Raw genomic sequence first — 72,089 nt, forward strand, 5'->3', positions numbered from 1 at the left:
CTGCTTTTGCAGCTCCCAGCCTCGCTCCTTGTAGTGGTATCTGGGTCTTTCCACTTGTTCTAGTTTGCCAGCTGCCGGAATGCGACACACCAGAGACGGACTGGCTTTTAATAAAAGGGGATTTATTTTGTTGGTTCTTCAGAGGAAAGGCAGCTAACTTTCCACTGAGGTTCTTTCTTACGTGGAAGGCACAGGATGGTCTCTGCTGGTCTTCTCTCCAGGCCCCTGGGTTCCAACAACTTTCCCCGGGGTGACTTCTTTCTGCCTCTCCAAAGGCCTGGGCTGAGCTGCGAGCGCTGAGATGAGGAATGCTGAGCTGCTTAGGCTGGGCTACATTGCTCTCTCTCATTTAAGCACCAGCCAATTAAGTCAAACGTCACTCATTGCAGCAGACACGCCTCCTAGCCGGCTGCAGATGTAATTAGCAACAGATGAGGTTCACTTGGCTTATGTCCGCAGCAACAAGACTAGGTATGCTCACCTGGCCAAGTTGACAACTGATCTAACTACCACACCACTGTTCTGTGAGACAAGCAGCCTTCCCCTCTAAGTTGTTCTCCACAGGCTTCACCTCAAACCTACCATTTTCTGGTCTTCCCTTCATAAACTCTTTTATCTTTCAAAATTTCATTGCCCTGTGTTTCAGTTTGCTAAAGCTGCCAGAATGCAATATGCCACAAATGGATTGGCTTTTACAAAGGGATTTATTAAGTTACAAGTCAAGAGGACATCTTCACTCAAGAAAGGCCTATCGTGTCAGGCAGTTATCCATCAGCTGGGAAGATATGTGGCTGGTATCTCCTGGTCCTTTGCTCCCGGGTTGCATTGCTTTTAGATTCTGATTCCAGTGGCTTTCTATGTTGGCTCTCCAAGCATTTCCAGATGTCCCTGTCTAGGCGTCTGCTCTCTGTACTGGCTCTGAGCTCGCCCTTTCTCCATGAGCTCCTTTAAGAACTCCAGTAAAAAGGATTAAGACCCAGTTGAATGGGCAGGGTCACATCTCCATCTAATCAAAAGGTCCCGCCCACACGTGGGTGGGTCACATCTCCATGTAAACAACCTAATCGAAATGTTCCACCCAAACGACAGATCTGGATTCAGATGAAAAGAACATGGCTTTTCTGGGGTATACAACAGTTTTAAACCAGTGTCCCATGTCTCATCTGTCAATGTTTCCTCTCTCATCTATCTTTATGGGTTTATACAATGTATAAATGTGTCACATAATTCCTGTTAAAAAGTGAGTTTCAGTAAGGAGAGGGGATAAATGTTTGTGGTCGACCCACCATATTCCACCTCATGGTCGGTTATACGTATTTTGAAAACGTTGCCCTCAGTTTGTGGTTTGTCTGATAATTTTGTTATGAATAATAACAAATCAAAAATTTTAATTAGACTGACTTACATCTGTTTTTTTCCTTCCACATAAGATATGATGTTATTAATATTCTCATCTAGTGATTTAAAAAAATATTCATTTCTATATTATTTTTGCTTTCATTTTTTATTTGCTAATGTATAACAATTTTTAAAGTCTGTGTTTGTTTTGATGCTCAGTAGATGACAGGATCTGAAATTATTTTGTTTCCAGTGAGGTAATCACTTTTCCAAACCTACTTTATAAATCTTGTTTCTTCTCCTAACTGCGAGCTGTGTGGTATAACAAAATCACTTAACCTCTCTGAGTCAGAATTTCTTTATAACAGTCCTTACCTCACAAGGCTGTTTCAGGGATTTAGTGAGTTAACACTGTGTCAATCTGTACAGGGAGTGACAACAAATAATCCATCAATAAATGTTACCAGAACGTTATCATTTCTTATTTATGCGGCAACCTTCATCATTAAATGTACATGTGATAGGATTTTAAGATGGACCTCTTTCTTTTTTGGAATTTTAGCTAAAATTTCAAAGCTGGGACAAAGAGTTATCACGTACTCTTTTTGTTCAAAAGCAAGTTACTCAATTATTTCTTCAGAACTTGCAAAGAGGTTGACCTAAAAGTAACTCTGTGATTATTCGTTCCTAGCACCTCAAGGCTATTTAAGACCAGTTAAACATTCACCAAGAGGTTGAAAGGGAGCCAGGGTGCTGGGGCATCTCCACCCACATAGGAGGAGATAGGCACTCCTGAAAAATTCCAAAGATCAGAGGTAGCCTAACTGCTATGACAGTATAGAGAAGGAAGTGAGTCACACTTCTACTGGGTAAGGGTGTGTGTCTCCTGTAGGCCAGGTAGAGACTGCAAAAAGGAACCAACCTGGAGTTACACTGAAAGGCTGCAGCCAGGCCAGGGGAAGCCGGGGGCCGAGGAAGAACCGTAAGTGGTCAGTGAAGGAAGCATTGCCCATACCAAAGAGCCACACTTGAAGGTCTACAGTTAGGATCTCTGCAAACTTGGAGGCATCAAAGGCAGAATTAGTAAGACGAGTAGAAGATGAAGTTGGGGAGAAAAAAAACGAAGGAGCCGCCACAGTCCTGTTCCCTATTGTCAACCTCAGAAGGTGATTAAGACCAGAGTTTCCTGAAAAACAGAAGTTTTAGATTGGATGAAAGAATGAAATTTTGATATTTGCTTTTGAAGTTTTGGACCTTTTAACATATGGAAAAGTTCGGGAATTCTATCTGAGATTTCAGGCAGTGCTTCAGAAGGAAGACTAGACACAGCTGATATAGTAAAGGGCAGTGAGAAATAATAAGTGGCTTCCTGCTTATATGCTACATGGCCCAGCTCAGGTACATATATTAACATCATTGCTTATTCAATGGCTTTTTACTTCTATTATCAATCTATATATTCATGTATTTTTTCTTTAAAGCCCTACTCCACTTAATGGGAAGTGGATTAATGGGAATCCCAATTAATAGGAAAGTTCAATTTGAATTTAGTGTATACATCTTTACAATATTAGTAATTTTCCTGTGATTTTACACTTACTATAAAAAAAGCATGGACCTGTCTCAAGGTTTATGGACAGCTCTCAGTTGTCAGGGGAGAGCAAGCCTAATCTAATGGGGTAGGGGTGGAAAAGGTGGGGTGGACAGACCAACTGTGTAATGGGCATGCCCAGCCAGTCAGCTGCCCAAATGACCAACTCTAAAAGATGCTGCCAACTGAATCTGAGCCCAGCCAGCTTCTCTCTCCAGGGCTCCTTGACTTGACATTGGAGGGACTCAGGCACCCAGCTATCCAGAAAGTCTACATCAGGTACCTCCTTTATGTCAGGCATTGTGCTAGGGGTGAGATAAGGAGATGAGTACCCTGCTCTCAAAGACAGATAGGGTCCAGTGGAGGAAGAAAGAAAAGAAAAGGGTAAGAAGTGCGTGATTGTACACGTGTCCGGGATGCATAGTTCAGGGAAGTTTTTCAGTGTTGATGGAGAGATATAGGAGAGGGTTCTCAATGGGGGGTGATTTTGCCACTACGGAACATCTGTTAATGTCTGGAGACATTTTTGGTTGTCACATCTTGGGAAGGTGGGTGCTACTGGCATCTTCTGGGTGAATGCCAAGGATACTGCTAAATATCCTTCAATGCATGGGATAGTCCCTCCCCCCCGCCAAATAAAGAATTATCCAGCCCCAAATGTCGATATGACAGAGTATGGAAAAACTGCTCTCGTGCTTGGGCAAAGAGGTTGAAGGTCTCAGGTTCTCACTGGGGTTCAGACTGGGATTCATTAATAGTACGAATGGGAACAAATAAACAAACAAAACAGAAATGTAGGAACTAGGGCAGAAAATCAGTGGGATGAACACACCACAGGCAGTGGTAGAAAGGGAGGTTGCATCTCTATGAAAATGTAGTCTCATTCAGCTGTCATTCAGGGTACCCTGGTCTTAGAAGATGATTCCCAGAGCCCTCTCTGGGAAAGGAGAGCTTAAGATGCCATCAGACCTGACTGTTGTGGACAAGGAGTGAATGTACACTTAGCAGTTGTTACTGTTGGCTGAGTGAGGTGGGGACAGTAGGGCTGACAAAGGCCTCTCAGTATTTCCCACATCATCTAAGGACAAAGACAAGTTCTTATGCATATTTATATCCCCCACAATGCTTAACCCAGCACTCTATAGATGTTCAATCAGTGCTTATTGACTATCAACTGATCGATGATTTCCTTAATTGGTCATACCATTCACTTCCATCTGTGCTCAGCGTGGCCAGGATAACTTGGTCATATTCCAATGTATCGATGAATTAAGTCACCCAGTAAAGACTCTGGCAATCAGATCAACGCAAGAATTGAATTCAGCGCTGCATTTAAATGACAATAAAACAAAGAAGCTCAACTCTCTGTGGAATAAGTAGCACAATCTGCTCACTTATGGCTGTGACCCCATGAGAAATTAAAGTGATCGGCAGTACTTTCAGTGATGAATTACAGAACAGCTTCATTTAGCTCACCCATCTAGGCAGAGTCTCCTACCAGCCTCCTGAGAAATTAATTCACCTTAATTTGAATTAGTGATTAATTTTGGATCCGCTGTTTTACATATCTAGTTGCCACTTTTTTCCTTCCTAAGCTATCTCATCCTTTCATGCCTGGAACTGGCTCAACAATACACTTTGATTCTGGTTTGGAAGCTTGATATCGAAGTAGGAATCAGTGGACATGTACCATGGCCTTCCCCTCCCCACTGAAGTCTAACTTATCTCCTTTCATTTATAGCCTTGATTTCTTCTTCTTCTTTTTTTTTTTTTTTTTGTTAAAATTGCCATGTCAGTTTATGAAGGAAGTTATTACCACCTCCTGGGGTGGTTGTGTGGTAACAGAGGACCCTAACACTCAGAAAGACTTCGCAACAGAAAGAAAATTACCCGTTAGCTGTAGGATTTTAGGTATAGCCAAGGCAGTTGTGGACAGGGAATGTCTCTGACTGCCCACCAAAATCTCGCTGTATTACAGTTAAATAATCGTGCCATGGCTTGGCCATTAACTTGTTGTGGATCCTTGACCACAAAGTGTCCTCCTGTATCTCAATTTCTTTCTCTCTAATGACATTTGCTTTCCATTTAGCAATTCCTACCAGAGAAGAGATGATCCAAGGAGACAGTCCAAGACAGACTTTCTCTCTCTTGTGTGGTGGTTGCTGCAAGTCCACACCCAGTGATCCTGAATTCTGGACCCAAGTTCCTCTCAGGGACTCAGTCAGCCTTGGCAGACTGTGATGAGCAGCGCCTTCTTTCTCCTTATTGCTGAGGTGACTTCTCGTATGACAGGATTGGAAAGACATTCAGGCAACTTTGGATTGTGACAGAAAGCAGTTAAACCAGTTTTGTTGAACATTTTATTTTTTTTGGCTCAAAACGAGACTTTGGAAAACCCTTAGCATCTTAGTAAAATCTGTTTTTCTAAACATGGAGGATAAGCTGTCACAGAAGCTACCACTAAATTATTTGAAACTCTGCTTTGTAAATTTTTGCTTTCTTTTAGAGCACTCAAATTGACCTAAAGCCATCTGCTATGTAGGTATATCGGTCTTGGAACGAAAAAGTAACCATGGGTGTACAGAAGAGAAGTGTCAACTTGCACAGCAGAGTTAGAGAAGGCGCACCAGAAGGATGGTTTTATGTGGTCATTGAATGCTGGATGAGTGGGATTTTTTAGACATACTAACAATAATAGGGCATTACAGCGGCTTCTATAATAAACAGCCAACAACATTAGTAGCTTACATAGCAAAGGCTTATTTCTTGTTTATACTATATGTCACTGTGGGTTAGCAGGACTTCTGCTCTCATAGTAACTGGGGAGCCAGGCTCCAAAGTTGCTTGTCGCCAAACCAGAGAGGAAAGAAAACACAGCCAAACACTGGCTCTGAAAGTGACACACATGACTTCTACACAACTTTAGTTAGAAAAAACAGGTCATATGACCACACCTAACTTCAAATGGGCAGGGAAGAGGAATTCTATTTCACACAGAAGAGTCAGAATATTTGTAACTAGCCCTAATAATAACTAGGCATGCACATAAAAACAAAGCCATAAAAGAGCTATATTTTCAATACATTTCCCAGGTGTCCCTGTCTCTCTTCAATTTCATTTTGAAAGAAGTTGAAACCCATCAAAAACAATGAACATCTATGATCCTTCTTCTAAAATCTTTGCCACATCTTCTTTATGTCTCTTATCCTTTTCAACATTTGCTTTCTCTCTCTCACTCTCTCTCCCTCCCTCCCCTCTCCCTCCTCCCCCCCTGCCCTTCTCTCTTATACTTTCTCTCTCTATAATTTTTTGCCAAGCCATATGGGGGTCAGTTGCAGGCATCAGGACATTTCACCTCTCTATATTTCAGCATATTATCTCCCCAAGCCAAGACAATCTCTTAGATAACCACAATACAATTGTCAAGTTTAGGAAATTTAACACTGAAACAATCATGTTATTTAAAATGGAGTTTATATACACATTTGCCAGGTATTCAATAAAGGACTTCATAGCAATTTTTTTCCCAATCCAGGATTATGCATTGCGTTTAGTTGTTATGTCTCCTTTAATCTGAAATGGTATCTTTGTCTTTTATGATTGATGATTTTGCAGTACTGGCCATTTGTTTTGGAGAACGCCATTCCATTTAGGTTTGCCTGATGATTTCCTTATGATTAGACTTGGTAATACATTCTTTTCTTTCATTTTTTTTTGTATGTGGAGGCCACATTTCATTCTTTTCCCATGTGAATATCCCAATATCACAGCACCATTTGTTGATTTTTTTTTTTTTTTTTGGCATGCATAGGCTAGGAATCTAACTCAGGTCTCCTGCATGGTGGGTGAGAATTCTAACACTGAACTACCCATGCATCCCTAGGTAACATATTTTTGGCAGTGGAACTGCATAAGTGGTATGATGTCCTCTCGGGTATTCCAGGTGCACTCGTGTATTTGAGAACTACTGCCAACTAGCTCAAATTATAGACAGCTTTTACGGTAACATTTACTTCTTTATTTTACAAACAGTAATTATTACTAAATTTCCACCATAAGCAGGAATGTGTCCCAGAAACTTTACATGCCGTCTCATTTAAGTTTTACAACAATGCTATAGAGCAGGTATTATTATTCCAGCTTCAAAAATGAGGAAACTAGTTCTGAGAAGTAAAGTAGATTTTCACAAATCGTGAAGCCAGCAAGCAGCAGAGCCATGGGTCAAACCCAGGTCCATTTACTCCAAAGTCTGTGCCCAAACCACTGCTCTAGACTGGAAGGCAGGAGTGAACAGGCTACGGTCCAACCTGAGGGCTTGGTGAGCAGGAGGAAAGCAGGGACATGAGCTAAGGCAAGCTCCTTTCCTGGGATATGGAGATGGATATACTCTTGGGGCTCAAATACCCCCAAATAGGAAATCACCAAGCTCTGACCCCTGCAGGGACATATTCAGGGGAGACAGGTACTACCCAAGTACACTGTGGAAGTATCTGGCACTTCTGCTTCCAGGCATAGAGCAGGAAGAAGACTGTCTAAGGGGGCAACAGTTCTAAATACGTTTAACAAGTGACTTTTCTTTGGTTTCAAAAGAGCAATGAGTCAACTTTCAGATGGTTGGATGAGCTGTCAGAACAGGCAGATGAAGTCAGAATAGAATACAGTGGAGCTGCAACATAAAAGTCTAGGTTCGCAAACACATGTCTATGAAATGAAAGTATCTATGAGAAGTTCAGATACTTGCCTACAGAAAGAAGATCACACTGATAAATCTAAACCAGCCTTGATTGGGTTCACATAGCAGAAGGGATGGTGGGGATGCGATATGGGGTAGGGTGGAAACTGTCCAAAGTTTCTGGGGTCATAACTAAAAATTACCACGGCAGCAAGACTTTTAGAAACAATGTCAAATTGAGGACCACAGGTAAAGTTGGTTGAGTTTTCGTGGCTGTGGGTGAAAACTTATAAATGTAATGCCTGCAGTTCACAGTGGACCTGCTGGCATCTCAGGCCTACAGCAGGGCTTGGGTAGGCATATTGGGTCCCAGATCTGGTTTGTAAGAGGGGATGAGCAGAATAGGGCTGTAACCTCCAGGCTTAGGCCCAGAAGAAAGCTGAACCAAAAGCTCAGTGCCAAGTAGGGAGGCTGGGGGTTATTCTGTAGTTGCTCTAGCATGCTGATTCTTTCCAAAAATTAGGGGACACAATTATTACTCAATTAATATTTATTGTGTAGTACTATATGTCAGGCAGTTCAATGTGCTGGGGATACATCCCAGAAAACAAAAACACAGATTATTGCCCTATGCAGTTGAGATTCTAGGTAATAATTAAATACATAAGTAAAATCTATGGTATGTTAGAAGGTCATAAATGCTATAGAATAAATAGAGAAAGAGAGGTCAAGAGCGCTGGAGGGGTGCTGCATTTTAAATGGGAGAATTGGGGTAGGATTCACATAGAAGGTACCATCTGAGCAAAAACTTTATTGAGGAGTAAGCCAGGTGGACATCTAGAAGAAGGGTATCACAGGTAGGACAAGAACCAGTGCAAGGGTCCTGCAGCAAAGGAGTGCTTGGAAGTGGACAGAGGGGACTTAGCAAGAGACAGAATAATGGGAAATGAAGTTAGGAGGCCAGATGAAGTTTGGGAAGGAGGATGCAGATTATATAGACCTTGGAAGAGCATTGCAAGGACTTTGGCTTTTACTTTAAGTAAGAGGGGAAGTCACTGCAGGGCTTGAGAGGAGTAGAATAATCTGACTTAAATTTTAAAATGGGTCATAGAAAACCATAATTCAGACCTCACTGACTTGTGAGTTTAGTATGAAATGAGCAGTGGCTTCAAGCAAAATGCTGCAGGTGAGAAAGTGATCATGCTAGGAAACTAAAGTTCATCCATTGTCCCAGGTTAGAAGTGGGGAAAATAACCCCACAGACAGTGCTCAGATAGTTCAGTCCTCTGAGCAAGGCATGTGGTTCATGATGGGTGTCAGGATGAAGTAGGGTAACATGTCCCTATAAAGTAACGCAGTCCCACTGTAGGGAAGCAAGGTAAGTCATATTTGAAGACAGAAGCTGCCAGAGACTTGTGCCGGTGGCAGGGCCATGGTTGTGGCTGAGTTTCAGTACAAGAGCTGGAAGGTAGAAGTCCTGGGAGGAGCCTTGGATAGAAGGGATAGGCATCTGAGATAGGCATCTGCTGGTCTGAACTGGGACACATTGGGGATGAGGCCCTGGTCATCAGCGGACTGGGCTTTGGGAAAGCTCTGTGTCTAGTGGTAAGAAATGGGCAGGACCTCAGATTTGGGCTAAGTAAGGGTTAGTCCATGCATCCAAGTGAGATGGAGCTGTTTAATTCCTTTCTCTTTTAGGCCAGAATTGGTTCTGGGAACTGAAGTTGGGTTGAGCCAGAATGATGGAATCAATGTCCAACAGCTGTAAGGCAGAGTGGGGGTACTGAGGCTGAGACAAGGGCTGGGCTTACCGTTCCTCACCATTTCTCACTCAAGCTCTCTTCTGGCTTTTCTCTGTCTCCCAGAGTTTCTTTCTGCTCTTTCACCTGCCTAGACAACACTTTGTTAGCATCACATCTGCCTTTATGAATTCTGTAACAATATACGATGTTGTCTAACTGCCTCACTGAAGAAATAATTATGAAGTTTTTAATTGTTTGACTTTTACACTAATGTATTATATTTTAAGACAAGATTTAAATAAAACCAACTATTTAGGGCAAGATGCAAAGTGGCTTCATGGCAAGAATGTGGGAAACCTGGGGTACAATTCAGGTTCCCTAGCCAATGCCATCCCAAGACTTGCAGGATAGAGGCCCCTGCTCATTGTAGAGCCCTTGTGTAGCACAAACACCAAAAAATGAATTTGGTAAGGAATACACAATGCTTGTAATACTTGAGATCTGGCATCAGTTTTATCTCAGCACTATCCATACTTCTAAATATTTGCTTGGTGATGACACAATTTTAGGCCCAGGGAAATGACTGTCTACAGTTTTTGCCGGTATGCTGAAAATAAGAAGTGGCAGCTTCCAAATACTGTAAGGTTTGCGAGTTCTGATGATTCGGATGTTGAAGAAAGACACTGCTTTGAAGTGTAACGGAACTTTAGTAGTGAAAGCACTTTGTTAAGATAAAGGACAAATTAATCGACTTGTCAAATCTTTACTCTCAGATAGTATAAATGAAATGAATTCTTGCATATCAGAGTATCATTTCTCTTTAACACCATGTGTCTATTTTCTTGCTTCTGTTTGAATTCATGTTTTTAGAGTTACTTAAAAAGTAGTGCAGAATCCCTACTATTACACATAGCAGCTAAGGAACATTTTGCAATAGTAAATAATTCATATCATTCTTAAATTTGTATGTTTAGGGCGGGCCACGGTGACTCAGCAGGCAGAGTTCTCATCTGCCACACTGGAAGCCTGGGTTCAATTCCCAGTGCCTGCCCATGCAAAAAAAAAAAAAAAAATTGTATGTTTATAGCTCTAGAAATAATATGTGGCACATGATACCGATTCTTTACTTTGGCAACTAGGTGGAGATGAAATGCTATATTTGTTAATACTTTATGTAAAAAAAATTTAATCAAGATTTACTTATATTTTCAAAGGGTAAAAAGTTCATATTAATTAGTTATATTTATATTTTTCCTTTTGATGTTGATATTTATTTTAGGAGAAAAATTGTCTTGAAAATGCAAACTATTTTTGACTTTTCACATTTAATTTAGATTTTTAATGGCAATATATACAAATTTCATAGAATTCAGATTTGATTACATTTCATTTTTAAATTCTTAGATCATGACTACCAATAGAATGTGTCATTTTGCCGAAATAAAACTAAGAAAGATGAATGTAGTGAAATAAATATATAATGAGTTTTGTATGTCCTGATATAATTATCCAGACATTGCCAGAAATCTGAGATCTAGAACATGTACAATAACAATTAAATTAAATCACTTTCGATATTTTGTTGATTTTAGTTATATAAACATGGCTTTATACAATTTTTCTTATTTTATTTTATGAAAGTATGCTTGTAAATGCTTATAGCGTCTACATATTTAGAGAGAGAATATGCAGCCTCCATTTATACTGCTGACCCAGGCCCTTCTAGGCACTCCTCTCCCCAGGCCGCTATCTACAAGGGTTTTTTTCAATATTTAAAGTTCAGATCGCCACAGATAATTTTTTAAATAAACCCTCCACAAATAAGTCACACTTTGGCTATAAAATATACATAATTTGCACCCTAAAGGAATCAAGTTGGGGGGGGTGTCCTCACTTAGTAGTCGCTGTGGAGAACACAGGCACTGAAATGGTAAGGGATAGCAAAAGACAGGAGTCCCGACCCCAGGCCTATTAATTACTTCCTTTGTGACCTTGGACAAAAGATGTCACCAACTAGAACCTCAGTTTCTTCATCTACATAACGAAGATGATAATCCAGTGTTATTTTGAATCCTAAATAAGATGACACATAAAAGCATGCAGAACAGAATAAAATATTAGCTCTCAATAGCTGAGCTGATAGTCCAAACTCAGAAGTGATTTGTGGCAAACGCCCTGTGATGATTATTTTCTGGATCATTGCCCTGTAGGGGTGAGACAGGAAAAAATGTTTCAAACAGACATAAAAGTATAAAAATTAGTATAATAAATCCTAAATTATCTACTCATACTCTTCCGCTTCCCTCCCTCTATGGATTATTTTGAAGCAAATTCCAGTTATCACGTCACTAAATTACTAAGTGTACTTTTTTTTCCCTGTAGGCAGTCTTTCTATTAGATGGGAACTCACATAGCTCAGGTTTTGCCTTTGGAATAGATATTGAATCTGACATTTGGTGGTTTTCAAAAGTCTTTATTTCTTCCTTCTCACTAGGTATTCTTGAAATGCAATAAGCAGAAAATTCATAGATTTATTACCTCATATCACTTAATCATGGAGCTCTAGTGCAAGGCTGTTTGTGCATTTTGTAATTCCTATTAATTTTCACTCTAGGGTTATTCTTCCATGTTAAACATTGTGTACGGAAACATCAAAACAGTCTTTTTCCATTTCCCTTACCTGCAAAAATATTAATATTATTGCATGTGGTTCGTTTCTTGATGTTTCTCTAATTACTACCAGTAAAACTCTTGTAAAAATAGAAAGGCATATTGCTTGTCTGCCTGTGCATTTCACAAACAGCAGGGTGTGGGACAAATCAAGACACTGAATCCTGCTTTTCAAGAAGCTCAGAACGTTGTTTTCCTGTTGCTCCTATAACAAATGATCACAAATTTAGTGGCTTAAAACAATGCAAATTTATCATCTTACAGTTCTGGAAGGCAGAAGTTTAAAATGGCTTGGCAGGGCCACATTTCTACCGGAGGCCGTAGTGTAGACTCTGTTTCTGTGCCTTTCTACAGGCCTCCTACATTCCTCAGCTCATGGCCCTTTCCTCCATCTTCAAAGTGTGGTATCCTCTCTGCCTCTGTCCGCCTGCTTCTGTGATCACTGTGCCTTATGTCTCTGACCCTCCTGACTTCCTCTTAAAACACATGTACTTGCATAAGGCTGACCTGAGTAATCCAGGAAAATCTCCCCATCTCGCAAATCCTCAACATAATCATATCTGCAAAGTCTCCTTTGCCATGTAAAGTATTATTTCACAGGTTCTGGAGATCAGGGTGTGGGCACCTTTGGGAGGCTATTTTTCAGCCTGTGGGTGGTACAAAAAAGGAAAAGGAAGGAGAAGCTAGGCAAGAAAAATAGAGGGTGGTAGCTGTTGAAAAGAGAACCATGGGGTTTAAGACAGGATAGTGCAATCCAGAAGGCTTCTTCAACAGCTGGCATCTTGATGGGCCGAACCTTCTAACTATGACCTTCTGAGGGCTTTAGGAGAGTAGTAAAAATGTCAAAGAGAAACTTAGGAATAAAGACTATTTGGGGGTTTGAAATTGTTGAGTACCCCAGAAAAGCCATGTTCTTTAATCTTCATTCCATATTTCTGGGTGGAACCTTTTTTTATTGTTTCCATGGAGATGTGACCCACCCAATTGTGGGTGGTACTGTTTGATTAAATAGTTACCATGGAGATGTGTCCCCACCCACTCAAGCTGGGGTTGCTTAGTGGAGCCCTTTGAGAGGGAACCACTTTGGAAAAAACTTCAATGATGACAGAGCCCACACAGCCAGAGATCTTTGGAGATGCAAAATGAAAACGGCCCAGGGGAAGCCTTGTGAAATGATGAGAGAAAGCTAGCAGATGTCACCATGTGCCTTCCCAGCTTAGAGAGGTATCCAGAAGCCAAAGACCCCAGCCACGTGCCTTCCCAGCTGACAGAGGTGTTCCGGATGGTCTAAGCCTTTTCTGAGTGAAGGTAACCTCTTGTTGGTGCCTTAATTTGGATACTTTAACTGCCTTAGAACTGTAAACTTGCAACCTAATAAATTCCCTTTTTAAAAGCTATTCTGTTACTGATATATTGTGTTCCAGCAGCTTTAACAAACTAAAACAGTGTTCTTCTATAGGTACTTATGTACTTGATATTTATAAACATGTCTTTTACCATGAATAACTTTCATAAATACTTGCTTATTCTGAGTACCTTCACAAGTTTAGAATTTAAGAATCCCAAAATAAAGAGAAACATATTACATAGGGGTCATCATGTGCCAGGAAAGACAACATCCGGGACACTGACTGCATCTGACACTTATGGGACATGCCAGATAACAGGGTGATAGGTGCGTGTTGGAAATCAGAGTCTTCACAACGGAATAAATGCAAGGAGAGGCCACAACTCCAAACCAGCCAGCAAGCCTCCCCTTCATAGTCTGGTTGCTGGACATTTCCACAGGTTGCCTAAGAATGGTAAAGAATGGTAGATGCAAGATGTGTCTGGGTACCAGCTAGTACATATGTTGTGGTCCTAATGGTGTTGGCTTCTGGGTGCCATGACTCCTTTGAGGTAGGCCCAAGTCACAGACAGAGTTTCATAGATGGTAGATCAAGATACAGTTAATGCTGCCTCCCAGGGGGAAGATACAGGCTTCATTTTCTGAAGTTTTATGCTCAATAACATAACTTATATAAACGTCATCATATATGTTTAATAATTTCCAGATGCCAATGGAATCCAAGTTTTAATATTAAAATGGAGACCACCTCTTTCCTCAAGAAGGAAGGATCTTATGTTTAGGGATCACTGAAGACCAGCCAAAGTCCATTATGCATATGGCAGATAACTTTAGTTCTTTGAAAATATGTCTGCTAACTTAAAGAGCGGAATCTCCTGCTCCCAAAGAAGGGATTGATAAACTAGAGGATACAAATTGCCCTGCTGAAACCCTGTACTAATTATGGAGAAATTGGGAAAATAGTTATCTTCTTTAACATAGAATTAGAATGTGATTTTCCCATTATATATTTGACTTGAAGAGGGAGAGACTATCAGAATAAACTGAATGACATGCTCCATAGCTGTGACAACTGTTGTATATTTAGGCCCCAGCAAGACATGGCAGGAGTCCTTGTTAGAGCCTCACAGATAAAGTGGGAAAGTATGGGATAGAGAAAATGGACTTGTAATGTATTGAGAGAATTTACCCCAAATGGCAAATGGCTCAACTTCAGCTTGAAGGCATATTTCTTGTAACCAGTGCAACCTGCCCATAACTTAGAAGAAGAAATGGAGGATTTTAAAAAGTTAAATTTGCATATGACAGGAAGTACAAGGGTAGTTCAGTGGTAGAATTTTTGCCTGCCATGAGGGAGACCGGGGTTTGATTCCCAGTCCATGCACTTCCCCCCAAAAAACAAATAAAGAAGCAAAACAAACAAACAAAAATTCAACAAATGGTGCTGCAATGATAGGATAATTACATGGAAAAATAATTAAATGTGACCCCACCATATAGCATATAAAAAATTTGCGTATGACAGAAAGCTGCAAAGGAGCATGAATACATAAAAAAAAAAAAAAGGAATCAAGAGTGGAAAGGGTGGCCATTTGAATCTAACATGATTAATTTAACAGAAATTCATATAAGGTCTTGCACATGGGTCCAAAAGGAACAACACAATAAATGCAAGCGTGGAGGATCAAGAGTAGACAGACACACCCATAAAAAGACTGAGAGGTTTTAGTGTTCACAGATCAATATTAGCCTGCAGTGTAAAAAAACTGCCAAAGAATTTCGTACAATTCCAGGTAGTATTCATGATATATTATCCAGAGATATATTAATCAGATCACACCTGATCTATCGAAGCCACAGCATAAGAATATTGACGAATGGAAATAAAGGAGTTTCACCAAGAGAGGGAGAGATTGAAAACCACATCTAAGAGATGGAAGACCTGGGTTATGTTTATTCATTAAGCGAATATTTACTGTGTGATTATTTTTCTCAGGCACTGTCATAGGCAATGGAGCCACAGTAGGATACAAATGCTTATTCTTAAGCAGATGAGATCGCAGAAAGGAAAAGTTAACAACTGTGATGTAGAAGAAAAGTAAGCTGCATTCCGAATGGCCCCAAAGAGCAGAATTTTAAATGATTAGGAGCTTTAGGGAAACCTATGGTATTTCCACTTTTTATTTTTGCCAGAAGAAATTCTGTGGTCAATATCTTTGTGCTTTCTGTGCCCTTATTTCTAATCATTTGCTTGGGATAGAGTTTTTAGAAGTAAAATTACTATGTAAAAAGCTATGGAAATTTTGGATGCATGTTGTAAGATTAATTTCAGAAGGTTAAGCTAATTTACATGACTGAGTGAGATTGCCAATCTTGCCTCAATCTCATCCAAAATTATTATTTTTTAATCTTTCCTAATTTCAAGGACAAAAATTGGTGTTACATTTTTTTTTTTTTTTTTTTTTTTTAAAGGAAAGACAGAGAGAAGGAAGGAAGGATAGAAGGAAGGAAGGAAGGAAGAAAGGGAAACATCTTTAAACATTTTCTTGTTTTTATTGTATTCTGTTTCTCCGTTTTTGTTACATGGGCTGGGGCCGGGAATCGAACCGAGGTCCTCCGGCATAGCAGGCAAGCACTTTGCCCGCTGAGCCACCGCGGCCCGCCTATGGTGTTACATTTTAATTTATATTTTTAGATGACTAATGAAGTTGAACATATATTTCACATGTTTATTAACTATTTTCCTTTCCTGTAAGCTGTGTATTTCACTCCCTACTCAGTTTTTCAATAGAGTTTTCCTTATTGATTTGAACGTGCTCTCTAGACTTTAACAACATGACTTTTAAACTTTCTTATGTCTTTATGGCAACTAATTTTGTTTGTCTCTGTCCTTTAGTTTTGCTGATTATTATCACATAACAGAAAAATATTGATAAATTTGATTACACAAATTAAATTTTCCGCAAATTATAAAAGCATAAAAGTAAAATGCATAAACTTAGGAAATATTTGTGTCATGTTTCCAACAAAATGTCAACATGCTTTATATAGAAAGAGTTAAAAAAAATCCATTTAAAATCTGAAAGTGTAATTAATTGTGCACAAAGTATAAAAAAACACACAATAAACACTAGAAAATGTTTAACATCACTAACAATAAAATAAAAATAAAACATTGATGATTAAATTTATCTGTAATATACACAAATATTAAAATAAATAATGCCAGTCTCTGTATAGTGATGTGGACTTATGCAAATATTTAGTAATATGTCATTCATACTTTAAAACAGTCATACTCCTTGTCTCAGTAAGTCCACTTTTAGAAAATTCTATTGGCTCCATTAAAGATGTGGCTATATACATGTCCAGCTATGTTTATTACATCATCATTTATTTTAAAAATTGAAAGTAACCTATATGTCTAATATTAGGAGAAGATTTAAGTAAACCATATGCTATTCATAAAGTGAAATATTACTCTGTGGTCTTAGAAACTAACAAAGGATAGCTAAGAAAATGTTCAATAAAAGAATTTGGAACCAAGATTGAGGCTTTTTCTTGGAAACTGAAGAAAAGGCAAAGAGACAGTTATAGAAGAGAAAGAAACCAAGGAATCTGTTTGGGAGGGTCAATATCTAAACAATAGGAGCTTCAAAATGGGAGAATAAATAAAATGGTGAGAAAATAAATTTGCATTGCATAATGGAAAAAATGCAAGGACGATCTCCAGATCTAAAAGATAAACTTTTCTAGGTTGCAGGGCCTAGCAAGTGCTTAGCACAATAAATGGAAGAAAAAACATCATCTATACAATTTCAGAACACTCTGAAGATAAAGAGAAGATTATAAATGTTTTCAGAGAGGAAAATCAGGTCTCAGACAAAAGATCTGGAAATAGAATGGCAGCAAACTTTCTCAACAGCAACACTGGAGGCCTGAAGACAAAATACCTTCAAATACCTGAGGAAAGAGAGTGATGTCACCAAGATGGTAGAGTGAGATGCTCCAAGATTCTGTTCCTCCAGAGAACTTTCAAACAACAAGCAAGAACTATCAGAATCATGAGGGGGAAATCAAGAACCAAATTTCATTTACAATTGCAACCAAAAGAATAAAATATTTAGGAATAAGTTTAACTAAGGAGACAAAAGACCTATACAAAGAAAACTATAAGAAATTGTTAAAAAGAAGTCACAGAAGACCTAAATAGATGGAAGCGCATACTGTGTTCATGGGGTGGAAGACTAAATACAGTTAAGATGTCAATTCTACCTAAATTGATTTACAGATTCAATGCAATACCAATTAAAATCCCCAAAACTTACTTTTCAGAAATAGAAAAACCAATCACCAAATTTATCTGGAAGGGCAGGGTGCCCTGAATAGGTAAAAGTACCCTGAGGGAAAAAATGAAGTTGGAGGTCTCACGCTACCTGCCTTTAAGGCATATTATGAAGCTACAGTGGTCAAAACAGCATGGTACTGGCATAAAAGTAGATAGATTGACCAATGGAATCGAATAGAGTGTTCAGATACAGACCGTCTCATCTATGGACAATTGATCTTTGATAAGGCAATCAAGTCAACTCACCTGGGACAGAACAGTCTCTTTAATAAATGGTGCCTAGAGAACTGGATATCCATATGCAAAAGAATGAAAGAGGACCCATATCTCACACCCTATACAAAAGTTAACTCAAAATGGATCAAAGACCTAAACATTAGATTTAAGACCATAAAACTGTTAGAAGAAAATGTAGGAAAATATCTTATAAATCTTATACTTGGAGGTGGTTTTCTAGACTTTACACCCAAAGCAAGAGCATTGAAGAAGGAAATAAATAAATGGGAACTCCTCAAAATTAAATGCTTTTGCACATCAAAGAACCTCATCAAAAAAGTAAAAAGACAGCCTACACAATGGGAGACAATATTTGGAAAAGACATATCAGATAAAGGTCTAGTATCCAGAATTTATAAAGAGATTGTTCAACTCAACAATAAAAAGACAAACCACCCAATTAAAAAATGGGAAAAAGACTTGAACAGACACTTCTCAGAAGAAGAAATACAAAAGGCCAAAAGGCACATGAAGCAATGCTTAACTTCCCTGGCTATTAGAGAAATGCAAATCAAAACCACAATGAGATATCATTTCACACCCACCAGAATGGCCATTATCAACAAAACAGAAAATGACAAGTACTGGAGAGGATGTGGAGAAAGAGGCACACTTATCCACTGTTGGTGCAAATGTCAAATGGTACAACCGCTGTGGAAGGCAGTTTGGCATTCCTCAAAAAGCTAAATATAGACTTGCCATATGACCCCACAATACCATTGCTATGTATCTACTCAGAGGACATGAAGGCAAGGACACAGACAGACATTTGCACACCAACGTTTATAGCAGCATTATTTACAATTGCAAAGAAATGGAAACAGCCAAAATGTCCATCAACAGATGAGTGGCTAAACAAACTGTGGTATATACATACGATGGAATATTATGCAGCTGCAAGGCAGAATAAAGTTATGAAGTATGTAACAACATGGATGGACCTTAAAGACATTATGCTGAGTGAGATTAGCCAGAAATAAAAGGACAAATACTGTATGGTCTCACTGATATGAACTGACATTAGTGAAGAAATTTGGAGAATTTCATTGGTAACAAAGACCATCAGGAAATAGAAATAAGGTAAGATATTGAGTAATTGGATTTGAAGAGATACAGATTGTGCAACAGGACTGAATGTAAAAACTCATAAATGGACAGCACAATACTACCTAACTGTAATATAATTATGTTAAAACACTGGATGAAGCTGAATGTGAGAATGATAGAGGGAGGAGGGCTGGGGGCACAAATGAAATCAGAAAGAAAGATAGACGATAAAGATCGAGATGGTATAATCTAGGAATGCCTAGAGTGTATAATGATAGTGACTAAACGTACAATTTTAAAAATGTTTCTGCATGAGGAAGAATAAAGGAATGTCATTACTGCAGGGTGCTGAAAATAGATCATAATTAATATTTAAAAATTTCAACTTATATATGAGACTAAAGTAAAAAATGTTTATTTGATACAAAATTTATATTTTGACTAGTGCATTTCCTAAATATAACTTATTGAACAGCTTAATTCAATAATTCAGCCTAACTGAACACCATAAGTACATGGGACCTTGAGTAGGACATGAGATTTTGTAGGTTTGCCCAGAGTGATGTCCCATAAATCTCAGAGTGATTTGAACAGTGAATAAAAAAGTATTTGCAAAGTTCCCTTCAGGGAATGGTGAGAAAGGGGGAAAATTCAACTTCCCCAAGTTGAATTCTTGATATTCTCACAGGCAGTGTGGACAACCAAAGCTATAGGCTGAGCCCCCAGTCTTGGGGTTTGTTCATATGAAACTTAACCCCACGAAGAATAGGTCAAGCCTACTTAAAATTAGGCCTAAGAGTCACCCCCAAGAGAGCTTCTTTTGTTGCTCAGATGTGGCCTCTCTCTCCAACCAACACAGCAAGCAAACTCACCACCCTCCCCCGTCTACATGGGACATAACTCCCAGGGATGTAGACCTTCCTGGAAACATGGGACAGAGATCCTAGAATGAGCTGAGACTCAGATTCAAGGGATTGAGAAAACCTTCTTGACCAAAACAGGGAAGAATGAAATGAAACAAAGCGTCAGTGGTTGAGAGATTCCTAACAGAGTCGAGAGGTTGTCCTGGAGGTTATTCTTAAGCATTAAGTAGATATCACCTTGTTATTAAAGATGTAATGGAGAGACTTGAGGGAACTGCCTGAAAATGTAGAGCTGTGTTCCAGTAGCCATGTTTCTTGAAGATGATTGTATAATAATATAGCTTTCACAATGTGACTGTGTGACTGTGAAAACCTTATGTCTGATGATCCTTTTAGCTACCCTGTCAACAGATGAGTAGAACATATGGAATAAAAATAAATAATAGGGGGAACAAATGTTAAAATAAATTTAGTTTGAAATGCTAGTGATCAATGAAAGGGAGGGGTAAGGGATATGATATGTATAATTTTTTTTCTGTTTTTGTTTTATTTCCTTTTCTGAATAGATGAAAATGTTTCAAGAAATGATCATGATGATGAATATGCAACTATGTGATGATATTGTGAATTACTGATTATATATGTAGAACAGAATGATCAAAATAAGAATGTTTGCATTTGTTTGGGGTTTTTTGGTATTTAAAAAATTTTTTTTAAAAAGTACTATCAGAATCATCTTTCTCAGAACTCCAAGAAACAAAGTGCTGCCATAACAGGGCAAGTACCAAATCAAGAAAAAGGCAACTTAAAAATGGAAGGGAAACCTTGTGGTGCCCTTGTTGAACTTTTCTCCACACCCTCTCCAACTTGGTTTGGAGCTGGCCTGTACTCCCAGCACAAGTTCTTGGTCTGGTACTGGAGAGAGCAGAGTAACCCTTGTGAACATACTAGAGTGCATGTGTATCTGTGCCAATTTGTCTTGGTGGCATCCTAAAGGATTGAACCAGGAAACCCATCATAGGCTCACCATTCTAGAACTTACCCAGAATGTAGAGTTGGCTTTGAAGACAGCTAGAATGCTATAAGAAAACAGTCAAATTGCAGCTACCTGGGGAAGAGGATTGCTGGTTGTGGGACATACAATGTAGCAACTGGGACTGGGAGGAAACACTTTTTCCTAGGGAAAAAGGGACATTCAGCTCCATGTACACAGGGGAATTCCTAGGGCCATGTGTGCATGCCCAGGACAAGAAACACACTCAGAAAAAGACCAGGGAGAACCCAACACTTTTGTTATGGGCTGTTCTTCAGACCCATTGTTACAATGGCTAAGCTCTGAAAGACAGCACTTTTGCAGACTAACCTGCAAAGACTGGGAAAGGTGTTTTCTTTTCTTTCTTATTTTTTGTCAACTCCTCACATTCAAGGATGTCTCTGTCATAACACTAGCTAGATGCAAACTTAAGGAACAGATACCCTAGTGTCTAAATTCCAGAGATAACAATAAAGTGTTAAAATGCACAGTGTGCAAAAAAAGATTAGAAGACATACAAAGAAACAGGAAATGTTGGCCTATGCAAAGGAACAAGATTAAACATTCAGAAACATCAACAAGGAGGTTCAAACCTTGGTCATACTGAAGACCCTTTAAAATTGTCCTAAATGTACTCAAAGAGATAAAGGAAAACACAGACAAAGAAATAAAGGAAATCAGGAAAATGATATATGAACCAAAAAAGAATATTAATAGATATAATTCATAAAAAGGTAACCAAACAGAAATGAGTACTACAATATCAGAAATAAAATATTCCCTAGAGGAGTTCAAAAGCAGACTGGAACTGGTAGAAGAATCAGTGAACTTGAAGATTAGACAATGAAAATCATACAGTCTGAGAGACAGAAAAAATAAAAAATAAAGAACAGAGCCTAAAAGACTGTGGGACACCATCAAGTGTACTAATAGATGCATTATGAGACTCCCAGAAGGAGAAAGAGTGAAAGAGGCAGAAAGAATATTTGAAGACACACTGGTTGAAAATTTCCCAAATGTAATGAAAGACATGAATATACACATCCAAGAAGCTCAATGAATTCCAAACAGAATAAACCCAAGTAAACCCACTTTGGGACACATAATAATCAAGCTGTCAAATGCCAGAGGCAAAGAGAAAATCCTAAATGCTGCAAGAGATAAGCAACACAACATGTACAAGGGCGTCTGAATAAGATTAAGTTCTGATTTCTGATCAGAAACCACGGAGATACTGGGCGGGCCACGGTGGCTCAGCAGGCAAGAATGCTTGCCTCCCATGCCCAGGTTCAATTTCTGGTGCCTGCCCATGTTAAAAAAAAAAAAAATTAAAAAAAAAGAAACCATGGAGAAAAGAAGGCACTGGAAAACCATGGAGAAAAGAAGACAATTCACAGCATTGAAAAAAAATGCCAACCAAGAATCCCAAATCTGGCAAAAGTGTCTTTTAAAAATGAGGTAGAAATTAAGACACTTCCAGATAAACAAAAGCTGGGGGAGTTCATCACCACTAGTCTAGTCCTACAAGAATTGCTAAAGAGAGCTCTTCAGGTTAACAAAAAGGGCACAATATGTCATAGCAACCTTGGAAACTAATCTACTGGAGAAAAGATCAGAGCTGCATGAAAAAATACAAGTCTATGGTTTGAAAGGATTATGTAACCATGTTTTAATCCTGATCCATTTTGTAGATCTTTTAATCCCTATTCGGTACTATAGGTATGAAATTTGATTAGGTTATCTCTAGGCAGATATGACTCACCCAATGTGGGTATTACCTTTCACTAGAGGGAGATGTGACTCCACCCATTCCAGGTGGATATTGATTAGTTTACTGGAATGCTTAAAAAGAGAAAGCATTTTGGAGAGAACGAGAGAGCAACAAAGCAGAGCCACAAAAACACAGAGCCCACATAGCCAGAGACCTTTGGAGATGAAGAGGGAAAATGCTCCCGGGGGAGCTTTGTGAAATAAGGAGAGAAAGCTAACAGAGGTCACCACATTTGCCGTGTGCCTTTCCAGCAGAGAGAGAAACCCTGAACTTCATCAGCCTTTCTTGAGTAAAGGTAACCTCTTGTTCATGCCTTTATTTGGACATTTCTATAGACTTGCTTTAATTTGGACATTTTCACTACTTTAGATCTGTCAAATTGCAACTTAATAAATTCCCCCCTTTTTAAAGCCATTCTACTTCTGGTATATTGCATTCAGGCAGCTAGCAAACTAGAATATAAAGGCATTCATGAAATTACCTTGAGAGTGCATTTGAGAGAATACTGGGTATTTCTGAAAAATTCATATCAAGAGAAAAATAACACATGAATAATCTTTGGGAATAATAAAAAGAATGCTCAAAGTTGAAAAGAAAATCTGGGTGAAAATGATTTTCACCCTGGAGTTCTATATCCAGCCAAACTATCAATCAAATAGGAGGACTGAATAAAAGCATTTTCCAGTAAGCAAAGTCTCAAAAAACATGGCTTCATTTATATTGTCTTAAAAAAGTAGTGGAGGATGTGTCCTACCAAAGCAAGGAATAATAGAAAGACTAAAACATGGGTTCAATAAATAAAGGATCTCAAATAAGAGAGAGGCAAGAGATTTTGGAAGGTGGTGGCTAAGGAAACCCCAGGAGGAGAACAGGTGTGCAGCAGGTTGGGCAGATAGAGCCTTTTGCGTGGATGTCTCCTCTATTTTTTCATAATCTACACCACACCTTATAAATCCCTCAACCCACAGAGACTTTTTGATTGGAAATTGTGGAAATTGTATTAATTGGTTTTGTGCAGAATTATCAAAGGTGTGAAAAGACAAAGAGAGTCAAAGAAGACTAAATAGAAATTTTAATGAGACAGTATTAACTCCAAGGTAAAGAGTTGGATAATAATCATAGCTAAACTTTATTCAGTACTTATGATATGTAACATAGTGTTCTAAGCCTTTCCTATATATTAACTCATTTAATCTTCACAGTTACTCTAGCTAGCTGGTACTATTAACATATCCATTACACACTGAGGAAAAAATACAGCAGAGATGTGATTTGTCAACAGTGGCAGAGTAGGATTCAAATGCGGCCTGACTAGCCCTAAACCAGCTGCCTAAGAAAAGAGATAAAATCATAGCATTTGGTTTGGCTCAGTAGTGACCAAAATTTTCATAGTCTACCAAACAGAATAACTGAATGCCAATTGACTCAAAACTGTCATCTATCCCTCCTGGAATGATGGGGGAGTCCAAATCAAAAAGGGTCTGAAAACAAACAAATAGAGAACATCCACAATTTCATCTATGGTAATAATCTTTCAATAAACCATATCTAAATGTATATCTATAAAATACAGAGGTAAATACCAGTAGAAACTTTTTTTACATTAAGAATGGAAGCTTCTAATAACCATTTAGCAGCATTTGATTTATTATTTATTTATTTAATTTATTTATTTTGCATGGGCAGGCACCAGGAATCGAACCTGGATCTCCGGCATGGCAGGTAAGAACTCAGCCTGCTGAGCTACCATAGCCCACCATAATTTTTAATATAAAATTACATGCATGTATTACGCATACACGCATAGGTATGTTTGATGCTTACAAAGGTTTTTAAAAGTATGGGTCAAGATTGACAGCCTCTGCATGCCAGAAATACTTACATATTTGCTAATAGTTGCTATCCAGAGCCCTGGAGTACATTTCTGCTCTCCTGGCTGCTTGGAAATCCTCTCTCCTGTCCTTCCACTTAAACCTCCCTACCGTCCAACAACTAAAGCATGGATGCCTGGGAGGGCAGGGGACTCCAGGACTCTGCTCCAGCCCCCCAGCCAGCTTTATCTGGATTGGGTCTGCATCTATCTTCTCTCAGTTGTTAAATATTGTTTAATATCATCCTTGTTTATGGAATTACATTAATTTAAAGAAGGAAGATACAACTTATATACCTATATAATCAATAAAGTGAGTTTATCTACGTGGCAAATAATGCATTGTTTTTCTCTATATACTTGTCTTGACTTTCTAATTTCTTCTTTCTTTCTTTCTTTCTTTCTTTATTTTTACATGAGCAGGCACCGGGAATCGAACCCGGGTCCTCTGGCATGGCAGGCAAGTATTCTTGCCTGCTGAGCCACTGTGGCCCGCCCTTGTCTTGACTTTTTAATATTTTCCATAAAAAGCACATTTTAATTTTAAGACAGACATAAAAATGTAAAAAAATGAACACGGGTTTACCGCATGCATCTGCATCACGTAAGGTCCACTCCCGCTTTCATAAACAATGGCCCCTTAGAATCTTTGAAAGGCAAATGTCCATGAGTGAAAAAAGGGATGTCACCGGGCAGAGCAAGTCCCTCTAACTGTTGGTGTGTAATAGAGGGCAAATGCTAAGGCTCCTAATTAGCATTTCAGAAATTAATTCTTTTTGTCAACTAACGCTGTCTTCGTAAATTAATCAATATAAGCCTTCCAGCATAACATAACATAACAAAGGGAAAAAACACAAAAGACAAAAAACACCCAGCTCTGAACAGCTGAGCCTTGACAGTCCAAAATCTCTAAATGTGGGAACAGGCGCTTTCAAATACAGATTCCAGGGCCCTACTCTCTGCCAGCTGAATCAAATTCCCATAACCATGAGGCCCAGGACTCTGGGCTTCACCAGGACCCCAGGTCATTCATATGCAAAAATTTTGCATAGTTTTATAAAAGCATTTTACAAAAATGTAAATAATGGAAAAATAGATTTTAAGACCCCAGGTCTTTCTTCTGGCTCCCAAGCAGACAGCAAGGCCTCAGATTGCAGGCTGGGAAAGCAGAGAGAAGGCTAGCCTAGTCTCACCCTTTGATCAGATAAAAGGGCTTAATGAATAGAGTAAAAGAATATAAGGGAAGACGAGCCACTCACCTGAGGATTCAAAAATCACTTTCGAAATGAGGGCAATTTCAAAGAGCCAATTATGAAAGGAGACAACCCAATCTCTTATAATGGAAAGAGCTGAAGTCTGAAAGGCAGGCAGGATTTATGCAGAGAGCATCTCATTCCCGGGTCACGGGCACTATCATTCATTTCTTCGGCATCTATTTCATATTCATATTATACACACAACACACACACAAGAATTCAAGCTAAAAGACATTAAATGGAATATATAGGGTCATTTAATATTTTAACATTTATAGGCCACTTGAAAGTATAACAACCATTATACTTTCTATGCAAATAATATAAAAATAAACTGAAAAACAATAGTGAGCTGTGTCATCACACCACCAATTGATCTAGTAAACCAAGTAGAAAAAATTTAATGCTACAGAATTTTAATAATGCCACTCATAGGTTGAAGTTAATAAATGTAAAGCAGATAATCCTTGGGGGCCCCCAATAATGATGATGGTGTACGTTTCCACAGTTTTTTTAGAGGGCATTTTGGTAATATGTACCCAAAGTCCTTGAAGTGTATATATTTTCTTTAATCCTGCAATTTTATACCTAGGAATGTATGATATGGACAAATAAGATGACTAAAAAAAAAAAAGCCCCCTAAATGGAGGTCTTAGATAAATCAGTGCTTTTGCTATCTTTTTGTTTAAGCAACTATTTCTCCAGATGAAATTACAAAGTGCAATTTGTGAAATTCTGGTTGAAGCAGGGTAGCAAGGGATGTGGGACATGGGCCAGAGGGCAGTCTCTTAGAGGCTTGTACATTTTCAGGAGAGGGTCCAACCCATTCTGAGCTGCAGTGCTGGGGACCTGCATGGGCTCATGACCAGCAGAGGGTGCGCAGAGAGCTGGAGGCAACTGGTTGCAGGTGGGACACTTCAAATTCTCCATCATGGAAAGTGGCCTGGCTAGAGGACCAGATGAGAGAGGTGTTGAAAGCCAAGTGTTCAGTTCTAACATTAAGGCCACATGCCTTCTTCCATTCCCTGACAGCATTTAAGACTACCCTGGAGCCTAGATGCCACTGGGATGAGGGAGGGTCAGGGAAATATCCTAAATTTGACCAAGTTTACCTGAAAGTAAGTAGATCAAGTCCTCTGCAACAGGCATGATGGGGGCTTAAGAGAGAAAACAGAGTTATGAGAAAAATGAAAGCTACAGTTTTCATAAACTGAGGATGCAAATTAAGCAGCTGTGAAATTTATACCTGCCTAACCAAGAGAAAATATTGGCATGACATACAGCACAGGGAGAAGAAGATTTTCTCTAGCGGAGTATGGTTATATTTTCAGCTGAGAGAGTGGGAGATGATATAGTGTATCACGAAGTGCAAGTTCTGAGATGAGACTGTGTGAGTGCAAATCCCAACTTTGCCCCTTGCTAGTTACATGAATTGGGGCAAACCATCTAACCTATTATAGCCTTAGTTGTTTTAACTGCAAAATGGGTGCAATTTTCCTGCTCCAACGGACTGCGGCAAAGATTAAATGTCTGTAAATATTTAGACTAGTAACTGGCATCCAGTGAGTGCATTATACATGCTTTTTATCATTATTGCCCACATTTCAAAAACCTCTGAGTGGTATCCTACATTTTTCAAGTATTCTGCATGAAGTATGCATTACCTTTGCAATTGGAAAAGAAAGAAATGGAAAATGGCCCCAATAAAACTGTAATTATCTTTAGGTTGTAGTTATTAAACTTATTTTCTTTCTTAGCTTTTTGTGTTTTTTTTTCCAAATTATTTAATATAGACATCTAATACTTCTCTATTAATTTTTTAAACTATTTTTAAAAATCCTCAACACCAGTCCCTCCAGCCTTCTTCAACACAGACATCACCTGTTCCTTTGATTGTCTTCACAGTTTTCAACATTCTCCAACGTTCTGCAACCAACACCTTTCCCTTCACCTTTAAATATTGAAAAATTGTTCCACCTTGAAAAACTACCAGCTTGCAGGCATTTAGGATCCATTACAGCCAGCCCTCCACTCCTTCTCACTATCTGATGGCGCCAGAGGTTGTTTCTAGACTCCACGAGATGCTTCTCTGGTCAGTGCACAGAAGCGCATCAAATAAGTGATTCCTTCGCTTCATCCGAGAATTCTTATTCCTAAGTGTGAAGACCAGATGTTTAATGAATGAGTTAAGGGACATAGGAAACGTGAGGAGAGATTGTTAGAAAAACTGATGTGGTCTGTATAATATATTTGTGTTACTTTTTAGGCTATACTGCCAGAAAACACAGACAAGGAGAGGAGGATAAGAAAAGTCAAGTATGAGTTGCCTAGAATAGATACCATGTCTAAAAAGTCTTACAAGGGAAAATAATCTTACATATTTTCTGTAATAAATGCATATATACATACAGTTAAAATAAAAAGAAACTATGCAAATTATAGTTGTTAATATCAGAAGAGTGGTTATGTTTGCTGGAAAGGGAGGAAATATGATCAGGAAGGATACGGGGCCTTGAAATACATTGATATTATTTTACATCTTAAGTCACATGATAGGTACTCAGTATTTGTTATATACATCGTTATACTTCACCGTGTCCATAATATTCCCTAATAAAGTTTTTTAAATGCAATTTTATTGATATATATTCACGTACCGTATAAGCATCTAAAGTATACAATTAGTGGTTCACACTGTTATCACGTAGGTGTGCATTCATCATTACAATAGAATTTTGAACATTTTTAGTACTCCATAAACAGCAACAAAAAAGAATAAAAATATAAATAAAAGTAAAAGTAAAAAAAGAACACCCAAAACATCCCACACTCCTATCCTCTATTACTTATTTATTTTTTGTCTTTATTTTACTACTCATCTGTCCATATGCTGGATAAGAGTGTCAGTCACTAGGTTTTCACAATCACATGGTCACACCATAAAAGCTAAATAGGTATACAATCATCTTCAAGAATAAAGGCTACTGGATTACAGTTCAACAGTTTCAGGCATTTCCCTCTAGCTACTGAAATACACCAAAAACTAAAAAGGGTATCTATATAATGCATAAGAATAACTTCTAGAATGACCTCTTGGCTCTATTTGAAATCCCTCAGCCACTGAATCTTTATTTTGTTTCTTTTCTCTTCCCCTTTTTGGACAAGTATTTCTCAGTCCCACAATGCCAGGTCCAGGCTCATTCCTGGAGGTCACGCCCCATGTTGCCAGGGAGATTTACACCCCTGGGAGTCATGTTCCACGCGGAGGAGAGGGCAGTGAGTTTACGTGCGGAGTTGCCTGAGAGAGAAAGGCCACATGTGGGCGATAAAGAGGTTCTCTGGGGGGTGACTCTTATACATAACTATAAGTGTCTTAGCTTTTCCTTTGTAGGAATAAGCTTCATAAGGGCAAGCCTCAACATCGAGGGTTTGGCATATTAAGTTGGAAGTCCCCAATGCTTGTGAGAATACCAGGTCTTTCCCATGTAGGGAAGTTTAATATTTCCAGATTTTTCCCCAGTCCCTCAAGCAGACTTTGTACATACCTCTATATTCTGCCCAGATTATTCTGGGATGTATCAAGTCATCAAACTAACCTATAGAAAGCAACAGGATCGCATTCCCTAGTCAAGGTCCCATGTAATTACAGTGTTCAAATAAACTGACCATACAAGTTGTGCTAGTTTGAAAGTGTATGTGCCCCAGAAAAGTCATGTCCTTTAATCCTGGTTCAATGTTGCAGGGGAAAAATCCTCTTGATTAGATTTTCTCCACAGGGATGTAGCGCTCCCAGTTGTGGGCATGACCTTTTGATGAGATTACTTCCACAGAGCTGTGGCGTGCCCAACTGTGAGTGTGGCCTTTTGGTAGATGGAGGAGTGACTCTGCCCATAGAGGATGGGTCTTGTGTAGTTTACTGGAGTCCGTTAAAAGAAGAAACAATTTCAAGGAAGCTCAGAGCCAATGCAGACATTTGGAGAACAGTTGCTCCAGGGCTGATCGAGAGACAGATATTTGAAGATGCTTGTAGTGTCGACAGAGAAAGCAGATGCCTAGCCATGGGCAGAGCCCAGCAGATGTCACCATGTGCCTTCCCATGAGATGCTAAGCAAGCCTGAACCCAGAGTTGTGTCCCATAGGTGCTAAGTGAAGGCCCACAGGCACTTAGAGAGGAAACCACTGGCATCAGAAGCTGGAAACAATGGAGCTGGGAACAAGGAGCAGCAGATGCCAGTCATGTGCCTTCCCAGATCAGCCTTCCTTGAACCAAGATATCTTCTTCTGAATGTTTTAGTTTGGACATTTTTTGTGGTCTTAGAACTTTAAATTGTAACTTATTGAATTCCCTTTTTAAAAGCAATTCCATTTCTGGTATATTGTGTTCCAACACCTTAACAAACTAATACACAAGTTAAATTGGATAGTGTGCTACAGAAAATGTAAATTTTGCACCAGATAAATATATCTTCCTTTCACTCACCTAGCAGTTGAAATTTTAAAATATAGCCAATATCATCCTTTATCCTTTAGTCTGATTTACCTTAGTCCTAACCAGATCAGCTCCATTTATATCTCTAACTGATGTCTGATCTCTTTTTCAGCTTTTTAAACAGTTGTTGTATGGGGTAATGCTGACTTTAATAACTGCAGAGCTCTAGCTCTGAGACTTGGGTGTCACACTAATACCTGAAGTCCCAGGGAATGGCGAGGTTATACACAAAGAGCTCAGCAATTCAGAATTTAGAAATAACAATTACACCTCCAAAATAGATGTGACTGCTGTAAGAGATTACAATCTAGGAAACTTTAAAATAAGCCTCCCCCTGACAACCTATGCTCTCAAATTCAATTCTCAGAGTTTAAACATTGTAGTTAGTCCATTTTAGTGAGGTGTTATGACATCTGTCTTTTTATTCCTGGCTTATTTCACTCAACATACTGTCCTCAAGATTCATTCACCTACTTGCATGCTTCCTAACTTCCTTCTTGCAGCCACTTAATATTCCATTATATGTATATACCACGCTTTGCCCTTTCATTCAGCATTTGATGCACCCTTAGCCACCTCCATTCATTGCAAATCATGAATATTGCCACCATAAACACCAGTGTGTAAATGTCCATTCATGTCCTTACTTTCAGTTCTTCCAAGTATATACGTAATAACTGGGTTTCAGGATCATATGGCAATCCACTCTTGTGGAACCACCACATTGCCCTCTACAGAGGCAGCACCATTCTACTTACGTACCTACAGTGAATAGGTACAACTCTCCCTACATATTCTCCAGCTCTTGTATCTTTCTTTTTATTTTTAAAAAGTTTGATTCACACACCATACCATCCATCCTAAATAAACAATCAATGGTTCCCACTTCAATCACAGAGTTATACATTCACCCCACAATCATATGAAGACATTTATATTTCCTCCACAAAGAATGAAAAAGAGGGAAAAAAGAATAGAAAATACAAATAAAATAAAATAAAAAGGAGAAACAACAACACCAAGAATCCCATACTCCTCCCTTATATCTGACAGGTCACACGGGATGAAATTCATGACTCAACCCCCTCCTCCTCTTGCTGCAATGGCCGAAACTCACAACCCTTTCCCTATTTCCCTCTTGCCACAACTCATGACTCCCCTTGCCAAAATGGTCCTTGAGGTAAAAAATAAGGAGCAAACAGGTCAGAACAGACACAGCAAAGAAAGAAGCAGAAAAGCACCCTCCCTTCCTCGTGTCACTTACCCTTCAAAACGCAGCTCCAGCAACAAAGAACCAGAGCCATTTTTCCTTTCCTTCCACTAGCAGGTTTTGCTGGCTCCTGCATGCCTGTTCTTTCCCTGCTTTCTTTTCCTTCAATAAACCTTTTAAACTTTAACTGGCTGTTCTGCATGAATTCCTTAACAACTCCATGCCTAATATAATGGTGTCAAAACTCAGGAATGGAGATTAGACTGAGGTTTAAGTATCTAGCCCCTCAGGGCTACAGGAACCTCCCAGTTACTCCATTGTCCAAATCAGCGCAGTCATTCAGGTTTCCATGCACTTACTGGCTGAAGTCTATAGGCTTAGACCAACTGAACGTGACATCAGCTCATCTACAACTAATTTGGCCTTAGCTCAAGCTCCCCCCTCTCTCTTTTCACTTTGCATCACCAATGAGGAAAACATTTTCTTCAGCCTCTTGAAGAAAGTGTTCCCTTACCCTTTCCACCTTCTCCCCTTGTAATAAACCCCTTCTATACCTCAGCTCACTGTGTGGTTATGAACATTGGACCAAAACCAGTTACGTCCTTCCTCTTCCCACTACAGCTTGAGCACCCCACTTTTCACTTCGCTGCTCCCTTCACCTTACACCTGTCCTCTATAAGGTAGGGCTGAAGAATTTCTGGGAACTACAGGAATACTTTTGTGGAATACCTCAGAAGGTTCCATGACATCAGTTCACAGAGAAGCCTCTTTTGGGCCCCAGGGGCTCCATTTTCACATGCCCATAAATCCAAGTGCTTAGTTGGAATCTCCCATGAACTACAGCTCTTCTTTCAGTCCCAGTTGGCTTTGTGGATGCCCAAACCCCTTGATGACTTACTTTCTCTCTCTCTGTCATGTAGATGTAAGGATGTCTGCCTCTAGTCCTCAGAAATCTGGCATGTGTCCCTGAACTGTGGCCCCAAAGTGTATTCCTGCTGAGTATCCTCACTCTTTCCTATTTCCTCACCTTCTCCTTCCTTATTATGGAGTTGTCACACTCTATTCCCCCTAAAGACACCCCCTTGGGTTGCGTATTATGCCACTTGAAAGACCTGAGCCTACAGGGCAATATCAAATCTAAAAAACTCCTCTTTTACTCCATGGTAGCTTGGCCCCAGTACCCTTTGAACAACCAAAATTGGTGTCAGAAAATAGCACTTTTGGTATAAAAATTCTTATGGACCTAGACAGCTTCTTGCAGCAGTCTGCAAAATGGGATGAGGTTCCATATGTCCAAGTCTTTTGGATGCTCTGTGCTCAGCCCTCAATCTTTCTTTGTTAACTACCTACCAAATTCTCCTTCTCCCTGAAAAACCAAAACCTTTCACTCCTTCTCCCTCTTCAAAAAATCAAGTCCTTCCACTCCTTTTCCCTCTTCTCCCCTTTCCACCAACTCCTTCGACACAGCTAACCATCCTTCTCCTTATGACCCCCTCAATCCTCTGCCCCTTCTTCACCTTTCACTCCTCCTCCACTTCCTTTCTTGAACCGTTTTCCCCTCTCCATACCTGGTCACAAGGATCAATCCCCTCACTCACTTCTTCAAATACTTTGTCCCTCTCTCCCTCTCCTCCCTCTAGTTCTGAAACCCCCACTTCCTCATCTTCAACTGCGTCCCCCTCCACTGGTCTTTTTCCCCTTAGGGAAGTAGCAGGATGCAAGGCATTGTCAGGGTTCACGTTCTTTTTAATCTCTCTGATCTTTCAAAAATTCAACAATGTTTAGGATCCTTTCCTACAGAACCTACTCAATATCATAAAAAATTTAAATATCTAACTCAAACTGATGATTCCATCTACCAAGATATTACTGTAATTCTTACCTCCTCTACCATCCCAGAAGGAAAAAAAATGCATTTGGGCAGCAGCCACCATTCATGCAGACCAACTTTTTGCTACTGACCCTCAAACTTACTCACAAAGCTCTGCTGTGGTTCCCTTCACCCCCTAATTGGAATTACCAACCCAATTCTCCTAATGTATTCCACTTCCTCACTTGTCTCTTAGAAGGAATAAAAAAGCAGGACTTAAGGCAATCAATTATGATAAGCTTCTAGAAATTTCCCAAAGATCTGAAGAAAACCCCACAGCATTTATGAGCCATTTAACTGATTCCACCCTCAAATACACTAATTTAGAATCAACTGCTCTGGAAGGACGCCTCTTCTTACACACGCACACACTTCATTACATAATCTGCCCCAGACATTTGGACAAAACTCCAAAAACTAGAGCAAGAACCACAAACATCACAAGATAAACTCCTCCAGGTTGCTTTCTGTGTTTTTGACAATAGGCAGGAGGAAAGGGATACTAAAAACTCAGCTCAGGAAAAGCATAGAGAGGAGCTAAGAAAAGCTCACTACTTATTATTGGCCAATGCCTTGTGAGGATCCACCCATGTCTGGTGAGATGGAATACACCCGGGAACTGAAGCATCCCTGGGTCTGTTTTCACTGTGGCCAGAAGAGACATTGGGCAAAAGCTTGCCTTAATCCCAAGCTGCCTCTGCAGACTTGCCCTCTCTGCTGCAAGACAGGACACTGGAAAGTTGACTGTCCTTCAGCCTCACACTATGGAAATAGACAGCCATCCTTGACAAGTGGCCACTCCTCAGGATTTGAAGTCTCAGACTTCCTTGGCCTAGCTGCTGAAGACTGATGGGGCCCAGGCTTCTCAGCCCCAACTCTTCTCAACTCCATGACTGAGCCCAGGGTAACCATCCTCATGACAGGTAAGCCAATCTCTTTTGTAGTTGATACAAGAGCCACATTTTCAGTCTTACCTGTTTTCAAAGTGTTTAACTCCTTCCCTCATGTCTATAGTTTCTATAGTTGAAATTAATGGAAAAATCACCTGTCCACTACAAATCTCACTCATAGCCTGCACTCTTCAAAACAATTTCTTTTCCCACTCATTCTTAATAATGCCTGCCTACCCAGTCCCCCTCTTAGGATGAAACACTCTAACTAAACTAAACACAGTTGTCATGGTCAGGTTCACGTGTCAACTTCGCCAAGTGGTGGTACCTGTTTGTCTAGTTGGGCAAGTGCTCCCTGTTGTGATGAGGGCATTTCATAGAATTAAATCATGATCACGTCAGCTGCATCCATTTGTAATCAGCCAAGGGGAGTGTCTCTTTTAATGGGTGATGCTTAATCTAATCACTGGAAGCCTTTTAAGGAGGATTCAGAAGAGATAGGGTCTCTTCCTGCTTTGGCTGGTAAGCCTCTCCTGTGGAGTTCATCCAGACCCTCCATCAGAATCATCACCTTCATAGCCAGCCCTGCAGATTTTGGACTCTGTGTTCCCATGGTTACATGAGACACTTTTATGAATTTTATATTTGTGAGTGTTCCCTGTTGATTCTGTTTCTCTAGAGAACCCTAACTAATACAGCGGTGCTCACACTTTCTTTACTTTCATAGCTAAGCCTCATGACACCTGCAGTCCTACTACTTACCCTCAGCCACAATCTTCACCCAACCCCAACTTTAGTCATTCCTGCTGTGTTATAAGTATTTGACATTATTCTGACAAGTTTGATTTTAATGGTCATTGTATCTGATGAAATATTTGCTTAGAGTAAGTGTAAAGGATATAAAGGATGCGATTTTGTTAAAAGGAAAGAAACAGATAGCTTTGTCTTAAAGTAAATGGTTGCTAGAGAATGAAGAAAAAGTTGACAAAACCTGAATGAATATAGTAAGTCATAAAATGTTTGCGGAAAGGAAAATAATGGTCAGAGTCAGAAAAATCTGATGGGTCTATCTAAAAAATGCTTTAAAGCTTTAATGTCACATAATATATTAATAAAAAATTACAACTTGTTTTCTCTCTGTTAAAATAACAAAGTTTTCTTGGAGTGCTAATTTCTTTTAGTAAAAGTTATAAAAGTCTCGTCTACTTATTAACTGAACAGGAGTCTATACCCTGGTCTACCTGTCACCCAAAATTTCAGTGACCCCCATTAACCAATCCTTTCTCATTCCCCTGCAAATAAGCCTAAAACCAAAATGTGATGTCTTCCTTCTACCTGTGCTAGCCACTCTAGGCATCCTAACAGGGGTAGGTACAGGAGTTGGCAGTCTAATCATATAACAAATGCTTTCGAATTTGCTTGGCTGCAAAAACACAGTGCAAACCCTTCCTGGTTTGGAATGTCATCGTGGCTCCCTTACCTACTTCCCCTTATAGGGCCTCTTATCATTTTATTAATACTTCTCACACTAACACCTCAGTTTTGCAAACTCATAAATCAATTTCTATGCTGCACAATTGCCTCAGTTCATACATGTTACTCTTAAGCTCTTTCAGGAACAACATCCTTGGTTACCAAAAACTTGCAAGACAAGAACTGGATCACTTGCCCCCCGACCACTGCTGCATTGAAAATCCTGCTCCCATTCCCAAAAGCCCCCAACATCGCCCCTGTTCAGCAAGAAGTAGCCAAGAACAAATGGCGCCCCACCTCCCTCCCCCAAATCTAGCCTATCCTAAGTATATATATATCAAAAGGCAGGAATGACATGTCACAAGGGACAAAACTCATGATCATTCCCTCCTCCCCTTGCTTCAACGCCTGAAACTCATGACCCTTTCCCCCTCTTCCCCCCCGCCACAACTCATAACTCCCTTTGCCAAACATTCCTCGAGGCAAAAAATAAGGAACAAACAGGTCAGAACAGACATAGTGAAGAAGAAAGCAGAAAGGCACCCCCCCCCAGCATCATTTACCGTTTTAAACACAGCTCCCACAATAAAGAGCTGGAGCCATTTTTCCTTTCCTTTTGCTAGCAAGTTTTGCTGGCTCCCACCTGCCTGCTCTTTCCCTACTTTCTCTCTCCTTTCTTTCTTTTCAATAAGCCTGTTAAACTTTAACTTGCTATCCTGCATGAATTCCTTAATGACTCCATGCCTAACAATCTCTCTCTCTTATCAATGTTTAGCTTTGGTGTATGTTACACTTAAAGGAAGTTTATTTCAATGCTACTGTTAAATACAGACTCTAGTTTGTATTGATTATATTTTTTCCACATACCATCCCGTTTTCAATACTTTGCACTGTTGACATTCATTCATTATTCCTAATGTAGAAGCATTCTTTTATTTGTACATTTAATCAGCATCATTGTCCACTCTAGGTTTCACTAAGTTATACAGTCCCCATCTTTATCTTCTATCTTTCCTTCTGGTGTCGTACATGCCCCTAGCCTTCCTTTTTCAACCATACTCACACTCAGCTTCACTTAGTGTACTTACAATATTTTGTTACCATTAAATATTATTGTGTTATCCATTTCTGGATCTTTACAATCAATCCTGATGAAATTCTGCACTCCTTCAACATCAAATGTTCTATCTCTACCCTCTTTCTATCTCTTGTTAACCTGTGTTCTCAACTATAACTCTCAAAGTTCACTTGTTAATGCTAGTTCATGTTAGTAAGGCCATATAGTATTTGTTTTTGGCTAACTTCACTCAATATAATATCCTCAAGCTTCATGCATGTTGTTGCATGTATCATGACTTTATTCTTTATTCTGACATATCATATCATATTTTTCTCTCTTTTTACCCTCACGGATAGTCTTCATTTCTTCACTCTTCTCCAGACCTCCCTCTCCTGTATTTTTCTACCTGCTTGTAGTTCTTCCTTTAGTATTTCTTTAGAGCAGGTCTCTTGTTCACAAACTCTCTCAGTGTCTGTCTGTAAATATTTTAAAATCTCCCTCATTTTTGGAGGACAGTTTTGTTGGCTATAGAATTCTTGGTCAGCAGTTTTTCTCTTTCACTATCTTAAATATATCATACCACTGCCTTCTTACCTCTATGGTTTCTGCCAAGAAATTCACACATAGTCTTATTGAGCTTCCTTGTATGTGATGCATTGCTTTACTCAGGCTACTTCCAAACTTCTCTATTTTTGTCTTTGACATTTGACAATTTGATTAGTAAGTACCCTGGAGTAATTCTATTTGAATCAATTCTGTTTGAGGTATATGTAATTTTCGATCTGTAATTTTATATCTTTGTAAGAGATGGGAAATTTTCAGTGATTATTTCCTCCATTATTCTTTATGACCCTTTCTCTTCTCTTCTCCTTCTGTATACCTATCACATGTATTTCCATGTGCTTCATATTGTCATTCAATTCCCTGAGATCTTGCCCATATTTTTCTATTCTTTTCTCTATCTGTTCTTTTGTGTGTAGGATTTCAGATGTTCTGTCCTCTAGTTCACTAATCCTATTATTTTTTTTTTTTTGCCTCTTTAAATCTGCTGTGGTAATTCTTCAATTTATTTTTCAGCTCTTTATTGTGACTTTAATTCTCATAAGTTCTGCCATTTGTATTTATAAGCTTTTGAGTTTTTCTTTATGGCCACCCAATATCTTCTTTATATCCTTCGTCTTTTTGCCATACTTTCCCTCAACTCATTGATTTTATTTTTAACTTGATTTAGCATGCTTGTTTGAGCTTATTAAATTAGTTGTTTCCACTTCTTTGTCTCATTTAAAGTGCTAATTTGTTACTTTGACTAGGTTATATCTTCATTTTTTCCCACTATGACTCATAATTTTTCCTGGTGTCTAGGTATCTGATTTCCTTGAATACTTTATTCTGGAGGTTGTTTTCAATCTTTTACCTAGGGTTTTATTGTGGGGTGGCTTTATTCTCTATTTTTTGACATTCAGTTCAACTCATTTTCCTCTAACATAGCTTCTATTTAACTGATCAGAATTTTTCGTCTCATATTTTTCTGGTTCTTGTCCAGACTAAATGGAACCTTATTTTGAGGAGGATCTTCCCAGATATGATTTACCCAAATGATATTTTTCCAGACAAGAAAGGCCCAGATTTCAGAAGCAGGGTGACTCAGTATCAAGTTTCCCTGAGGGTGATACCCTGAAGGTTGTCTGACTTTCCTGTGAAGCCTCTAGACTCTGTGCTTTTCTTATCCTGCCCATCAGGTGGTGCTTTTCAGCTACAGCTCCCTATGAGTGTAAAGTTGTGTGAAGCCTTTAATTCTCAGCCTGCCAAAGGTGTGGCTGAAACAGAGGCTGAGGTGGAAGTCAGGCTTCAGCTGTTTCTGATTCCCAGCCCCTGGGGTCTGAATTCTATGAAGAAGGACTGCCCCTTGAGTGGGCACCATCCCCCTTTGGTTGGGGGAAGATATGCCTTTAGGGGATTTTCTCTTTTACTTGACTTGTTATTTTGCTCCCAGACCTATCTTAACTCTGCCTTTGCCTGGGTCAGCAATTGAAAATGCGTGAAGCTTTCTCTAATGAGCTATTTAGAATACTTTTTTAAAAAAGAAGGAAAAAAGCAGAGAAAAATAAAATATAATAAAATCACATTTCAGAAAGACAGTCTCCCCTGCCCCCAAGGTTTGCTGGTCAAAAGCCAGAGTTATTGACCTATACTATGTGCCCCTTTTCTTGTGGCACAGCCTTTTTTCAGTATTCTGAAGTTGGTCAACTACTAAAGTTTCCATCTTTTGTTTTGTTTTATCTTCATCAGCCCCTTTTCCTTTTTTGTCAGTGGAGACCTCAGGGTTACTTTCCTGCTTTCTCTGTGCTCAGAGTTTGTATTCAGCAGTCCAAATTTGTTAATTAAAATCACAATTAGAGTTTGGTTGAGTTACCTTCCTTTGCTCCTAGTAGAAAATGTTTCTTTTTCCCAGGGGGAAGTGTCTCCAATAGAGCCTGCCATGCTAGTGGGGGAGGGGTGCCAGCCTCTGCAGTTTGGGAGGTTTACTTACAGTTCTGTGCTATGATGTCATTCCATCTACCCATTCCATACTGGTGCACAATGTGTGTCCAATCACAGATGACCCCCAAACAGTTGTTCCAGACAGTTCCTGGTTATTTACTAGCTTCTCTAGAGGACAAACTAAATTCCACACCTCCCTATGCTATCATCTTGCCCTGCCTCTAATCATTAATAGGAGATACATGTAACTCTGTGGGGTTGAAGAGAGGAGTTGGGTAGGACTGACATCTTGGGCTCAAAGATGAAGTTAAGAAGTATGGAGAGATTTCTCTTTGCACCTTTTATTATTTTTCATGTAAAATGAAAAAAAAAAAAGCTTTAAAACCAAACCAAAGTAGTATAGCAGGAGGAAGCTGAGTAATGGTGGAGCCATCTGTAAACATCAGGGGGAAGGGATTGACTAGAACAAGGATTGGACTCTTTCTAAGGGAAGACATTTATCTCCAAGCTACACAGGCAGCAGCTCCCACTGTTATACCAAGAATAGGATACCGTACTCTGGGTTTGGTGGTTTATGAGATCTCAAAAATATCTGTTCATGTATCTTGTGTGTGTGTCCCTCTGTGCATTCTCTACCATTGCACAGGTCCTGGATATATGTGCATGTGTGTATTTGTTCAGGGGACAATAGAATCTCGAAAATCAATAAGTGAATTTCTGCCCCTTCACTCCCAGTTTGAGCAAGATCATTTTAGTATTCCCATGTCCTGTATACCTTTTGGCTCCAGGTCTCTGTTTACAGTCAAGGAAAAGCCACACAGTGGAGAAGTGTATACTCTGCTATGCTCTGGCCAGAGGGAATGAAACTGGACCAAAATCCTGAGCCATAATACAGAGAGTCCCTTGTTTGAGGGGCACTGCTAATGTTTCTCAGGAGTGTTCCACCCAAGGACACTGCCAAGGCAGGGGGGACAGAGCCTCAGGTTGATCTGAGCAATAGCAGGAATGCAGTATCTACACACAACCAGGAGTCCTGTGCAGCTACTATGGACCTGGAAGGGAAGGCATGTGTGCAATGCATTCATATGCGCACAGCTGGGCCAGGCAGTGGACGGTGACAGAAATGTGATCATGTTCCAGAGAAGGATGACCCAGGTCACCTCATGCAATGGTACAACTTGTGTCTATTTCTTCCACCATGCAACCAACCAACTTACTGAGTTCAATTTAGTGTTGCATTGGAAGTAAGGAAAATACTACCTGTTCATGTAAATCCAGAAGGTCCTTTGCTGAAATTATTATGAGACTAAGATTAATGTCTTTCAAACCTTTCTGCACTGACTCTGTGAATGAATAAATTATGAGGAACTAAAATGGCATGCCTAAATAGGACTGAAATTAAGAGAAGTGCTAATTTATGCATAAGTTTTTACTAAACAATGAAGTCTAAGCATGTTATTTATGCTCAGTCATGAATAAAGCACTGCTTTCAATTTCTCCATGATTGAAGGATAATTGTTTCTACGGGCTGATTTTATATTAGTTTGACATCATTTAGTATAATATAACAAACAGAATAGAAATTTAATTTACAGAAATTATGGAGTCATGACCCCATGCATTATTTGTAGCTAAGAAGCATGTTTATTGAAAAAAAAATTCTCAAAGGGTGAGACATCAATAGGACTAAATATCTCCCATTGTGTCTTCAGGAAATCAGAGTTTTGATCATTGATGATAGCACCCTTTTAGGAGATCAACATTTTTAAGGTTTTCATTGCCATCTAGTTAATGCACAAGCTCCCTCCTGTCCAGCACGTACTCAACTTTCTGTATTTTCATTTATTTTTAATGGGAATCATGCAAAATATAATTGATCAGAATTTCTTTGTTGGTAAGGCACAAACTTGATTTAATACTACCAACAGAGACTGGTGTTGTGTGAAGGAACATGTTTGTCACCCAGGCTAAAGGAAAGACTGAATGATCATTCTATTATGTGTATTTTATAAAAGATATTCTAAAATTGTCATATAAAGAGGCAATCAAAGAATATGCCCAAAAATGTAGTATAAGTTTTGCAGGACAGTTAATTAATAAAGCATGTTTCAATATTTTGTATGTTTTTGTTTATTTTGTACATTGTATTTTGTCTGTCAGCTTTTTAAATTGTGCAAATGTTGCAATTTCCTTTTCCATTCTAAATAAAAATTAACTTCTGCTCCTAGTTTGAAGGTTTTTTCTTATTAAAAAACCTCCCCAAATTATATAAGTTGCAAGCCCCATAAAACCTGAATGTCCCCTAATTTTTTTTTTTGCATGGGCAGGCACCGGGAATTGGGATGTCCCCTAATTTGCAGCCTAGGGTTTCTGAGCCACCAAAGGGTTAAGGAAACTCTGAGGAGGCTGTGGACTGAGAGGGTCTGTACTGAGGACGAGGAAGGGGCAACATGTGTGGTACCTGTGGCCAGACCCACAGCAGGAGCATGGACAGGACAAAGAGGCTGGGTGTAGGAATGGTCACAGGTAGGCAAGGTGAGAAGATTGCCTACAGAGCAGAAGTTCCTTCCTCAATCACAGGATGATGGCTAAGCATCCCCACTTCCCACCTTGCTCTAAGACGGACAAAAATAAAGATGTGATGAAATCTTGAGTTGACCTAAAACTAGAAGCGTCTTTGCTACTTGAACTGGCTCCATTAAGTTTTAAATCATTATTGGAAGTACAGTCTTGACAGCTAAATTAAGTTGAATTATAGGGAGATAAAGAAAATTATATATTGGAATTCTGAAGTCAGTGACTTGCAGTACTCTGTGAGTAATGCGTTTCCTTCTATGATCACCAAAATCAAAGCAGGTTACAGGGGTGGAAACTGCAGAGCAGGGATTCCTTCCATGGGATATCACTGAGAACTGGTGAGTAGGAGTGGGCACATGTGCAGGAAGGGCACTGAAGAAGGCAGGTGTGGGGCTAACTGCCTCAGATACTCCAAACACGTCCAGGAGACAGTCCTACTTATTGCAGAAAAAGGGCCAGAGCACATAACTGGCTATAGATCCTTATACATTCATTCAACAAACATTTATTGGACGCATCCTATGAGCTTGGTGCTGAAAATACAGCAAATGAACCAAGACAAGTCCCTGCTCTTGTGAAGCTTACATTCTAGGAGAAAGAGAGACAATTGCATGTAAACTAAAACTTAATATATTAGGTAGTGAAATTTGCTATGCAGAAGGTTAAGGTGGGAGAGAAGAAAGAATGAGAGGATGGAGGGGTGCTCTTTCATACAGGGGAGTCCTCTCTGAGAAGGTGAAACATGGGGACATCTGAAGGTATGGAAAGGTGAGCCCTACAGGATCTGGTGGAGAAATGTCCAAAACAGATGGAAAAGCAAGTTTGAAAGGCCTGAGAGAGAAGCCTGGATGGATATTTGAGGAAATGGAGGCTGCAGTAGAGAGAGGAAGGAAATGCACAGAAACAGCTAGGAGCTGGACTTTGTGGGTTTGCAATGTTTTAGTTTGTTAAAACTGCCAGAATGCAATATACCAGAAATGGACCAGCTTTTAATTTAAGTTGCAAGTTTACAGTTCTAAGACCGTCCAAACTAAGGGATCCAGGGAAAGATACCTTGATTCAAGAAAGGCTGATGGGTCCAGAACATCTCTGTCAGTTGGAAAGGCACATGGCTACATCTGCTAGCTTTCTTTTCTCATTTCATAAGGCTTCCCCAGGGATGTTTTCCTTCTGCATCTCCAAAGGTCGCTGGTTGTGTGGACTCTGTCGGCATTGTGGACTCTTTTCAAAATGGTTCCCTCTTAAAGGGCTTCAGTAAGTGACCCCATCTTGAATGGGTGGAGACACATCTCCATGGAAACCACTTAAGCAAAAGGTCTCACTCACAATTGGGTAGGTCACATCTCCATGGAAACAATAGAAAAAGATCCCACCCAGCAATATTGAATGAGGATTAAAGAACATGGCTTTTCTGGAACACACGATAGTTTCAAATTGGCACAGACAAGAATGTTGGGGTTTACTCTCAGGGAAAGGAAAGGCCACTGGAGGATTTGGGGCAGAGAATAACTCCATGAGGCTGTTTTAAAACTAATCCCTCTGGGTGTTGTGTGAAAAATTGATTGGTAAAGAGGCAAAGATGGAACCAGACAGACCTGTTAGTACAATAATCTGGGAGAGAAATGCTGGTGGTTCAGGCCACCATGTAGGTGGTGAGACATGGTCTTATCCTGGATATAATTTGATGGAGGGGGCCATTGGATTTGCCAATACATCAGATATATGTGTGAGAGAAAGAGCTGAAACATGGATAATTCTGGGTCTTTTTGTCCTGAGCAATTCTTAAAATGGAGTTGCCATTTGTTGAGATTGGAAAGATGGGTAGGAATAGTTCTGGGGTAAGGAAATTAGGAACAGTTTTGGACTTACTAATTTTTGGACATATTCATATTTATTAGACATGAAAACAAAGATACCAAGATTTAAAGTTGGATTTAAAAGACATTCAGTGGAAAAGTTGGGAAGAGGGATTAAAATTTGGGAACCATCAATGTATAAACGGCATTTAAGCCATGCGACTGGGTGAGATTACCTCAGGATTGAGAGTTTGTAGGGGAATAAAATGAGAGAGAGATCTGAGGGCTGAGGCCTGGGATATTGGAATATTTAGAAATTGGGGAGATGAGAAACCAGCAAGAACAGTTGAGGGGTGGCTGGTGAGGGGTCCCACTCCTCCCCCACTTAAATGGCACCTTCCCAACAAGATCTGGGAACTGCAGGAAGCTTTCAGAAATTCTTTCCACTGGAGAGTTTCCCACCAGTCTTACTAGGAGATTCGGTATTTCCCAAAGGGTTGGTCAGGAACTGTGCCGGAGCTGGCGCCCAGTGATTTCTGTACTGATTCTAGCCTGACATATTGTCAAAACACGCACCCTCCATGGAGAGTACAATGTTTGTTCAGGGAAGTCTTCCCAGAAACTCCATCTGTTTTTCCAAACCTGCTCCTTTTCCCTTCCTGTTTATGTGGAACATCTGAGTTCTAGCTGTTTCCCAATTGTAGCTCCAATCTTTCCCACCTGTACGTGGTGCCACGCTTAGGTCTTCCCAGGTTGGTTCTAATTTCGCTCCAACAGTTTGGGCTTGTTTACTCTGCCTCCAATGGCACAGATGCCCCACAATTGGGTCCTCAGCCCCCACAAGTAGAGGACTCTACTTTAGAGAAGGAAGAGGAGGTAAGCAGAAGTAACTGGGTGGGAGTTTGAGTTAGTTCATTGGGGCACAGTTGCCACCCCTCCCCACTGCTTATCTCAGAACCTACCGTCTCTCTGGGGCAGGGAGGGGAGGAACACTTTATTGGAAATGACCACTTCACGCATACCTGTCCAGGCTGAACAGTGTCAGAAAAACTGACATGCAGAAGTAAGGAGGAAATGAGAAATCTTATAACTTTCAGCAAAAAGCAAGGAGTTTTTCTGGCAGCCTGTTGAACTGAAAGTAACATGGACTTCCTTCCAGATTTACATAAAATGGACTACAGGGCTTTAGATATCCTTGAGGATAAGGTCCTAATCCAGAACTTTTCACACACTGATTCAGGCCAACCCTTAATTCACATGGATATTTACTGGAGATGATTGTCCTGTGCTGAGGGGACTATCACTCAAAGGACCATTCCCAAATAATCCAGTGAGGCAGAAAATGATATATATCAATTCTGTACTAATAAACCTTATTGATAAATTGAAATATTTAAAGTACTACTACTAATAATTGGCTAAGAAATAGCAGACATTTGGTTGAGTGAGTAGTAATGATAAAAGAATTTTTTTTAAGTTTGAGATTTATATCCAAAAAATTCTTCAAAGGCAGATGATCTTATTCTCTTATCCTTTCAACTTTTTAAAGAACAGACAGTTCTCATGCTATGTATAAAATATCCTGGAACAAAAACTAAGATAGAAAGCTTTCACTGTATTAAGATGGGGTTACATCTGGTACCAAATCTCAAGGACTATAACACACTTGGTCAAAAGAAATTGCATAAGCCATACCCCTTATGCTAATACATTAGACCTCTCAATGAAAGAGTGGCCCCTTAGCATCAAAGCAGACTCTCTATAGGACCAAGGCAGCATCTTCTTCAAACCACACCTCTGGATCCCTAGTCCCTTAGGATGGGCTACATTACAGAACACAGACCCAAGACAGACTGTTACAAGATTGTTTACAAGTGGAAGGCTATATGTCCCAAAATTTTCTGGGCCATCCTAGGCCCACCCTCTATTTCTACTTTGTGGTCTTCTGGTCATTGCTGACTGGGAAGTTTTGTATAATGTGGGTGGGAGGAGAAAGGGCAGGATGGGCCAGAGGGCAAGAGTGCTTAGGCTCCCTCGGAATCCACACCCATGGTTGACAGACCCTGGTTCGGAGACCAGGGACAACCAGTGGGGGTGATATAGAGAGGTCTTTTCATATTATTTTTGTATAATGAAGTGAAGCTTTTTTTTTTTTTTTGCTTTTGCTTTCTAAAATTAATTCAATGTAATTCGGCTTATAATTCATAAAAATACTTCCATAATTCTGGCATTTGTCTGTTCCTTTGGGTTTTCTGTATTTCATTAAATTTTCTTCTTGAGTCTTTCAATGCAAAAGCTTGAAAAAGCCTTAGAGGCACTGCTGTCAAAATACTATTTTGAACTGGAACTTGAGATCATTGGATATTTTCAACAGAACTCATTCACCAATACTCATCAAAGCCTCTTGTTTCTTGGGGTTCAACTCTGGCATCAGAGGCTGTGAAGGGAATACGAAGTAGGCGGTCGTGTTGGGTCTGATAAAATGCGATTTCCTTCTGGCTTACCAGCTCCTCTTCCTCTCCTTGTCAGGAACTGCACACCTCACATTCCTTCTTGTTTCCAACTTGGCCATATTTTCTAAACATGGCTTATTGAATCACTGTTTTCATTCCTTTCTTAGGAATTTGTTGCAAGTTCTCCAAAGGGTATTGTTAGTAATGGGGCTGAAGCTAAACCTGGACCCTCAAGTAAGAATATCACAAAGATCTCTGTGTGTCAACTGCAAAATAAATATGTCTCCAGCTTGTGAAAAGAGAAAGACCAGAGCTCCTTATTTCTCTCGGGGAAATAAGCCCAGTCAGAGCAGCCAGTTTTCATTAGATCAAAATAATTAGCCAAACTGCATATAGTTGGTTAAGAGCAAGATTTAGCATAGATGCCAAGCCTTAATAACACTCTGGGCATAATCTAGAAGATAGGGGGAGGCCTCCTTATTTGGAGATGCTGTTTTCCCAGGCCTTTGGCATGTGATGGGGGTGGTCAACACACGAACATGTCACTTCCCAGATTAGCTTTCAGCAGGAACAGAGAGCAGAGCGGGTGCCAGTAAAGAAAATAGCATAGAAAACTTTGCAGCTCACTGAAGCCTAAGGCATCTGCCTTTCTGGTTGGGAAGGGCTTCTGTGGCTCTTGTGAATGGAAGGGGAGAGTCTTTGTCCTCCCTGCAGCCCTTCTCAGCTCTGCAGAGGGGAAGACTGCCAAGCAGATAATCAATAGCAGCTGGCAGGCCACCCGGGCAGGGCCCCAAGCCCAAGGAGCATCTGTCTACTCTGATCAGTACAGCGTTCCCACTGATGACAAGGGGGCTTCTGCCCTTGGCCACCTCCACAGAGTGGCTGCACCTGCCTGACCTGCCCCAAGTCTCTTCTTCTTCCTAGACAGCCCAGTGCTCGTCGGATTTAGGCATTGTCCCCTTACCCCTCTTCTATACTTATTTGATGTCTAGAGAAATCCCCTTTGCTGTTTGCCATCTTCTCTCAGATGCCTTTGAACTGCAAGGATCCAGTTATCCTCAATAATGTGCCCCATCTCAGCCCCTCTCTCTTTCCAGCTCTGCCTGTTTCTAAATGCCAAGACCTTTTTCTTATTTATAAAATGGGATCCCACATTTTAGAAGGGTCAGACTTGGACTTCAGAACTGGCCCTGCCATTCAATGGGGATCTGATAAAGTTATTTAACTTCCTTGAACCTCAGTTAAATTGGGACACAGATCCTTGCATTGTGAGGTCACTGTATTAGAGACTAGTGCATGCAAAGTGCCAAACCTGGCACTTAGGTACTTACGTGATTGCTGCTGACATCACCAGCTGACCTGTATTGTGCTTATCTGGGTTAAAATTAAGTGAGATGTGAAAGTGCTTGAACAAATTCTTAAGCAAATTTTCAAAATATTTTTCCTACTCTTTACATATAGTAATGCCACACATATTATGGCAACATTTAATCTATCATGACTACCTGTTTATTACCTCTTTAAATGTAATGGCAGATCTATCAAAATAATATATTGTTATAGGGAGTTGCATATTTTTATGAGTCATTTTGATCATTCTATTGCTACTTATAGAATTCAAGGATTTATTGCTTGGTAACTTTTTCAGTTGCAAGCGAAGGGAACTAGACTCCCATATATAATTCTTTGTCTATATATAACATAAATGTGATTATACATCTACTATATATCTAAATTATACATATAATTATATATAAGTATATATAGTGCTCTCTCTGTGTATATATATTCTAAGAAGGATACAGAAATAGCTCACAAAAATGTTGCATGAGCTGTGGAAACTAGGGCATAGGACCTTGGGGTCTGAAAACAGGGACTTAGCACAACTTGTATTGTCACTGTCCAGTCCTTGTGCCCTCTCCCTGGAGTAGAGAGCATGGTTACTGGCTATGGCATTCAAGCTACCATCAGAAAGGGAAAGCTCATTTCTCCTAGTGTCTGCATGGGTCATATGCCCACCCCCCACCTGGAACCTGTCACTTCACAGAGAAATGGGGCTCAAGATTGGCCATGCCTGGACTCACTGGTATCCTGATGACTAGAAGAGTAGAAGCTCTAAGTAAAGAAGAGGAAAGGAAAACTTGCTAGGCAGATAAACACAGCTACCACAGTGTGTTACATTTCACTTCATGGCTGCCCAGGACCTACACTAACCTATGTTCCCATAGACACAATTCCAATCGAACACAACTATCCATATGCAGCAAAATCACATGTACTCACTACTCCTCTTCTCCAAAAGGGAGACTATCTGCTCTGATGTCTTAGCTGCTTTTAAAACAAACACCATGCAATGGGTTGGCTCAGACAATGGGAATTTATTGGCTCACAGTTTTGAGTCTAGGAGAGGTCCAAAATAGAGCATCAGCAAGGCAATGCTTTCTCCAAGACTGTAGTATTCTGGGGCTGGCTGCCAGTGATCCTTGGTTCTTGGCTTTTCTATCCCATGGCAATGCACATGGTGGCATCTTCTCTTTTCTCTTTTGATCTTGTTAACTTCTGGCTTCTGGCTACTTTCTATAACGTCTCTTTCCATGTGACTCTCACTCTGCATATAAAGGACTCCAGTAATCTGGATTAAAGCCCAACACAATTCAGTGGGGTCACACCTTAATTGAAGTAACATCTTGAAGAGATCCTCCTTACAATGGGTCCACACCCAGAGGAAGGCAGATCAAGACCAAAAACATAACCAAACTGGGGTACACAATTCCATTCACCACACCACCCCAAATTACATCCAATTACCTCATCTAGCTCTTAGCTCTGGATCTCTGCTCTGGGTGATAGGCATGCTTGGATCCAGCTTCTCATAGTATGTCAATCTATGGCTAAAAAAAATTTTAACCATTCAATCAGTGGTGGTGGGAAAACAAGAACTCTCATTTTAAGAAGGAAAGTAAAGACCTGGGCTATTGACTGTTGACAACATAGCCCACAATTCCCACTTCTCTGGTGGCGGAGTGGCTGCTTGATTGGCCAGTTTGACTTCCCTGGCTCTTCTGCCAGGAGGATTTCCAGAATTTCTTGATCTCCAGGACTGTGCCTGAGGAGGTTGTAAGGACAAGGCCTCTTCAGGGAGCTGCTTGAGCAGTTCGCTTCCTGTTGACATGATGTTGGAGCTGGGAAATGTTTTAGGAGTTGAGCATCCTGGGCTTCTTTTTTCTAGGTTAGGTTCTCTTTTCTAAGGACAACTTCCTTAAAGCCTTACTAAGCTGTCAGTTTATTCAATAGCTAGTAACCAAAGTAATAAATTTTTAAAGTCATAGTCCTTGACTCTAGACCATATCTCATACCCTTGCAGTTCTCATGTCTTAGCAACAAATCTGGGGACTCTGCTCTTGGACCAACCCTCAGTCAATGTTGCCTTGCTTGGTGCAACATAAAACAATGGGCAAGGCTGGGGAGGCATAGCCAATCCCCTCCCACCGCAGTGCATATCCCAGTGGGGAGTATTTAATAGAAAAGAAATTATAACCTCTTGTAAGAGGCATAACATACACAGAAGGAAATATTCAGGGACAGTGGGCTAGGGGAAGAGGACCTCATTTCTTTAGAATTTCTGGATTCCAGTCTTACACAGCGTATCAGAAAGAAAAAGCTCAACAGAAGGCTTCTGTGGTAGGGTAGCGGCCAGGGGCTGAGGCTTTTCCCATTTCTGAGGAGACTCCCAGGACCCAGTCCCCTACATGCTTTCTTCCCATTGCTTTACTTTTACTCTCAGAGATTTTAACTCTTACTCTTAGAAGTTTGGGATTACTTGCCTCAGGAGAAATGTCAGCTGCATTTCAGTCTCTTTCTGTTTCTGCCAGGTGGACCAACTTGGACAAGAGCTGGTTTTCTAAAGTGATATTTAGGCAGTTGACACCTGGAGGACCAAAACTGTCAATAAAGTATTGAGAGTTACTGCCTTGCGCCCTTTTCTAGTGCCCTTACCACCCTCCTTCTACTCCCCTGCCCTGGCCCTTCCCCAGGACTCCTGTAGGATACCAGGCAAAGAAAGCATCTGTGCAAAGTCCATCCAGACCCCAGGATCCAGCTTCACATGGGCACCCAGTCTGCCCAGTGGGAGCCAGAGCTGTAACAGCTGTTAGACGTACAGTATCTTGAATATCACCTCTGCTGAAAGGCACGAGAAGAAACCAATAGCCTTTAATAACCTAGTAATCTAACATTTTCTGCCAAGGTCCCTGAAGTTCCATGTGAGGTATATGGTCTGAATCCCAATAAACAAGTAACAGTTTAACCACTGTTTCCTGTAGCGCATATAATGGACCTGAGCCATGTGCAGGCCTCCACACCTTGAGTCAGCCTGGCTTTCTATCTAAGGTCATACTTTAAGGATTGTTATTTGAACACCCCACTTCAGGTGCCAATTTTTGTATAATTAGTGTTTTTTATTACAAGTCAACTCTGACTAATTTAGGCATAGAACAATATTTATTGGAAAGATACTGAGAGTTCTCAGGGAGTTAAAAAAAAAAGAAGAAAATGCCTCTAAGTTGTTAATCAATGTGCCAGAATATAAATATCCAAAAGAATGTTGCATTGGAGGGATCGTTTTGAAAGACTTTGCATTTATTCCCATCATGTCATCATTGACCAGACTGTTCTTCAACTAACTGAATTGCTTTCAGAGCCTGCATTGCATTCTTTTGAATATCTAAATTATGCCAAATCTTTGCCCTTTGAAGATGGATTTGATTTTCTTAGAAAAGCATTTGAAATCACCTCTAGTGAATAAGGTGACTTATCAAGGTGAGTAATAGTGGTTGGGTAATGATTTCTGTAAAGTTTCTCTTGTGTCAGAGCCCGGAAAATGGAGACAAATTATGCTTTCTTTAAAGTTACCTGAAGTTCTTCCTCTCTTTGCCGGTGAATTGCAAACAGATTGATGATAATTGGTTAGTAATTGACTGACAACTGGCAGCCAATAATGACTGTTCCAAGACAGAGAGTATGCACCAAGCAATGAGTAGATTTTAGAGCCCAAGCTCAAGTAGGCACAACAAAAAGATCCAAGGGGACTAGAGAAGGGAGCTATTAAGGGTAATAACTAAGGACTGTAATTCTACCTCAGACACTAACTGAACCACAAGGAGGAAAGTTGTGGAGAAAACCAGTGACTCTTGGGAGTGTGTTGTTCAGCGAGGGCATGATAATGACAGAAATGGCTTTGTAGTGTAGTGGTCCTGAGTCCTAACCCTGGGTCTCCATGTGACCTTGAGCAAGTTGCATTACCCTTCTCCTGAGAGCCAGGTGCCCAATCCTCAAAGTGGGGACTATCACACCTACTTCATGGATTGTTGTGAGGATTACACAAGTATCCTTATTTTTAAAACCTGGTACAATGTTCGATACAGAATATTATTACAATTGTCTAACTCTCAAGGACAGAAATGAGTGCAGGCATTGAGTAACTCTTACATCCATGGTTGAGCAAAAGGCAAGAAGAATTGAGGAAATGATACTCTACTTTGTGATACAGTAGTATAAATTATACCCAGAAAGGAAGGGATGCAAAAATATATTCAGGAAATTTAGTATTTTATGCAATCCAAGGTCAGTAAAAATGTGCCCAAAATATGATAAGTGTGAGAAGATACAAAAAGAATTTGCTTGGGAAAAAAAGAAGAAAATGTTAAAAAAAAAAAATGCTTTTCGTGGTAGCTCCTCTCCCTCCTTTCCTCTGCCTTTCCCTACCCTGGCTTCCCACTCCTGAGCCTATGCATTTCTCTGCTGGCTCTTCCTACCAGGTGGCCAGGCCTCCCAAGTGGACAGGTCTGGCCCACAGAAGCCCACCAGGGACCTCTGTGTTCCCAGAGAAAGTTCAAACTGCCACGGTGCTAAGGACCCCGGACAGGACCTAAATCTCTATCTCCTAGGAGCCTCAGGGTTGTCAATGAAAACAAGCCAGTAGATTTTATTTTCTTCTTCTGTTTAATGTAGCAACTAGATTATTTCAAAGATTTATTCTTCCAGAAAGAGAAGAAAGAAAGCAGTATGTCTACCACCATGTTATAATGTAAGCCTTTGCTTAATTTTAAAAAGTTTGCTCCCCCTCCTATATCTTGGAGCAGCCAGAAGGAAAAATCTGAGATGATGGTACAGTAGCGCATGACAAACTCTGGGATCTGTCCTGGGATCTTACTACTTGTTGAAGAGTGCTTTGAAAAGTATTGCTTTTTTCTTTCTTTGCTTTGTATATATGTTATATCATACAATTAAAAAAGCTTTGTTCCCACTGGAGTTTCTGCATCAATATCTGCTAAATGCTGATAAAAAGTCTGGGTAATGTTACCCGTCTCATCTTTTACTTCTCTGTCTAAAAACCTTTGTTATTTAAATGACAAATTAGACGTCATTTCATATATACATTTAAATAACTCCTGTCCATTATGCTGGACATCGGATATCAATGTTTGAATGTAATCTTGCTCTACAGAAACTGGACATGCACTGGCTTGGTTTGTGGATGATAAGTATTTTTTTTTCCACATGGGCACTCTGCAGTCTTCTCCGTGTTAATCTCGCACCCTCTCCCTGAGAATAAGGCATCGCATCATGGTGTCTACAAACACCTGCTGGCTCACCCCTGGTCTCCCCTAACGTGTCCCAGACTTCAGATGTCTGAATATTTCTTGCAGACCTTATGTTTATACACAGGGCTGAAAACAAAGACCATCCATTATATGAAGGATTCTTTACTCTAGATCACTTTAGAGCATGGGCAGATTTGGGTGCTCATCAGCCATGGGATCTCTATGATCAAAATAATACATGGTAATGCATTTTAGGAGAGATGGTGAAGAAAATACACATGCCCATGAACTGATTATAAAATGGTTCCAGGACTGTTAACAAATATTTGCATGATTCTGCTGTTGCACGTGTTCCCTTGAAATTCACTTACTATTTTGGGTATGAAGTAGTTTTCTTCTGGAAAAGTTCTCTTAGATTTTATTAAACATCAGCTCCTTCCCTGATTTCCCCAGGCAAAACTGAGCCAAGCATCCAATGATCTATTAAGCACCCTGGGCCATTCAAATCCACGGGCTTTCAGGCATTAACTCGTCTCCACAACCATCTCCATGAGATGGCTCATCAAATGCCTGGCAACGGATGGAGCCATCTGGTGAAGGGTGAATTGTGATTATAACCTATCCAAATTTGCCTTCTCATTAGCCACAGCATTATCATCTTCCTTACCTTTGTAATCAGTCATGGAAATCTAGAGAAGAAAGAGAGAGTAAAAACCACCAGGGTTTTAAATTTTTTCTTAATTTGGGAGTACCCAATCACACTCACCTCCGTGGTAACAAAACAATTTACCTGTGGAAATTCCCTTGAAGACTACTCTGTCTCTCAGCTTATGGTTCCCCAGCTGCTGGCCCATGGGATATTCTAAAGCCAGCATTATGCTCCTTTCAGCAGGAAGCTCCCTGAGACAGAAGACAACATGGATTAACAGGCACTCCATGGAGCAACCCCTCCTAAATGCATTTAGAGGACTTCTAAGCCTTCTCATGCTCCCAGGAAATGGCAAGCACCAAAAGCCATGCCTAGAAATGAATGTCATGCCAGTGATGGTTTTGCCAGAGCCCTGATCAGATCACTTTCCAGGCAGCAGACTGGGTTGCATCCCCAAAGACCAAGGCTACCACTCAAAGTGTCTCTAGCAGATCAGCAACAAAAACATCACATGGAAGATTGTACCAATGCAGAATCTCAGCCCCACCACAGACCTTTTCACAAGATCCCCAGGGATTTGAAAGCATGTTGTTATTTGAGAAGCAATGATGTAGGGTAGTGCTTCCCAAATCATGTTGCCCATCAGAGTCACAGGGGGGAGTCCAGACTTAAAACATCAGAATTCCCAGGAGTCTGGAAATCTCTAATTATAATAAGGTTTCTAGGTGTTTTATATTCTGCCAGCCTGGCACAAGCTTATGGACAGAAGTGCATAATCCAGAGTCTCCCAATTGTTCTTGATGATGTGTCACTTGGGGAAGAGGGTTTATTTTAAGAAAGCTAAAAAAACATACTACCAGGTCACTTCCTAGAGATTCTATTTCAAATGGGGCTGGGGTGGGACGTGAGAATCTGCTCCCCGCCAATCCCTACACATATACAGGTGATTCTTGGGAAATTTGGAAAATCTGAGTGGTCTAAAGCAGGGGCTCTTAAATGTCATGCCCAATAGAATCATCTGGAAAGCGTGATATACATGCTGATTCCTGGGCTCCCTTCCCAGACTTACTAAATCAGAAACAATGGCATGAGACCTAGGCATGTATGTTTTAATAAGGTCTAGAGGTTCTCAAAGTTTATGATCCACACATACAGAGATATCCTGACTTCTAGCTATCAGCACACATTTTCAAAGGTACCAGGAAGTTTTTACCATTGCACTTACACCTACACGCGATTTGAAGCAAGGACCTCACAGGCAGAGTGAGTTTCTCAGCAACTTCTCACCATTTAGTCACACAGCTTTGGCTACACTCTAGGTGGTGGGCATGACGTCCAAAGTCCAGGGCTGTCAGGGATTTTATTGTGGAGTGAGGCAATGGAGAGAAATTAGAATAAAGAGATCAAGATGCTTTTCCGGTAGATCTCATCTAAAGATAGATGTGGATGAAGGGATTTTCACCAGATATGATCATGTCAGACTCTCCTGAACAGCTCCTGTAGTAAAGACTCCAGACAGCCAGCATCTCAGAAATCTCCATGTGTAAGGAGAAGTAGTTTAAAAGATTCACCCAGATGATTGTGATACCCCTTTATACCACTTTGTTGAGAACTACTGAAGGAGAGAATGTGATAATTGAGGGGCTGCAAACTAAAACACTCCCCTGGCCATGAGGGCAACACAAACAATAAGGACAGTTGGGAACTTCTGTCTTCTATTTTTTTTTAAATTTTTAAGATATTTTTATTGGCATCTCTTCGCACGCATACAGTCCACACATGGACTCAAAATAGGAAAATGAAAGGCAAGCTGAGAACTGGGTTTTGTCCCCCTAAGATAAGTAAGAGACTATGTTTGTTTGTGGAAATGAAATATATATCCATGCGTTTAATATGCAAACAAGTTGGGTCTGTGTCAGAAAAAGACAAGAGTGCCTGGACCCAGCATCATGGAATTGGGGAAGCCTTCTTGACAAAACAGGGAAGACAGAAATGAGACAAAATAAAGTTTCAGTAGCTGTGAGATTTCAAACAGAGTTGAGAGGTTCTCCTGGAGGTTATTCTTATGCACTATACAGATATCCCATTTTAGTTTATGGTGTAGTGGGGTGGCTAGAAGGAAGTACCTAAAACTGTTGAGTTGGTTCCAGTAGCCTTGATTCTTGAAGACAACTATATAAAGATATAAATTTTACAGTGTGACTGTGTGAATGTGAAAACCTTGTGTCTGATGTTCCTGGTGTCTAATGCTCCTGATGCAGGGTATGGACAGATGAATAAATATGGAAAAAATACAGATAAAGAATAAATAATAGGTGGGGATAATGGGTAAAATAAATTGAGTAGATTGAAATACTAGTGGTCAAAGAGAGACGGGTAAGGGGTATGGTATATATGAAATTTTTCTTTTTCCTTTTTATTTATTTTCTGGAGTGATGCAAATGTTCTAAAAATGATCATGGAGATAAATATACAATTATGTGATGATATTGTGAGCCACTGATTGTACACCATGTATGGACTATATGTGTGTGAAAGTTTGTCAATAAAATACTAAAAACAAACAAAACAAAACAAGCAAATCAACCATTTCACCTAAAATATCAATTTTAATCAAGCATCCCATCAACAAATATTAATCTTATTGGGCAGCCCACCATGACCTTTTCCAGTCCACTCTTTTTGTTTGTTTAATTTTGGTTTTTTGTTTTAAGTTATAGAGGTATTATCTTTTTAAAAAGTCACAGATGAAAATCAGAATTGTGTCAATTAACTCATGTTTCCAGTAGTAAAATATAAATTGGAACCTCTCCCACCAACATAGGACAGTATCCTTGATGGAAATTTTGGAAAAGAAGTTTTTACCAGAACCATCTCATTTTTATTGGGTTTTTCTGTAATGCAGTTTCAAGTTGAATGGTGCAACTCAAGGCTATGCCACTAACTGTGAGACCAGCAGAAGTCATCAGTCAAGGGAGCTAAAATTCTGAAACAGGGTGATGCATAATAAAAGGCTGACTATCTGAAAAAAGTGATAAATTATAATAGCTAAAACCTTAAAGATTTAAGTGCTTTACTAGGAGTTGTCTGATTTAAAAAATGATGATAAAAATTTCCTTTTTTGTTTCATTCTAAACGGAAACTCATACCCATTAAGCAATAACTCACAATTCTATCCTCCCCCAAATCCTTGGAATCCACTATTTTTTGCCTTTGTTATGAATTTGCTTATTCTAAGTATTTCCTATAAGAAAAATCATCTAATATTTGTCCTTTTGTATCTGACATTTCATCAACTTGATGTCTTCAAAGTTTATCCATGTTGCCACATGCATCAGAACTTCATTTCTTTTTATAACTGTATACTATTTCATTGTATGCATATGCTGCATTTTTTGTCCATTCATCTGCTGATGTCTGATGGATACTTTGGTTGCTTCCACCTTGTGAAAATTGTGAACAATGCTGCTGTGAACACTGGTGTGCAAATATCTGTTTGATACCCTGCTTTCAATTCTTTTGGATATATACCTAGAAGTGGGATTACTGGTTCATGTAATAATTCTATAATTGAATTTCTGAGGAACTACCTGTTTTCCACAGCAGCTTCAGCATTTTAGATTTTACCAACAATGGGGGAAGGTTCATATTTCTTCACATCCTCACCAACTCGTATTTTCCTTTTTTTAAAATAGTAGCCATCCTAGTGAGTGGGAGAGGTAGCTCATGAATTTTTTTTTTAATTATTTTATTTACACACACTCCATATCCATCAAACATATACTCCCTCTCTCCCTCCCCTCAAACCCTGGTAACCTCTATTCTACTTTCTGACTTTACAGATTTGCTATTTCTAGTGATATCATTTGATGTTTGTCTGTATGTGTCCTATTTATCTCACCAAGCCTAATGTTTTCAAGTTTCTTCCATGTTGAAGCATGTTGTCAAACTTCTTTCTTATGTCAAAAACATCCTTTTTTCAAAAATAAAAAATGGGTATACAGTGTTTAATTGATAGTAAATTAGTTTATCAGGGTCTCAATTTCTAACATATATTAAATACATTGTATATAGATAGTGCTTTAGTGGCTTCCTCAAAGTTTAACTGCACGTGGTGTCAGATGCTCACTGTGACCAATAAGCCTGAGCTCTGGCAGGCATGTGCTTCCCACACCAGTTTATTACCAGCATTGAAAATGGTGGGCCAGTGAAAAATAAGATGTGGCAATTTTTAGAATCATATATGTTTATGAGCATTGCTTTATCTAAGAAAGCTTTAAATTTTATGAGGTTTATAAATGAAAAGATTATGTGAAAGACTTTCTAGAAACTCTGAAGGGAAAAATGCTAATAAAACTGTAGGGGAGTAGATTAGAATAGAATGACATTCTAAGATAGTTAAAATGGACTGAATGCACTAAAGAACAATTGGAACTGGGAAGAATCACCAAATACATTGGGCTTAATCACAAAGAGAACCAGATGTGAATAATCAACAAGCTGTAATCAACACTAAAGAGTGAACAGAAAAAAATGTGCTGGGGCAGCACAGAGGTGAACTTGGAGAAGGTTCTATCATATGTACTTATCATTTCAAAGTTCTGATGCAACTATGCTTTTCCTATTCAAGAAAAGACAATTTCTGATTGATATCCTTAGCTTTTTCAATGAGCATCAAGTGACAAAGGCAGACTTTTGACAGAATTTGCTGAGATCTGTAATTAGCTCTCCATTCTGTGCAGCTCTTTCAAGAGTTGCCACTGGCTTCCTTAATAGTTGTAACTGAGAAGAACAAGCTTGGTTGTACAATAGAATGCAGATATACTTACATATATAAAATAAGTTCAGCCAGAACAGATTATACACTGGGTAGTACTAAGGGAAAGCACACCTGTTGGAAGGGGTACCAAATTATTAGTCTACCTGGGGCACTCCATGAACTGCCCCACTGTGGTCTGGGCTAACTTTCTTGGTAACTCCTCCTGCCTTTCTTTCATCTCCGTCCATCCCAGTTCCACCAGATTCCAAAGCTTTAGACCCTCCTCATTGGGTGCTTTCTCCTCACTTCTGGGTCCTCACTCTGCCTGAGCTACCCTTGTCCCCTTGCGAGTACTTAGACTAAAGACTGAATGGCCCAGTTCCTGCGTCCTGAACAGACTGCGCTGCATGTTCATGGGAGGGAGAAGGAAGAGGGTAAAAGAAAAACTTTTAACACAATTCTCCTTTGTGCCTGAGAACTCTATGACCCCAGAGATTTAGGTATTTTGGGGATGAAGGTATCAGATGTTTATTACCGATTTCTTATTTAAACCGATGTCTTATTTATTTAATTAAACCTTTTTTTCTTACTAACTTGTGTTAATTTACTGCAAGGGTGGGATGGGAGTGAGGAGGATATGAATGAAAGTTCCATCAGATATATTTCACCATGTCTCTCGGCTTGGACAGGAATTCAGTACAACCCCCCAAAGTGACAAGGTCACTAGGTATTACTGACCAAAAAACAAACTTTCTGTCTGCTGCCTGCAAATGAAGAAAGCTAGGAAGTTTGTTAGATGAAGGTACTTCTTGCACACTTAGAATATATCAGCAGATTGAGACATCAGGTCTTGTCAGCACTAAACAACTAGACAAACAAACCCTCTTAGCATTAGCAAACCTTTAGAACTCAAAACAGATATGGTTATGATGCTTTAACTCAATCACAGGTGGCCTCATGCTATTTTAAACATTGCCTGTGTGTTTTTAAGCCCCTCTGTGTTTGCACTTTTGGATTTCTGAGACCCTATTACAAAAACAAAAGGCTGTTCATTGTAGAGGCTTCTTTTTATTTTGATTATTCTTATATATAGAAAATAACACTCAGGATGAAGCAGTTCACTTTCATTTCCCTGTAGCTTCCAGCTGCTTGGTATTTGTGTTACTTTTATGGAAGTGTGCATTATTTTCTGCAGAATAAATTAATTTTTCAACATTAAGTACAGTCACTAATAGTAATAAAACTCCCTAATTAAATAGACTCTTTCCTTAGGAGTTTGAAAATGAATTTGAAACTTGTTTCTTTGCTCTTAGATGTACAGACGGAATCAATTATTTCCTGTAGCTACAGGAAGGAGCAAATCTTCCTTTATTTCCCAAATGCTTCTCATTCAACTTAGGTTTGAAATTGCAGGTTCTGTTCGCTGCTATAACTTCCAGCACATCTTTTTCCATCGGTGTAGGGAATAATACAAAAAAGCAGGAAAGTCCCCTGTGTTCATTTTATCTGTATAAAGGATTAACCCCAAACGAAAATGGTTAAATTACCATGCTGTATTTGGGATCCTTCCACGTGCTGCTTTCTAGTGTTGTGTCCTTCCTACAAACCTACCACTGTAGCATGTCCTCATGATGCTTCCTCTGTGCTAAAGATTCCACCCAAACCTGCTTCCTCAGCCAGAAACCCATGTATCAGCCCCATCCTTTTGTTTCTACCCCATTGAGCTAAAAAAAAAAAGTATTCCCTAAGGAAAGTTATCTGATAACTTTATTTTTTATAAGACGTAGATGCCTGAAGTCTCTCAAAGGGCTTTCATTTTTAACAGAGGTGTTCTTACAAAGGAAGTTCTTTGTGTGTGCTGTCTGGTGGGGGTCACATTTCGTTCTTTCTCCATGTAACTATCCTGTTATTGCAACACCATTTATTGAATTTCTTATTTTTGGGGTAGGGTAGGGTGGGGAGCATTGCATGGGCCAGGGATCAAACCCTGGTCTCCCGTGTGGCAGGTGAGAATTCTATCACTGGTTACTTTTGCACCCTCTCTTACAAAGGATTTTTTTGGGGGGTACATGATCTGGGAATTGAACCCCAGTCTCCCACATGGAAGGTGAGCATTCTACCACTGAACCACCCATGCTCCCCTAACAAAGGAATTTAATTCCAATGAAGGAACATTCATTCCAGGGAGGCAGAGGGGCCCTTTATAATATCTTCTAATAACCCAAGTAATGGAAAGTACATTCCACTTACACCAATCCTTACTAAGTGCCCATGCAACTAGAGTGGGCATAAAGCCATCTTCCTTATGCATCCTTGGCCATCTTTCGGAGGCTTCCTTCTCTAGTCCTTTCCACCAACAGCCATCATTCTTTTCTGCTAGTTTGGAAGTAACGCTGGTCCATATTCACATACTCTCGTTTTCTGAGCACCCACCTCATGTCATGACCACGGAAGGCATTTGAAATGGAATCTGAATAAGACAAGTTCCTTGATCTCATTCCAGAGAATGAAGCAAGGGTTAAACAAATAATTATTGCCATGTACAAAGTATTGTAATAAAATTTGGAGAAGGGCTTAATTCTGTCTTGAGAGGTCAGGGGAAGCTTCCCCAAGGAGCTTCCACTGTCTGCCTCATCATCTGTTTTATTTACATCAGTCTTATCTATCCAAGTAGATTATAAACTCATTTTCTCCCTTCCAGACTTTAGCACAATACTTCAAATATTTAGGCACTCAATAAGTGTTTGTTGACTGGCTGAATAACAATAACTAAATATAACTTTGCCCAGCCTTTCATTAAGCATCTCTTGAGAATCAAAGTGCTGCAATGGAAAGCATTGCCCAAATGGCAGATTTAAACTATAACTTCCGACCCAGTTTATGGTCCCTCAGTGATTCAATTTTGACAGCTTTCCAAGCTGCCCCACATATACCCACCCACACCGCCCCCCTGCGCCCACCCACCAATGATGTACATGCATTGTTCTGACATGCTGGAATGCTTAATAATCTGGAAATGAGGAGATTGCATCTCCAGGCTAAATAAATAAAACAAGCTCTAGTCAACTCATCTTTCCCCATACAATTCCCCCAGGGGGTGGTTCTCCGGCATTTGTCATAAACAGAATGGAGGTCATTAAAGCCTGGCAAAACCTAACAGCATATCTAATTATAGGTTTGAAATCTCAGAGCCAAGCAGTAACTACAGGGCATGCTGAGTTTAGTTACTTCTGAATGCATTTTATTGCTTTGCTTGGGTAAATCATTCCCTACACTTAAAGGAAAGTGCAGACTTTTTGCATTGTCTCCAAAGGGGCAGTCAGTAAGGCAGCAACCCCAGGCATAAATGAAGAGTTTTTGAAGTGGTCTAAATGGACTCACATAGGCAACATGAAGTTGTCTAAATGGACTCACATTCAACACAGTTGAATGAAAGGTACAATCCTTACCCACGGGCAAAACTAACCTTCAGGTCATCTTGGAAAAAAGTATTGGGCGATTTACATTTATCTCATAAATCTGTCCATTTCCTCTAGTTCTTATCAGCCATGAGGGAGGTGCCAATACTTCTTTAAATCCCCAGAAAAGAAAAGGAACGAGATTGTGGCAGTTGTTTCTGTTTGTGCTTTGTTTCTGGGGGAAAAATTATATATGTATGTGTATATATATATGTGTGTGTGTATATATATATATATATATATATACGTATATATAATATGCTATTTAAAAATAGTTCAGATCACAAAAGTCTCCTAATAATACCTGTGTTGTTATATAAGACATGAAAATGGAAGCACATTTTAAAGAGGCTTTGGCTTTTTTATTAATAAAGCAGGAACTTGTCATGTAATACAACCATGTTGATGTAAATATAAAAAGGCATGATTTTCTATTCTTTAAAATATCAGAGTAAGATTAGATGAGATTTCCTAAGAAAAAATGCCATATTTCAAATTCCTAAAACCCCTCTTTAGAATTTTAAGGGAAAATATTATAGATATAATTTAATTTGGGGTGTATTATCATCTTTATAAAATTAAATCATTTTCAGTCACTTACAGCTATGCTTTCCTTTTGATTTCAAGTCTTTTCTGTTTTTCATGTTTTCTTGCTTTTCCCTTTATTTATGAAGAGCCTCTACAATTCCATGTTTATATGTAAGTATTACAATTTTAGTATTTGAATAGTTCTTTTATTTTAATAATGAGTCTGATAGAACTGCACTACTAGCTTTGCTCAGGAGAAACATTAGCCATGGTAAATACATTTTTGCTGCTCCTCGCCTGGGAATACCCTATACAGAGCCGTCCAAGCGAGAAGCAGTTTGACCACACAGTAGGGCCTACAATTTGGGAAGTGGCTCCTGTAAGTTCTGAAATGGAGTATTTCATTGCAACCATTATTTTATGGTTTTGCTTTTTTTTCTTCTTCTCCTCTCTCCCTGTCATTTTACTATACATGCCATTTGCCTCCTATTTGACATTCTCCCTGTCATTTTATTATACATGCCATTTGCCTCCTATTTGACATCCACATATACCCCTCCTTTCTCCATTTTATTCTTGTAATAAAATACTCCCCATCTCTTTGAAATGTCATCTTGAGACATCCCAAACAAAGTTTGTTTATGGCCATAGCCTATTTTAACATCAGATAATCCAAGCAAAGTTTCCAAATTTGGTAGAAATCTAACCATCCATTTTCATCAGATATAATCATAAACAGAAGCAAACTTATTTTATTCTTAGGATTTATTTAATATATTAAATATAAACATATTTTACAAAGATTTATAAATATTAAATATAAATATGTTAAATATAATGAAGATTTGCTTGTAATTTTCTTTTGTGCCATCTGTGGGTTTTGCTCTGAGATAATGCTAATTTCATAATGTAGACTGAACACATTTCTATCATTTTCTGAACTCTGGAACAATTCATATAGTTTGGTAGACATTAATCCCTTGGAAGTTTGAAATGAGAACTCATGCAATTATTAAAAGTTATACTTTGTCACCTGTCCTAATTCTTCTTTTCATTCATTCAACTTGTTGAGTGTCTGCTCTCTGCATTATTCCGGATCCAATTCTGTACTTATTCTTGATTCAATTCAGAGTAATTATTTTGTCTCAAGATTTATCAATTACACTGAGATATTAAATTTAAAGTTGAGCATAATAGTCTTTTATAATTGCTTAATCTCTTCTAGTTTCAATTATATAATTGCTTTTTTTTCTTTCTTTTCTTTTTGGTTAGACTTGTCATGTTTGTGTATTTCATTGCTTATAATTAAATAATTTGTCCTGAATATCTCAATTTTGTTTTTTTCTCTGTTTTTAAATAGATCAGCTTCTGATTTCAGTATTTACATCTTTCTTTAGACTTGTTTTAAAAAACTTTTCCTTTTCTAATTTCTTAAATTTATTATTTAAACAATACTCACCCAATTAAAAGTAAGTCACACATATTTATTTAATAGGATGCATATAACCTAAATTTCATTTTTAAGAATCTGGAGTCTCCTTGACTAATTGTTTTTGTCTAATTGTGTACTCTATAAAGGCAATAACTAAGATTTACTCATCTTTTTGTTCTCCAAGACTTCAACAGTGACAGGACATTAATAGGTTTGGATAAACATTAAATGCATAAAAGCAGACAATAGATGATAAAGTCATCAAAACTTCAGGAAACTAAGTAACCTTTGGAAACTTCTGCTTATGTTATATTAGTCAAAGCACCTGCTGTTACAGGTACCAGGAGCTCAAGTGGTTTGAGAAAATAAAGGGGTGTTGGAGACAGGGTTTTTGGGTTGAGTAGGTCATGGGCAAACACGGACTTGGAGCACAAAAATGTCCAAAGGATCCTATGGCTCTGGTTCCATCTTTTGGATCTGCCTTCTAGTGTGTTTGCTTTGCTCTCCTTAAGGCTCTCTCCTATGTGAGAAAAAGAGTCAAGGGCAGCTGTGAGCAGGCATGACCTACCAGCTAGCAATCCCAGGGAGTAAAGACTTTCTCTCTCAAGTACAGTTGCCAGGAAGGTTCTGCTCAGCCATTTCTGAATCTGCTCCTGAAGCATGAGTTATGCTGAGATTTCAGGCCTTTCACACTACTGCGACCGGGGTGAAGATGGAGTCATTCCCCCAACACCACCTTACACCTGGCGCCCAACAGGTAGGAGGTCTGTTTCAGAAGCACAGAGGAATGAATTACTGGGCAGCTGAAATGTAATAGAGATCCACGAAATCATTTCTCTTATAATTTTTGAATGTCCTGTCATTTCAGTTGTTTCAAGTTTATCTGATGTTAGTCCACAGCTCAGAGGTTGCTTTTTCTTTAGCCCTGAGTTTTACCCTGGCAGCTCCTCTTTTCCTCTTTATACTAGGGAGAAAATTGCATTCAACTCCAGACAACTTGGGAGAAGTTAGAAGCAAAAGACAGATCTGAATGCTGCCTGATAGTCCATTTTTAATCAGAGAAGAGCAATTTTCCTCTCTGAAAGGAGAGCTCTTCACATCAGGTATTTGGCTTCTAGGTGCTTGCTGATTAATTACTTACATTTACATAACATTAATCTCCTTCCTAACAATTTAGCAGGCTTCCAGCCGTCTCAAACCCCCTCATCGGTCTGGCAGAACATCCTTTTCTTAAAAGATCAGATGCCTAGATCCTGAAAACATACCTAAGCAAAGTTATAAATGATTATTTTGTTAATTCCATGTATGTTAGGAAGGCACATACATGGATGTATTTCATGAATGAAATGCTTGCTTCATACAATTCTTTCGAGTTGTGTGTATGGAAAACATGTTTCCTTCTGCCTGCAACTCCCTTTCTCTAATTCTCAGCTGGAATCCTAAATATTTATTGAAGCTCACCTCCGATATCATCTCTTTTTTGATGTCCTCTCAGGTCTAATTAATGGCATCTCCCATTATGATGTTACCAGGTGGAACCACTATTTGCAATTTCATTTGTTCATCCATTCATTCATTCATTCCAAGGACAGTTATTGAATGCTCCCTCTGCTAAGTGCTGAGGACAGAGGACAAAAAGATGATTAAAAAACAGCCTCTCCTCCCACAGGACCCACAGTTCAGAGGTGTGTGCAGAGTAAATGGACTTGATGGTACTGTCTTTAGATGGGGCAAAAGGAGTCTCTGTCCTGCTGTGACCTTCCTCTGCACTGCCTCATGTCCCCCACTTTTTAGACTAACTTCCAAGCATCCAGTACCCCAGGGGTGCTGGCCCAAGCGTCCCCAAGTCCCCTTCCAGCCTGTGCTGGCCTCTTCCCCAAGACTAGCATCTGGAGGCAGAATGTGCTGACCGTGTGTGCATCCTAGGCCCAAGGGGTGGCCAAGGATGACTGTGGGGAGTGTGGGCAGAGCTTGTACCTGCAGAGGAAGCTGCCTATACACCTGGACGTGAAGGACCTCGCTGCATGGGAGAAGCCAGAGTGGGGAGGGAATGGGGATGGATGAGATTCAAAATCCAGGGGAAGGGATGGTTCTTCCGTACCACAGTTTCCAGGATAGAAATCCAGGAAGTCTGAAAATTCTAAATGTACACCTGGTCTTTGGTCCATTATGAAGATATATTTGTCAGGGTTAGAATTTGGAACACATCTTATTAAATAGTTTGTGAGCTTGATTTTTAACTTTTAAGTATGTATGCATGTTGTATGTGTGCCTCCATTTATACTTTTTCCTTGAGACACAGAAATGCTGGGGGTGGGTCTGGGAGTTGAAGGGGCAGGGGAGGGGGACAGGGTGGGTTGAAGAGGGATGGTGAGAAAGAGGTGTAAAGGCCCAGAATGGTCGAAACCACAAGCAGATTGGGTGACCACAGGTTACGTGGAGAAGAGTTAGTTATGCACTATCTTCTTTCCTACCAGACTGTAAGCCCTTTGGGGTCAAATGCCATGGAACATTCCTATCTCTGCTTGGCAAAGCTATTTTGCACAGAGCAGATGATCAGTTTGTGGTAGATGAATTCATGTTGAACAACTGAACTAATATACATCATTTAGGGGGAAACCACAAATGCACGTCTCACCATTTATTTACCAAGACAACTGCAGATAAACAAGGAGAAAGTCTTAATTTGTATCAACTGAGCATGTTACATGAGGGCCAGTTTTAGGTTGTCTTAATTTAATTTCAAATGACTGGTAATAAGAAGAAAAATAAGATAAACAAAAAATGACTAATATAAGACAGTTGTGCCTCAATTTATTTTTTAAAAAAAGTAGAAGCTTGGGTCACCATTGGCAGGGATGTAGGCAGGCACTGACCACTCTGAGGGGAAGGCATCCTATGGGATGGAAAGCTAGGGGCAGTTTGGTATAACTCACCCTCGGACTCATCCACAAGATCTGAGTATGTTCTCTATCCAATGTAGAATGATGCAAATGCCAAGTCTTTACTCTTTCATAGGCACAAGGGAACTGAGCAGGTTGAGCTGGTGACCCCTGCAGTCTTGCCCACAACTCGTCACAAAATCTTGGTAGATCAAGCATTCCTGTTTTCTTTTGTAATTCTCCTTATCTTCAACATTTCCCTCTCATCTCATTCTTTTTCATCAATATACCCCCAAACTCTCCCAACTTTAAAAATCCTTATTTTATTTTATTTTACTATTTTTTTGCATGAGCAGGCAGCGGGAATTGAACCTCGGTTTCCAGCACATTCTATGTCATGGACTGAATCAAGTCCCCATGATGACATGTTCACTTTTGATGTAAACCCATCTGTAAATAGGTTCTTCAAAGGTCCTATTAAGATGAAGCCAAACTGAATCAGGGTGGGTCATAATCCAATATGACTGGAGTCCTTATAAGTACAGGAACTTGGACACAAGAGAAGAGAACAGGAGACAGATGGGGAGAGAGGTAGCTGTGAGGTGGAGGAAGGGATGGAGTTATGGATTTGCTGACAAGCCGTCACCAGAACGCTGTAGACTTCAGAGAAATCATAGCCTGCCAGCACCTTTTTTTCTCCTAAACTGTGAGATAATAAATTTCTGTTGTTCAAAACAACCAGTCTGTGTATTTGTTGTAGAAGCCTGGCAAATGAGTGTACCCTATAATCAGGTTTTTGCCCCTATCCCTCTATGGAAACAATCTTCCATAAAGTCAAAATCAGTTTCATGATATTTCACCAAACAGACACTTAACTAATCTTTTGGTAGTACTTTACTTTATTATCCATTCCAGTAACTTGAAACTACCCCCTCCAAGGCTTCTGAGAAGACATTTTCTCCTAATTCTTTTTCTCTCTCTTAAACTACTCCTCATTTTTCATTGTGGGCTTCTCTTCTTTTGCATAATCTTTAATATTAGGATTTTTTCTACTGTTTTTTTGTACTGACTTGAATCTGTTATTTTTACCCCAAAAAAGTCATGTTCTTTTAATCCAATCTTGTGGGGGCAGACCTCTTGTTAGGTGGAATCCTTTGATTCAGGTGGGTCTCAATCCACTGGAGTCCTTTAAGAGAGAATTTTCGGAGAAAGCACTGATGCTTGGAGACAGAAACACCCTAGGAGATACTAAGGAAGAACCTATAGAACCGAAGGACTCAGAATCTGGAGAGAGCTGAGAGAAGATAAGAGATGAAATCCGAAGTTTGCCCCAGAGAAGCTAAGTGAGGACACACAGATGCTTAGAGAGAAAGCCACAGGAATCAGAAGCTGAAAGCAGTGAACTGGGAGCAAGGACCAGCCTATGCCAGCCAAATGCCTTCCCAGCTGACAGACATGTTCCAGATGTTGGTGGCCTTTCTTCAGAGTCCAGGTATCATCTTGTTGATGCCTTAAATTCAGATATTTTTGTGGCCTTAAAATTGTGAACTTGTAACCTAATAAATCCCCTTTATAAAAGCCAATCAATTTCTGGTATACGGCTTTTTGCCAGCTTTAGCAAACCAAAACATCTCTTCTTATTACCTCCTTGAATGGTCCCATCAATCTCCAACACTTCCATTTTTTTGCATGTGTGTAAGCAAAGAAGAATTTTCCCCCCGGGTAGTAGAGAAAATTATGGAAAAGTTCTCCAAGTTTTTTCCCCCTGAGACTAATCCAGGCAGAATTGATAAGTGGAAAGCATATTTTCGTTGGTAATACCGATCGAACAGTATCTATGCTGTATTTTGAATTCTATTGTGGCTGAAGCTTCTGGACTTGGCAGAAATAGAGGTTAGTGCCAGGCAAATTGACAACAAGGCTTTATAGTGTGGTGTGAGGCTTTGTCTTACATCCTGAGGCAACATCAGGGGTGGGCAGAAGAATCAGAATAGTAATGAGCACCCACCTGTGTCATATCAGAGTGAGCTAAAAGTTCCATTTCGTCAAGTGAAAGCTAAACCGGGAGTGAGCGGCAGTTAGAGCCACATCTTAGACAAACATGAGGAGAAGATGAATCAGGCACAGATCATCTCTGCAAATGTCACAGAATGATTTTATTGATAAGTTGCATATATTGCATCCTGGGAAAAAAGGCACAGCAAAATCTATTGAATATCTACGTTTGCTGGATACTGTGCTAATCATTTATATGCATGATGTCATTAAATCGGCACAGCAAGCCTGTGGAGGCATTTATCGATATCTCCATTTTGCTTAAGAAGACCCTGAGTCCAGAGAGATTAAATAATTTGTCCAAGGGTACACAGCCAGTGGGTTTTGGGTCCAGGATTTGATTCCAAGGGGTGGTGTGTATCATCTTAAAGATAGCATGTAACTTCTGATACTCAGTATTTCATTGCCACATTCCAGGAGGGAGATGATAAAGGTCTAAACTGAAGTACTCATGGGGAGAGGGAATGGAAAAAGGTAGACAGATTTAAGAGCTATCGGTGAGTTAGGGAGTGAATTGGTTAACCTAATACAATGCTTATTCACTTATTTAATTCCAATATACATCAAATTCTACTATGTGCGATAGATTGTGCTTAGTAGGCCCAGGGAACATAAATAGAAATAAGATTTGGTTTCTGTACTCAGTGAACTCAGAGTCTACAAGAAGCAATAAACAAACAAAAATGATCATACAATATCACCAAGTCCTTTTCATCCTCTTTTTATCATTTCTTTTCTTCTTTTCCACCCTCACTGATAAATGGTCCACAAATCTCATTATTTCTTGCCTATTACTGTAACAGGGTCATAGGTGCCATAGCCTTTTAGCTAGACCGAAAAGTGATTACTCCTGATTTTCTGTCATGAACTGCTTTTTAAGTTCATTGGCAACACAAAGTGTCAATTTTTACTTGAAATGTTTATGCATGAAGATGCTAAAATATTATTAATCATTTATTCAACATTTGCTTTTTGAACACCTACTATGTGTCAAGCCCTGAGCAGGCACCAAGGACATGGCCTCTGTCTTTGAGAAGATTACATTTGGAAGGAGATAAGAAGAACGAAATAGGCAGATAACAATACAATGATAATGTATGAAACAATATATGGGGTAAATTGTGGTGAAATATAGGAGGGGTATTTCACCTGACTTAAGTAAGGGGAAGAAATGAAAATTCAAACAAAAAAAAGAGAGAAATATCATGTCTGGAGTTGCTATCTAATACAGAACATTCTGGTCTACTCAAAAGAATTGTTGTGAATGTATTTTTTGAGGTATAGGGAACTGGAAATATATATTTTTTAAAACCTTGGTTATTTTTTCTGGAACTTATATAAAACAATTTGGAAGATGGAGAATGTTCCCTTATTAATGACTTTTATGAAAAATTCAAAATCTACTTGTCAGCTTCAATATTCAGGGGCATGTTATAAGGGCACCAACTAAATTGTGTGTTTCGAGTCCTTTTTGCAGTCATCTTTCATCTTCCCTATCCCCTCTGTTGAAAGAACTGTCAAACTCTATATTCCTGTTCTGGACTATAGGTTGATAAATGAAAAGATTATGTTCACTGGGAATACTGATAGGCTCTGGGCCATGACTCTTGGGTTCTAAAAGTGGATGATGTTTTCGTTAATGGAAATTCATGAGTGTTTGGAACACACTGATGCAATAGTTTCTTCAGTCTAGGGTCAAAGGGGACTTATATTTGTTGGCAGGAGGCACTAGTTCAAATCAAATCATCAGTGACCTTAAGACCATAAGAAATCAAGAAGCTCTTAAAGTGGTGCTGTGCTAGATTTTTATACATAGCTATAAGTGATGCTGCAATCGGTTACCCATTTGGTGATGGTCTCTTGGATGGCCACTTGTATGGTGGTTGTCACACAAGGAAATAGATGAGACACAGTGAAGGAAAATGCGTATTGACAGAGATATTTAATCTTTGTGGTTTGATAGGATGTTTAATCATTAGTTTCAGAGGAAAGAGAGCCAGGGAGAGATCTATAAACTCTCACATTCTTTCTTATCTGTGAACTCCAGACCTAGATAACTCAGGAGCCAGAAATAGGTTGAGCTTTAAGATCACTCTCATTCTTGTGATATCCCTCTGGGATGCCCTGACATTACCTTGAGCTTCCTGGGAGACTCCCTAGACAAGGAAACATGAATGGTATTTGACATTGTACAGCTTGACCCTCTGGCAAACCCCAGGGCTCCAAGCCATTCTGATATTGCTCCCTAACTTCCAGTCTGAAAGGAAAATAGAGAAGAGACTCCACCCAAATTAGAAACTCACATAATTTGGGTCAAAATAGAGAAGAGACTCTACCCAAATTAGAAACTCACATAATTTGAGTCATAACTCCTCCTTCTGAAGAATTATAATATAAATGGAAAAAGAGAAAGGAATCCCAAACCAAACTCATTGGACTGCTTACTTGGGGTCCTGGAGTCAAGTCAATTGGTTGTTTTCATAAGTAGAATCAAAACAAGTACCAAAATAGAGAAGGAGGTAGAGAGAAGAGAAAAAAGAAAAAAATTTATCAACTGAGACACCAAACCTGTAAGGACTGGAATAAAAGATGATTAAGTGGTTGAACTGACCATCTTATACAGGATAATAGTTCTCAGTTTTGGTGAACATAAAAATCAACTGGGAATGTTCATATAAAAATTTGTTTACAAACGTTTATAGCAACTTAATTAGTAGTTGATGAATGCTAGGAAGGGAAAACCAAATATCCCTCAATTGGAGCATAGATAAAAAAAACTTGTACATCCATACAATGGTAAACTACTCAACAATGAAAAGGAATAAAATATTGATATATGCAATAAAATGAATGAATCTCAAATGCATTTTCTAAGTGAAAAAAAACTAGAGTCAATAGGCTGCATACTGGATTATTCCATTTATAAGACATACTGGAAAAGCAAAACTCCAGAAACAGAAATAGTTCAGTGGTTGCCAAGAGCTGGGGATTGAGGAGAGGAGTTGAGTACAAAATGCCATAGGGGAATATTTTTGAGTGTTGGAAATGTTTTATATCCTGATTGTTTTGATGTTAACATGACTGTGTGTTTTCATCAGAATTCACAGAACTGTACAATAAAAAGTATGAATTTTATTGCCAGGTCTCTGGCATGGCAGGCAAGAATTCTGCCACTGAGACACCCCTGTTGCATTGCCTTTAATGTTCTTTCTATTGTGAAACACAACATATGTACAAAAAAGCAATAAATTTCCAAGTACATTTTACAATTAGTTTTAGAACAGATTTTAAAGTTTGGTATGGGTTACAGTTCCATGATTTTTTTGTGCGTGTTTTCTTCTAGCTACTCCAAGACACTGGAGAACAAGAGAAATATCAATATAATGATTCAGCAGTCATACTCATTTATTAAATCCTATCTTCTCTGTTATACTCCACATCTTTTTTGTGTGTGAAAAATAGCATATATACAAAAAAAGCAATAAATTTCTAAGTACATCACAATAATTAGTTGTAGAACAGATTTCAAAGTTTGGTATGGGTTACAATTCCACAATTTTAGGTTTTTATTTCTAGCTGCTATAAGGTAACTGGAGACTA

General features: G+C 39.4%; 1 long non-coding RNA gene across 2 annotated transcripts; it reads right to left on the minus strand.

Moving 5' to 3' along the window:
* Positions 1 to 10,992: 10,992 nt before the first annotated feature.
* Positions 10,993 to 39,506, minus strand: LOC143661610 (uncharacterized). Of its 2 annotated transcripts, XR_013164724.1 has the most exons (4): positions 39,231 to 39,506; positions 26,938 to 26,982; positions 12,024 to 12,218; positions 10,993 to 11,547 (listed from the first exon to the last, which is right to left on the minus strand). It is a non-coding gene; the product is annotated as an uncharacterized LOC143661610 (long non-coding RNA). The 2 variants fall into 2 exon arrangements; XR_013164725.1 differs by lacking the exon at positions 26,938 to 26,982.
* Positions 39,507 to 72,089: the final 32,583 nt, after the last annotated feature.

This window comes from Tamandua tetradactyla, chromosome 17 (genome assembly GCF_023851605.1).
Source record: "Tamandua tetradactyla isolate mTamTet1 chromosome 17, mTamTet1.pri, whole genome shotgun sequence".
Taxonomy (NCBI): domain Eukaryota; kingdom Metazoa; phylum Chordata; class Mammalia; order Pilosa; family Myrmecophagidae; genus Tamandua; species Tamandua tetradactyla.